A 71,263-nucleotide genomic window follows, 5' to 3' on the forward strand; every position below is an offset into this window, starting at 1 on the left:
GTAACTCATGCCAGTAAACCCAGTCATTGACAACCTGAAGCTTTTAATAGAAGCTTTTAATAGGTCTGAGGCTGGCCTAAACTACATAGTGAGTTACAGGCTAGTATGAACTACAGATGGAGACCACAAGGAAGGAAGGAAGGTGGAATGCTAAACTGAGCAAGAAGACTCACCTACTTGCTGTGTATCACTGTTTTGAACACCTACCCTATAGTGTGCCTGGGGATAGAAAAGATTCAAGATCTTGATATGAGTCCACAAAAGGCGTGCTGTCACTTTAATCCTAGCATACAGGGAGAACACACAGAAAGAGTTCTTGAGTTTGAGGCCAGCCAGGTCCACATAGCAAGTTCTAGGCCAGTTAAAGATACATAGTAAGACCCTGTCTGGAGTAATCACTCATTTAAAAAAACCAAAGACATGAGGTGACAGATAGAAAACTTGCTCCATTGTGCCTGGGGACACAAATGGGAGATCACACAGAGAATGAGCACCTGTTCACATGAGGCATCTGTACTATAGTCTTCCAGAGGTAAATACAGAGCACTGTGGGTTTCAGAGGGGTCACACCTGAGGTGATTTATGGTGACTTGTAAAGAGGGACCAGTGGGGAGTCTCGTGAGGGAGGGGCCAGCCTTGGTCAGGTTCACTGTGCTCCAGCATCAGTGAGCAGTCCTGTGGACTGGGATTTGTGGTTGGTATCAGAAAAGGATGGCAGATATACGACCCATCAGAGCCGTGGTCTCCATTGCCCTGGGTGGGCAGGAAGAACAGTGGTTCTTTTGAGTAAAGGGAGACCTCTTCCGGTTATTTTGGACAGAACAATGACATGACCTAAGCTACAGAGCAGGAACCATAAAACAAAGAATTCAAACTGCTCACCTACATAGGGCTCCAGCAGGAAGAGGACTTGGATCTCCTGCTGGAGTTGGGAGCTCATTGGCGATGTTGGTTTAATGAGTTTTAGGTCAGGATGGGCAGAATGTCAGCGTTTTGAGAAATTCTGGGAAACTGGATGTGCATCAGCACACCTGTAATACTAGCACCAGAGGCTGACAAGAACATTGTGAGTTTGAAGCTAAACCTGAGCTACACAGCAAGACCCCATCTCCAAAAACAAAACAGAGGAAGTCATGGGGGTGAAGACGATGATGATGGTGGAGATTGCCCTCTGGAGGAGCTTCGCTCTCAGGGATGAGAGATGAGGCGGTTCTGGCAAGAGCTGTGTTGACAGAATGCATGCTTGTTTGGATACAGGGAAATGGCTTGTACTTGTTTTAACCTGGCCTTACTTTTGCTGGTTACATTGGTGCTGCTCCTGGCTGGCGGCCACCTGGAGGAGAGTGCTGGTTGGAAGAATCACAAGCCATGGTTACCTTTTTAGAGCTTTATTGGGAGAGAGAGGGAGAGAGGGAGAGAGGGAGGGAGGGAGGGAGGGAGAGAGAGAAGGGAGGGCTTTTTCCTTAAATGAGGCTTTTACGTCAGGACACGGGGCAGACCCAAGAGGCGGGTTTCCCAAGAGGCGGGTTTCGACGATGGGGCAGGTCAGAATACTAACACACATAGTATCCGAATGTCAGTTCTTTTCACTCAGAATGTTGAGTTTGCACTGAATTCCTCAGCAGAGATAGTGTGGAGTCAGTGATGCATCAGCCTTCTTTCTTTCTTTTTTAAAGTTTACCTGTTTTTTTTTTTTTTTGTTTTTTTATGCTGCATGTTATCCCATGGGGCCTTGTGAACTGTTTTTGCTATTTTTTTCTTTTTAATGCCTGTCTCTCACGTTGGGTAATCTGAACAGACCCGACCGTTGTTAGATTCTTTCTTCTTTATACTCGTTTCTGCTGTCGAGTTCCCGTAAAGAAAGTTTCATTTCAGTTACAATCTCCAACTCAAGGATGCTTGTTTGGTCTGTGTTTAGAATTTCTAGATGAGTCATTCTTTATGATCCATTCACTAGAGAAGAGAGAGAGCCTACAGCCAATAAGCTATGAAAGCTGTCTCAAAATTACCTCTGCTCCACTGAGTCGGCGCGTAAGACAGGGAGGGCCAGAGGAGAGAGGAGAGAGGAGATGTGGGGATGAGGAGGGCACCTCTGCTTCACTGAGCCTGCTTTTATAACAGGTCTTTCTTTGGAGCACCAGCTCCCAAATAACAACATAGAGACTTACTATAAATTATGAAAGCTTGGCCTTTGCTTGGCCTTAGCTTAGGCTTGTTCCCGACTAGCTCTTATAACTTAAATTAACCCATTTATGTCAATCTACACTGCCACATGGCTTGCTACCTCTCCTGCATACCACTCCTGCTTCCTCCAAGTCTGGCTGGTGAATCTCCGTATTTCAGATTCTTCCCCCAAGTTCCTTTCATTGCCCAGAAGTTCCTCTTATCCTCTCCTGCCTACCTATTGGCCATTCAGCTTTTTATTAAACCAATTACAATGCAACAGCTTCATACCATGTGATCAAATATTCCACAACATGCTTTTTCTTATTTCAGAACTGGACTTTATAAACTAACGACTTCTGGCTTGAAGTTCTGCCCACATAGAGGGCTAAATCCACAAAAAACAAGGCACAACTCTGCTCTGAGTACACGTCTACGCAGAAGACATCTAAGCCATATTTGTAACCAGGACACAGAGCTCATGAGGCTTATGGTCCTTTCACTTGTCACCAACTTCCCCAGAATTCCACAATCAGGGATTCAGGCAGCACTTGAAAGTGGAAGTCGATTTGGATTTCAGCTCACCCCATGACTTCATGTCTGTAAGGCTTCTGACCCTTGCTGGGTCTTTCATCTGATATGTGTGTTCATAATAACACATACTTTATAGACTGATTAAAAAGATGAAGCGAGGTTAGGCTATAGTTCAGCCACAGTACGTGTTCAGCATGCATGAGGTCCTTGGTTCAGTCCCCAGCATCACTAGAAAAGGAAGTCATTACAGAAAGTATGCAACGCACTATCTACTTATTAAATGTTATTTTGTTCTCCATCAGTCTCTGTTACTAAGTTTCCATCAGTGATCTGAATGCAAAGGAAAAAAGCAATGTAAGATATAAGCACATTCGGTTCTGGAATTTTTTTTTTTTTTTTTTTTTTTTGGTTTTTCGAGACAGGGTTTCTCTGTGTAGCTTTGCGCCTTTTCCTGGAACTCACTTGGTAGCCCAGGCTGGCCTCGAACTCACAGAGATCCACCTGGCTCTGCCTCCCGAGTGCTGGGATTAAAGGCGTGCGCCACCACCGCCCGGCTCGGTTCTGGAATTTTACCCAAGAAGTAGGATTCTCACCCCCTGGTTAATGGTGTCTTCTCCCAGGGTGTGTTCCGTGAAACCACGATTTAGCTGATCAGACCTCAGTGCTTCAGATCAGCATCAGATCAATAAGATTCTAGTGCTTTAATCCATACCAGCCTGTTCCATTTCTTTGGGGTTCAGAGAAAAGCAAGTGACATAGAAAAAGGAACAAGAGTCCTGTCCCATAAAATATGAAAGATCTGGAGATAGGTAGAAGTGGGACCATGGAAGGTTAGGATCACAGGAGCTGAGGACTGATTTTGTGTGGCTGAACAGTAATTATGTATGCACATACATACATATCTATGGGGCTTTTGGTGTGCCTCAACATTGCTCCCCGAACTAAAATTAACGGCTCATTAAATGACAGCTTTTGAAACAATATACATATATTATTGATTTATCACCTTTATGTGTACTTATTTATTTAATTTCATTTGTTCAAGTCTTGCGAATAGATAATATTTTTCAGCTGAATGTGAGAAAGAACTTTCTGGCAGATTTGTTCAAAATCCATTGTTCTGTATTTGAATACAATAATGTGTAGGTGCCAAGATGTTGAAATAGACACCACACCATTTAAAAATCATATTTTCCACAGTTCCCAGGTATCCAGTTATAAAAACCCTTTCTGAACCTGGCTGTGGTTCAACACATCTGCAATGCCAGCACACAAAAGGCTGCTGCAGGAGGATCACTAGTTTGAGGCCAACATGGGCTACATAACTAGACTGCCTCAGATTAATAAATCAGTAAGGATTTGTATGCCAAAAGTGAACAGTCTCCTCAGGGAGTTGTAAATAAGCTACCTTTCATTATTGGATAATAACTGTCAAAACTGCAGTGAACCCAGTGACTCCTTTTTTTTTTTTTAACAGAACTGAATATCTTACACGTGACTCTAAAAAATATGTGCAAAGGTAGATGGGAAGACTGATTCAGACCACGAGGAGAGCTCAGTGGGCGGGTCGGTTATCAGACCCATTGCCATAGGTGACACTGATGTCATGGTTTCACCTCAAGGCCCAGAACCGCTGGCCTTTAGTGGGAATCTTAAACAAGAAGCTTAAGGCTGGGGTTGTGGCTCAGCTGGAAGAGTGCTTGCCTTTCAATCACAAGGCCTTGGTTTCGATCCCCAGCATGACCTAAGTCTGTTGTGGTGGTGCTTGCATATAACCCATTACTGTGGAGGGGGAAGCAGGAGGGTTAGGAGTCCAGGATCATCCTGGGGTACCTAGGCAGTATGGCCCAGCCTGGATCACAAGAGTCTCATTTTGGCTATAATGTAAAAAATGATACATGGCTTCAAAAAAGGACAGCTCACTCCTTAACCATACTTCCTTTCTCTCATTTCAGGACTACAGCCATGTCACCGCTCTGAACAGCATGGTGACTGTCACAGATTTTAAAGGAGTTGCAGCCCACACACATAGATCAGTGAAATTGTTTGTGTGTGTGTTGCATCTGTGGTATACATCTATGTATGCTACACCTATGCCATGTATGTTCATTTGGGTATGTGGATGGCATGCTGGGCATGTGCACAGAGGCCAGAGCAGGACGCTGATGTTCTAGTACCACTGATGGAGCTTATATTCAGACAGGAAAATAGGTAGGGAGCTCACAACTCCTGTATGTTGATTTTGTTAGACAATACGTCATTTAATAGGTTAAGATGTTATTTTCTTCGGAAATAAAAGTTAACAGCTGTGTTGTGCTCTAGAATAATCTGTCTGATCAGGAATCACATAAACATATTCAATGAAAGGTCTGGTTGCAAGCAAGTGGGATCACGTGTGAAGTGTGGCGAAGTGGGAACTAACTGCCACAGAGCTGGTGGTGGACACTGTAGAACATGGAACAGCTGCCCAGGGAGAGAATGCATTATGTAAGAAAACTCACAAGCACAGGACTCTGGACACTTGTGCCTGCCCATGGGTCTTGCTAGGTGTGCTCAGTCTTGAGGCAGGGCCCTCATTCTGCATTTCCGGGGGGGGGGGGGGGGGGGTGTTCACCACAACATGAGGAACTGTATTAAAGGGTTGCAGCATTAGGAAGGGTCAGAACCACTGGTCTAGAGGGAGCTGAAGATAACTGGGAATTCTAGGGTAGCAGGATAGTAGGGGCACATGGGATTGCTTGTCAAGCACAGGTGGAATTCTATTGGTGAAATTATTAAGGCCACTCCACGTAGTTAAAAGGAGATTTATTTAATGGCGTAACTTACAAGTTAAGGGATAGGTAGGTCGCGGGGTCTGGGGAAGGTGTATCGCAGTCCAGCGGTGTTCTCTGGAGCTCTGCTTGGCCCACCTTCACCGTCCAAGGTCCCGGAACCCAGTGAGTGCGCCGCCCATCCAGATCTCAGGTCTCCAGGTGCCTCCCTTGGCCCCGCCTTGTAGGCGTGACAGTTGCCGAAGTCTCAATGGGGGTTGGAACTCCTAGATCAAAGCTGGAATGGCTACCCACTACAGAATTCCCCCTCAGCCTTCAGTTGTTCTGGGTTGCACCCCACAAAGAACGATGGTATTCATTTTCTGAGCAGTGAATGAGTGTTCCAGGTAGACTCTGGAGACAGTGGGCAGAGGAACTGAGGAAGGAGCTGGGGGCAAAAGAGGCCTCTGTCATGGTATGGTTCTGTCTCCAGGAGCACCTTTGTCTGTCCTCACTCTGGGCAGCTTATAAGCCTACTGTGAGCTTTTTGCAAGTATAACCTAAAAGTAACAAATCCAAGACCCTATACTGTTACTACTCTAATAATCCTTTTGCTTACATTTTTCAAATGTTAATTCACTCCATCCATATCCTCCTGCTAGCTGGTATATTAAATAACATACCTTACATTAACATTGCTACCACACCATCAGCTGGCCTTTCTAGGGACTCTGAAGAATAGCAGCTTCGAGGCTAAAAAGATGCTCCATGGTTAAGAGCACTGTGCCCTTGAAGAGTAGTTCCATCCCCAGTACCCATTCAGGCAACTTTACAACTGCCTGTAACTCTAGCTCCAGGGGATCCAACGCCCTCTTCTGTTACCCTGCACTAAAGGGCACCTGCACACATGAGGTATACACACACACACACACACACACACACACACACACACACACACACACACAGAGAGAGAGAGAGAGGAGAGAGAGAGAGAGAGAGAAATAAAAACAAAAATAAATCTAAATAATAAAAAAAATCATCCATGTGGTTTTATATCACTCTGATATTTCTGAAAGAAGCTCTGTCTCCCAGTTCTCATGGAGGAGGACTTTCCACACTCTCAGTGAGTAAGTACCACCTGGCTCCTGCAGCCACCTTCTTTCTGAGGTGACCTGCATCCTGGGTGCCTGAGGTGCCTTCACACCAATTCAGGTTTTGTGAGGCTGGCCCAGATCATACTTGAAGGTCTAAGTGGCAGTGATGCCTTGAAGCATATTGCTGTCTGGAAAAAAAAAAAAAAAGCATTTCTGGCCAGGCAGCATCCTGGGACAGGGTAGCTTGGAGGCAGCTGTGGTGTGGTGCCTCTGGTTTCTATGTGTCCTACTCTCCTTGCCATGGGTCAGCATGTCAGGGAGGATGTTTTAGGGGAGAGTGGAGAGAACAATTTCCTTCAAGGTATTTGGTAAAAGTGAACAGTGACCCTCGTATCTGGAATAAGAAAGAGCTTTCTTCATTTGGCCTTGATTGGTCTCTCTGTCCTCTGATTTGATCTTTTCTGAGATGAATGGAGGATTTTCACGGTATCAAAGGGCTCTAAGGTCATAGAAGGATGAGAAAACTCAGGGATAGGGAGGAACAAATGGCCTTCCATTTCATGATGTTTTAGGGCTCAAGGGCGGCTAATTTGTTCTCCTCTGAGGTCGCTGAGGCCCAGAGCAATTAAGTAACTTGTCCAAAAGATATGAGCTTGCTGGGTATGCGGGCTCACACCTGTAGTCCTGGCACTTGGAAAACTGAGGTGGGAAAATTACCATGACTTTGAGGCAAGTCTGGGCTACAGAGTAAGACCCTGTCTTACAGAAAACCCATCCCAGCTAGGAGGTGACTCACTGTTGCTTCTCCATCAGAGAGTGCCAAGAACCTCTCAGATGCTGTCCTTATCTCAACACAGACAGGAAGAAGTTGGTATGGTGGCACAGGCCTATGATCCAACATTCAGGAGTTCAAGGTCAGCCTTAGTTGCATAGCAAATTCAAGACCAGCCTAGGCTACATGATACCCTTTCTCAAAAACAAAAAAATAGATAGAAAGGAAAGAAATGATAGAAGAGGAGGGAAATTTTAATCCCTTCACCCCTCCTTATCTAACTTGATTCATTCCTCATCAATACACAGAGGAAATCTGATTTTTCTGTCTAGACAGTCAATAATGAAAATAAACCTGTCCTCTTTCTAAGGTTTGTCACAGGAATGGAAGTCTGACACAGTCTTGAACGCCGTAGTCCAAAGTCAAAAGTCTCCAAAGATCGAAACCTCTCAAGTCTAAGATCCCAAAAGATCAAAATCCTGACAATACAATTTTGAAAATAACAATTTTAATTTTTTAAAAAGACATTTATTTTCATTTTAAAGGAGCCTTATTGAAGAAATACATACAAATATGACAGAACACATGCTATTTCCAAGCTAAAATAGGCATAAGTAATATACATGCCTTTGCAAGAAAAAATGCTCAGCTATAATAGTTATAGTCATAGGGGTATAACAATTGTGAGCAAATGACATAGCTTCATATGTAAGTTAAAGATAGATAGATAGATAGATAGATAGATAGATAGATAGATAGATAGATAAAAGGGCTGGTAAGATAGTTCAGCTGGTAAGTGTAGCTAGAGTTTTCCTGCCTTGCCCACAGTCAGGACAAATCTCTCTCACACGCCAGTCCCACAGCCGCTCAGACCCAAGCAAGTAAACACAAACTGTATGGTCGTGGCAGGCTTCTGCTAACTGTTCTTACATCTTAAATTAATCCATTTCTATAAATCTATACCTTGCCACGTGGCTCGTGGCTTACTGGCATCTTCACATGCTGCTTGTCATTGTGGCGGCTGGCAGTGTCTCCTCCCACCTTCCTGTTCTCTCAGTTCTCCTCTCTGTTAGTCCCACCTATACTTCCCACCTGGCCACTGGCCAATCAGTGTTTTATTTATTGACCAATCAGAGCACATATTTGACATACAGACCATCCCACAGCATGGAAGGGTACTTGCTTGGGAGTCTGACGACCTGAGCCAAACTCCCAGCTCACACAACATCTGGGAAAGAGCTGATTCCTAATAGTTGTCCTTTTAGGACATGCTTACTTTTAGGCATAACGGATCATGTACACAAACACACACTAAATAAATGTGAAAACAATAAAAATTGAAAACTAAATGGGGTAAAAAGAAAACTATGGCTACACATGTCATTTTTACATTGGTCACTTTTCTCAAGCCACTGTGACAAGACACTGGGAGGAAAGGACTTAAGTGAGGAGAGGTTTACTTTGACTCGTACTTTTGAGGTTCCTCCTTCATGGTAGGAAGGGCAAGGCTGGTGGCTTGGTGAGTGGTAGTAGGAACATGTGTCCAGCATTAACTCCTCCTGGCCAATCAGGAAGCTGAGAGCTATGGCCAGAGAGAGATGCATACATCACCTTCAAGGCCTGCCCTCAGGGAACACTTTTGCTAACTAAACCATAGTCCCAAAGGTTCCGAAACTGTCCCAAACAGTGCCCCATCATGTGGACCAGGTTTCAAAGCCATGAGTCTGTGGAGAACATATTTGATTCGGGTCCCAATAACTGTGTTTGGGAACTGTATACACCCAGCTTTATGAATGTAGTCATAGGAAATATTTTGATGGGCAACCAGAGCCTTATTGAAAAACGAATAAACAAAATGAATGGTAAGTGTGAGAGCCAGAGTAACATTTTAAGTTTTAATCATGGTGCCTAAGAGATCCATGAAACAAAAATGCTACTGATCTGCAAGCCTCTTCCCCAAGGACAGATAGTTCCTGAAATGCTGGTGGCCATTGTTTATGGGAGATAACAGACCACATCCCCTAAACAAGTTTGTTTGACTCATCTGCACCGGATGTGCTTGATGACACATGGGTAGGAAATATGTCAGGACGTACACTTGCCCCTGATTGGATGTAGGCAGGAGGTATGCAGACAGGAAGTAAATCAGGATGTATATTTGTCCCTGATTGGACCACATGGGAATTGCAGTGAATTATGGGTTTTGCTTTCTTAAGTCCCTGCAAAACATGACTCAAGACTATTTCCTGGGAACCTGGGTATAGGCCTGGCCAGAGCCCATCCACCTGACCAATATTTAATTAAAGCTTGCTTCAAATTTGTCTCTAAACTGTGATAGTGATCTTATTCTTGACCAGTGGGATTAACATAAGCTGGATTCGGGCCAAGGTACGCTGCTGTGTTATGACCTCTAAAGGTGTCTTAGCATGGAATCTGATGCTTATGGAAGCAACTGCAAACTCTTATCACAGCTCTGCGAGACCGATTCACCATCTGGGTTTATTCTCTCTAGCTTGCCTGGGACCCATCCAGATGTCAATGCGAGAACACAGTGCTCACCCCAAAGGAAATATGGCTTTGGAGCCAAATGAGTGGCCATGGCCCATAAACAGATTTCTGCCTTCCCAAATTCCATGGTCAGTGTGGAAAATTTTTATGAAGCTTTTATAGTAACAGAAAAATAAAATTCATTAACCAAAGTATTTTTAAAATACATTGGTAAAAACATCAAGTGGACAGAGTGCAGTGGAGAAATCTCAGCCAGAGGCCTCAGATGCTATCTGGAGCATTCTCAGCCCTTTGATTGGCAGAACTAGGCTCTGTGCCTGCAGCATTCCCTTCCTTCCATCTCACTAAAGTTCTAATCAGCCTTTGCAGACACAGCTTCTTTCCAGGAATTCTCGATCACACACACAATGTGAGCCGATCTTCCTTAATCAGCTGGAACACACGCTTGTTTCTGGAAATCTCCCTGGGTGTTCTAAAAAAATGGCTCTGTCAGGCTTCTAAGCTGTTCATCTGATGGGTTGAAACAACGAAAAGTCCACTAATCCCTTCCCTAGGATTCAGCTCTCAACTCCTCTAAGATCCTTTCCAACAACAAGCAGTAGTTTTGAGACAATCATTTGATACTGCTTATTCCTGCGTTTATCATTTATGCTTAATTTCACTGTTTATCCCTCCACTTCAGTCTGTTCTGGGCGGGATGTGCAGGTCCTCTCTGGAACCTCAGCCATAAGAAGCTGAGAGAATGTCTGGGGCTTGGGCTCAGCCAACTCTGGCGGTGAGAACGGACAAGCGCAGCACCGGCCGGAACTCTCACCACCACGCATGCGCAACCCGAGGCGGGCGATTGCGCAGGCGCTGGAGACGGAGCTCTCGGACGCGCGCTAATTGTGTTTGTATTATGGCTCTGAGGCCTCAGAGGACTTTCAGGCGGCGCCAGGTCGAGTCCAGCGACAGCGACGGCGAAGGCGCGGAGGAGCGGCCTGCCGAGGAGCCGGCGGAGCCATGCGGGCCGTCTGCAGGCGGCAGAGCAGAGGGAGCGGAGCCGGCGCGCAGGGCCCGTGGCAGCCGGGGCCGAGGTCGGGTGTGGGCGAGCTCCCGGCGCAGCCCCGGAACTGCTTCCCGCAGGGACTGCGGCGCAGGTGACCGAGGGACGGGAAGGGGTCTGATCCGCAGGTCCCCAGCCCCAGAGGCCTCTACCCGGGGCTGGTGGAACGCTCCCGTAGATTCTGGTGGCTTGTCGCCGTTTGCATACTCAGGTGACCCACACCGACTAGAGAGCATAGTGTCGTCATTTTTGATGTTCACAGTGAACCCAAGTCCTCAAAGAGGAGGCGAACTACTCCTGATGCTGTTAAAGGTAGCTGAAAGTTAGGTGTACCTTTTGGGAATTTCTGAACAGTTTTCTAAGAACACCTGACAATTTATTTAAAGAATCGGGGGCAGGGCTTTGGAACACTGTCCTTTTTAAAATCAGTTATCTGCAGTAACAACAAAAAGTAGATAAAAATAATGTAAAGTGAAATATTGAGGCAGAGATTGATGACACTATGGACTCTTCCATTCATGTGTTCAAATACAAAGTCACTTAAAGGATAGAGAGGCGGCTCAGCAGTTAGGAGCACTGGCTGCTCTTCGAGAGGACCTGAGTTCGATGTCCAGCACCTACATGGAGGCTCACAACCGTCTGTAACTCTAAGGGGATTGGAAGCGCTCTTTGACCTTGTCAGGCACCAGACACACATGTATACATACATACATGCAGGCAGAACACTCATACTTCATCCGTCCTGAAGTCGTGGCTTTTCTCCCGTTTTTAGCCCCATTAAAGAATATTAGTGATTTCTCAAATATGCTTGGTAAATGAAAATTGGGTATACTTAATGGTATACCAGATGATTTGAAATACCTTGGGTTGTTTACACAGATCCAACTTATTTTCACGGTGGGAACACGTACAATCCTCCAGCCATTTTTAAGTAGCGCATACAACAAACCACACTGGCACTTACTAGCATTTCTGTGTTGTACAATAGATACCCTAAACTTAATTCTTGTAAAATTGTAACCTTTGCGAACATAGCCCCACATCAGCTCGTATTAACCATCATTCTACTCTGTCTCTCTGATTTCCTCCAAATTGTTTAGATACCGCATAGTGATGAGCACTTGCCGTATTTGTCTTTGTGTGCCTCGCTTATTTCACTTAAAATAATGTCTTTAAGGTTCAGGATCTTAGTGATTTTTTTTTTTTTTAGTTTTTGTTAGGGCTCTCTGTTCATCTAAATTTTGAATGGTCTTTTTTATTTTATTTAAATGACATTTTTTTCCCTTTATTTTACATGAGGACCACAGTTTCCCCTCCCTACTCCTGCCCTTCATGTCCTCTCCTCCCCTTTCCCCATCTATCCCCTCCCCTTTCACTCCTCCATCTCCATTCAGAAAGGGGCAGGCCTCCCAAGGGCTTGAACACAGCATGGCACATCAAATTGAGGCAGGACCAAGCTCTTCCCCCTGCATCAAGGCTGGGCAAGGTAATCCAGCATGGGGAACAGGTTCCCAAAAGCCAGCTGAGCACCAGGGACAGGTCCTGTTCTCACTGCTAGGAGCCTTACAAAGAGACCAAGCTACACAACTGTCACCCACATGCAGAGGGCCTAGGTCAGTCCCATGGAGGCTCCCTAACTGTTGGTCCAGAGCCCATGAGCTCCCACAAGCTCAGGTCAGCTGTCTCTGTGGGTTCCCCCATCATGACCCCCCTGGCTCGTACAATCCCTCCTCTCTTTCTTCAGCAAGACTCCCGGAGCTCAGCCCAGTGCTTAGCTGTGGACCTCTGCATCTGTTTCTGTCAGTTACTGGATTGAATGATCTTTTGCATTTGTAACATGAAGTATGTCAGTCATCTGGTCTGCCTTGAGTAAGAATACTGAGTTCCAGAGCCACCATCTCCTCGTTAATAAAAAAAAAAAAAAAAAAAGAAGATGTGCACAATGTTTATTGCTTCATCAACAAATGTGAATGAAGCTGATGTTTTTCCTCTCCTGGTCTGTGGTAGTTGTTAGCTGCCTGACCCAGGTGCTGGGAACCAAACTCGGGTCTTCCGCAAGGACAGCATGTGTTCTTGACCTCTGATCCACCTCTCAGCCTCTCCTTTAAAATGTTTATTTGTTCCAGTCTTTCTTGAGCTCCATGTAGTATATGAATTATGACCTCTTATGATTGTATATGTTTATTTGGGCTGTTGATTCAAATATTTTGACTTTCTTGCTTCTATAGGTGTCCTCTTAGAATCCAGAACAGTTGATCTCTCAACGGATGAAGAGGAAGAAACACATCCCTCATCGGAAAGGAAGGCTGATCAGAGTCCGTCCTCTAATAGCTCTAGTTCTCTGGAAGAAAAAGAAGTTTCACCCATAGGTTGGTCATTTTTATAATTGTACATAACTAACTGAACTAACTTCCTTTTTTTGAGACAGGGTTTCACTTTGTACCCTAGGCTGGTCTGGAATTCATTCTGTAGCTTAAGCTGGCCTTAAGCTCACGACCTGCCTCCTGAGACTGTGATGTACCGCTGTGCACAGCTCTAATACCGATACTTTATACACCAGTAATTCCTACTGTTGATAAAGAGGTAAAAAGTGGAGCAAATAGATCAGTGTGGCACTTAAGACACCTTCAGTTCCCAGTACCCATGTTGGGCTGCTCACAACCACTTGTTCTTCCAGCTCCAGGGATATCTGATGCGTCCAGCCTCCTCAGGCACCAGCCCTCACATTCACAAATATACATACATAATTAAGAATAATATAAATCTTTTAAAACATTGAGCCTGGTAAGAAGTGCAGTCTGGGGTAGATTCTAGATGCAGCACTGTCCAATGGAAATTTTGTAACGATGGAAAGATTCTGTATCTTCACCTTCTAATACAGTAACCACTGACCACAGTTAGCTCTTGAGCTCTTAAGATGTGGATACTCTAAGAAACTGAACTTTTAATCTTATTAAATGGATATGGCAGTGGTTCTGTGGATGGACAGTGTGAGGGAATGCTTCTGAAGTGTTGGCTGCACTGCCCTCCTGAGGAGAGGCCAGTCTGGGACGATGTGTGGAGTAGTTTCTAATAATCAGAGAGAGTAGAGTCGTATAGTTTCCCAGAGGAAAGGGGTGGTGAATTCCCTTCAGAGTGCAGGACAGTTCCACAATAAAGAGTTGTCCTCCCTCCAAATACTCCATTAAAAACATGGATGTGCTATCTAGAGAAGAAAAGATGGAAAGGCTGGGTATAATAGCACATGCCTATCATCCTAGCACAAAGCCTTGCATGTATGAACAGTGTATTTGCTGTGTGTTCAGTTGATAGGCTGAGAGAATTAGCCAGTGGTAGACCATCTGCCAATGATAGACCATCTGCCTTGAGATGCTCCCTGTGGCAAAGATCTTCTTACCAAAAGAGATGACAGTTGACATCAGCTTCTTAGATAACTGTCTGGTAGATGGTGCATATGCAAACATGAGTTATCAGAAAAAATCATGGAGGTATCTGTATCCATTCGGCCCACATCTGTCTGACATCTGCTGTTTGGGGACCATGGAGGTATGGAGGAGCAGGATGGGAAGCGTAGTCTTCCCCTCCCTGAACTTTTACCTATAACTTGGGAGAGGACTGCTTTCTGTGACACCAGTATCTTACCAGTGAGCCACGTGCTTGTGATTTAGTGTCTGAATCCACCGAGTCATGCAGATGAATCACTTCCAAGTCATGTGTGTCTCCAGTACACTTGAGTATTGGAGCCTATTGTGTTGTCATAACCCCACCTCCACATTCCAGTCCCCTCAGAGGCTGTCCCCTCAGACTATGCTCAACTCCAATACCATAGGTTACTAAGCTCCCCAAATATTTCTAGTGTGTCCCCAGGGCTGAGCCAGATGTTGGCTCCTGTGATCTGAATCTTTTAATCTGCCTTAGACACTAATAGCTGCACTTCTCAGTTTCAAAGACGTAATTGGCTTATCTTCATATACACCACAGTAAAATCATTACCCACATTAGGAAAGGTTCAGAGCTCTGGCAGGTCCCTACTTGACCCTCATAAACAACATTTTCTTTTTTGGTATTAAAGAATTCAGCAAATTACTTGATTTACACTTCATTCTGTTGTTTTGTTGTCCTTTTTGAGATAATGTCTTGCAGTATCACACTGGCCAGCCAAAGTCATGATGACACCCAGGCTGGCCTTGAACCTTCTGCAGGCCTCTTTCCTTGGTTACTGAATGCTGGGATTGTAGGCATGTGGCCCATTGCCACAGATATGTTGTTATGATCATGTTCTCTGTTGAGTCCTATAAGAGAATGTAGGCACACCTGTCCCTTTACCTCCAGATAGTTTTCTTCAAGTTAACCACTGGACGTGGTGACACCTGTTCGTAATTCCAGAGGATCACAAGTTCCAGGCCAACTTGACCTACATGAGACCCTATCTCAAAAGAGAAATAAGTAGCTGGGCTAGTGAGATGACTTCTGGGGTTAAAGGTTCTTGGCACCAAGCCTAAGGACCTAAGTTTGATCCCTGGGACCCATGGGTAGGAGAGAACTGACTCCCACAAGTTTTCCTGAACCTTTACATGTGTGCCTTGGTGCTCCCTTTGCCTCTATTCCCAATAAAATAAATAATGTAATTAAACTCTTTGACAGAAAAAACTAAGTAAATAAATACTGTCTGTTAAAAAAGCAAATAATTTGAGAGCATGACTGAGACTTCTGAAATCTCTCACCTTTTCTCTTGTGTTTTAAACATCAGAGCCTTTGCGTTTATGTTTTCTATTTCCCTGATACATGTCTTATATTTATTTCTCAAAAAGTTAGGATCAGCATTAAGGTGTAGCTGAGTTGGCAGAGTGAATGCCTAACACCTGTGAAGCTCTGGATTTGGATCCTCAGCCTCACAAAAAACTAGTTATGGTGGTCCATGCCTGTAATCCCAGCATTTGGAAATGTGAAGAAGGCAGGAAGATCAGAAGTTCAGTCATTATCACTTACATAGTGGCTGCCTGGACTACATGGGACTTAACATCTCTATTGTTTTCAGATGTTCGAAGGGGTAGGAATTTCTCCTGCCATCTTACTTATGGTGGTATTTTCTTATGAAAACAGTTTTTATAAAGTATAAAGGTAAATTTCATGCATGAAGAAGCCTCAGTTCCTAAATTATAAGAATTCATGTCAGTGAATATACGCTATACTATAGAAATAAAGTTGCCTTAAAGTCGTCATTGGGGCAGAAGAGGTGGCTCAGCAGTTAAGAGCACTGGCTGCTCTTCAGGGGACCTGGGTTCAACTCCCAGCACCCACATAAGTAGCTCACAGCTGTCTGTAACTCCAGTTCTAGGGCATCTGATGCCCCTTTCTCAGCTGCATGGGCACCAGGTACACACATGTACACAGGCATACATGCAGATAAAACATCTATATATATATATATTTTATATATATTTTATATATATATATATATATAAAATAAAAAATAAATCTCTAAAGCAAAACAAAAGTTGTCATCCAATTAGGTTCTTTTATCTGCTGAAAAGTATTTGTTTTCTTTGCATTTAACTTCTCTGGTTTCTTTCATGTGGATCTCACTTGATCTGACTTGGCTGTGTGCTGTTCTGTTTCTCACTTCCACAAGAGGAGGTAGTGTGCTGGTGTCGCCTCTAAGTCAGGCCACGTGCCACTGATGCTAGCTTCTGCCCATCTCACTAAGGTCTCACTGTGCTCAGCTCCTTCATGTTCCTGTCCTGACACAGAACTTCAGGAGTGAGAGAGAGCAGCTCCCGATTAGTAAGAGAGTAAAAGGCACAGTGGAGGTGCTAGATTAGGTTCATTTCTCTATTGTGCATTCTATATCTATTCTATTAATTTTCTTCCTTTACCAACTAGACTTTGAGCCATTTATTACAGTCAGTGAATCTATCTAAATGGTGGAAAATTAAGGAACACGGTGCCTTTTTCTTGCCTTGAATGCAAGGAGCGTGCATTCTGTGGCTGCTTGGTTTTCACTGTCCTCTCGTCTGTTGCAGTTCAGATCCCGGATGCAGCTTTTATTCAGGAAGCCCGTAGAAAGCGTGAGTTGGCCAGGGCCCCAGGGGACTACATTTCCCTGGATGTACACCATCCCCCCACCACTTCTGACAGTAAGAGAAGCAATGAAGAGGACCCAGACAGCAGTGATCCTGATGACTATGAAAAGAGAATACTATTTGCCCCAAAGCCTCAAACACTCAGACAAAGAATGGCTGAAGAAACATGTATGTATTTAATTTATTAACCAGCATAAAACGATCAAGACATTTTCTTTACAATAGTGAAATTTCTGTTTGCTCATGACCATGTTTTCTGCCATTTCTCAAAAAAATTGCTATCAGAGATGGGGATGCAGCTCCATTGGCATTCTTGCCTCGTGTGCATGAAGCTTGGGTTTGAGCCCCAGTAACACAGTTGTGATGGCTCATTCCTGTAATCCTGGCATATAATCACAACCTGTCTTACCTACCCCCCAAAGAAAGCAACACTAAGCTGAATCCCCGACACATATCTTATGTTTTAAAGAGTGTCGGTGTTGATTTTTATTATCAATTTTTGTCCATAATAGCATGGCTTTTAAATGATATGATTCTATCATGTATAACAGTACCTCAAGATGTGTGTGATGATGTTTACTAATGCTGGATCCCTTCCTTGATTTTCAAGAAGTAAAAGAATTGTACAGTCTCTTGTTTTTGAAATGTTGGAAACTATCATTGCCACCTTTTAAGAAGATTTTTTTTGTTGTTAGCATGAAAGATTACAAACATTTTAGGTCAGAGGACAGCTTTTGGGAGTTGGTTCTCTCCTTCTGCCTGTGGGTTCTTCAGGGTTATCAAGCTTGATGGCAAGTTTACTTACTGCACCATCTCAGTGGCCCAGATTAGACTTTTTAATGAGAAAACCACACCTTTCCTTCTCCCCAGCCCTTTCCATATGGGAAAGTGGGTGACTGGCTGGTGATGCACATGCTGGGCCTGGAGCTCAGCGGCTACATTTGAGTTCTCATTTCGAGACAGTGCTCTGACCAGTTATTTAGCCTGAGTGTTGGTCTCATTTTTAAGATGAAGGTAATACTGGTTCCCCAATCCTGGATTATTATGAAGAAGAAACAGTGTGTGAAGTGCTACTAAGCCTTCAGAAGATAACCCCCCAAATCTGAGTACTGCTGTCAGAGTGGGAAACTATTGAGTATTAATGTGTTAACTTCTGGTTGTCTAGCAATCAGAAATGAAGAAGCGAGTGAAGAGAGTCAGGAAGATGAAAATCAAGACATTTGGGAACAACAGCAAATGAGAAAAGCAGTCAAGATCGTAGAGGTAACTATTTCTGTGCTGTATGCTAGCATCCCGAGGATGCTGTAACAAATTACCACAACCCAGTGACTTTATTTTTACTTTTAAAAATTGGGAGGGGGCGGCAGTGCGGGGAGGACACAGGCCACTGCATGTGTGACGGTCAGAGGACGACTTTGTAGAGTTGGTTCAGTCTTTGCAATGACATGAGTTCTGGAGATCAGACTCAGTCTCTGTGTTCAGCTTTTCTGCTAAGCCATCTTGCTGGCCTGAAATCTTCTCTCACAAGGTGGGTAGTGAGTTGTCGGGACTGGGCGTCCGCGTGAGAACTAGCCGTCCCTGCCTCTGCTTCCATATGCCTTCCGGCATCTTTGCTCTGTGTATCTTGGGGAGACAGTTGTGTTTGCACTTAGGCTCACCCAGAAACTCCAGTGCATTCTCGTCTCTGGATCCTTCCTTAGATAGAACCGTGAAGACTGCACCAAATGGGACAACTAATTCCTCTGCTCTGTGGGTAGATCCTGGGGAGGACTACCATTCAACCCACTGTAAGATCTCCATGTTATTAAAACTAAAAAGTATAGGTAAACCTGTATGATCATGGTGGAATTTCTAACTAGAGAACTTTTTAACACATTGTTTTTATAATTATGAAAGGCTTTATCCCCCCCCCTTTTGGAAATCAGTGTATCAAAAATATTTTTAAAAAGCACTTTGAGAAGAAATATGCCTGGTTCTTGATCTGCAGCTCAGGCTTCCCGATCCTCTTGTGTTTGCCGCTTTTCCTTTTGTAGACTAACTGTTACCCTGGTACATACCAGAGGTTCCGAACACTCTTACCCACAGAGTACTTAATGGCACAGTGATTGTCATGGTCATCCTAACCTAAATCATTAACTTCATTTATTAAGTAGTCAAGTCCGAAGAGTTTAATGAGATTTATGTCCTGACTGCTTAATAACCATCAGAAAAAGAGAATACAGATAAGTTGAAGAAATGTTGGGTAAGATGGCTGGCTCAGCGGTAAAGTGTTTACCACACAGTCTGGTGACTTAAGTTGGCTCCCCAGAACTCAAGGTGGAAGGAGAGAATCAACTCCACAAAGTTGTCCTGTGACCACACATTTGAGGTGCGTGTGTGTGCTCATACATAGACATAGACACACAGTCATTTCATTTAAGTAACCATGCTGCTTACTACTGAGAAGTGTGCCTCTGTTGGTGCTGCGTGACTTCAACACAACATGAAGTCTAGTGTCTTTCGTTTTTTGAAGTCTAGTGTCTTCATTGATCTTCATATAGTATCTTTTCCCATAGCATCTGCCTAAAAGCTGCTCCACAGATGTGGCTTCATCAGAGGTTGCAGCTGTGGGGACTGGAGAGCCAGCTCAGTGGTTAAGAGCACTGACTGCTCTTCTTGAGGACCTAGGTTCAATTCCAGCACCCACATGGCAGGTCACAGATGTCTGAAACTCTAGTCCTAGGGGATTTGATGCCCTTTACTGGCCTCTGTGGGCACTACATGCACTTGATGTGTATATACACACAGAGATAAAACACCCATTCACATAAAATAAAAGTTGCAACTGGATTAATTAGAGCTTGAAGTCCAGCAGCTACTGGGTATGGCTGTGTTTTCCTGGGACATTCAGAAGTCCTTGCTTTTGAATGTAATGTGACACCTTTGTGTACATTGAGAACAAACTCAGATTTCCTTACTTGACCTTTCTTCCCTGCTGGTAGCTTTTGTCAGCATGGCACAAATAAGAGTCACCTGGGAAGAAGGAACCTCAGTTGGGGAACTGCCTCCATCAAAGAGGACTCTGGACAAGTCTGGGCATTTTCATGATCAGTGGTTGATGTGGGAGGGGATTCATCCCACTGTGGGCAGTGCCAGCCTTGGGCAGGTGGTCCTGGCTTGTATAAGGAAGCAGGTTAAGTGAGCCACGGAGAACATGACAGGAAGAGTGTTCTTCCAGGTCTCTGCTGCACATCTTGCTTACAGGTTCCTGCCTTGAGTTTCCTTGATGATGGACTGTTGTTTGGAAATGTAAGATGGAGTCAGCCCTTTCCTCCCCAAGTTACTTCTGGTCACTGTTTTATCCCAGCAACTGAGAAGCAGACAAGGACACCCTGTTTCTGCCTAGTTATAACTCATTTTGGTGTCTAACATTGATGATAGTTGGCAAATCGTAAGTTTCTTGACCATCCTTCATTTAGTGAATATTTTAGATAGCTTTATTTATTTTTCCTGTTTGCAAATAAGACTCTGAATATTTGGTTGTCTTCCTCTTCCTTTTCTTCATGTGTACAATTTGGGGTGCTTCCTTGAAAAACTGCCACGATAGCCGCCCCTAACCAAGAGGTACCCCTAACCAAGAGGTAAACCTTTCTTACGGTCTTTGCCGCTTGTATTGTACTACTTTCTAAAGGAAATATCTCGGTTTCTATCAACACGGTTAGGAAGTGTTTCACTGCAGTCTCGCCAGCTTTGGGTGCAGATTTAGTGGACAAAACTAGAATCTCTGGCTCATTTCATTTGCATTATTACCCATTAAGTATGTGACTGACCGAAGGCCCTGTAGGAGCTCTGTCACTGTGTTTGATACCTGTGGCTGTTGTAACAACTCACCACTGACTTGGTAGTTTAACAAAAACCCTGAGTCAGAATATGAGCTGATCTGCACTTCTTCCAGAACCTCTAGAAGATAATTCACCCGACCCTCGTAGGTGCTGTTGGCATCCTTTAGCCTGTGGCTGCATTTCTCTCCATCTTCACTGTGCCTCTTTTATGAGGACCGTGTTACTGTAGGCCCTCTGTGCACAATCAGATAAGTCCCCCACTGCCAGCATCCTTCTCAGTTGCATCCTTTGCCATATAAGGTAACATGGACATAAATGGGAAAGGAGTTGTCTGGTTTCCGATAGCACACAGTAGCCAGTTACAGGGATATGCAGTCTGCTTGAGGCAACTGAGGAAAACAATTGCACTGAGCTCATAGAGGGATGTGCCACAAGTCTCAGTGGAGTCCCAAGGTGACACAGAGATGGAACATGTTCATTGGTCACTTTTGTAAGAGAGTGGGCAGATGGGGAGAGGAGTGGAAAAGTCTTCACAGAACTGGTCTTCAGTGAAAGACTCCTTCCTTATTGAAAGATACGCATGACATAAGGAGTTTGAACCAGGAGTGTCAGGACTGTTGGGGTCTGCAGGTAAGACTGGAAGTAGAAGAGGCTTGCTGACCACTAGGGTGAGCTGTGATGCTTGTGTAAAGTAGAAACAGTGGCTTACATTTCTGGTTTGTGTCTGAAAAGTGGACTTTGAGAACACGCTCTACACAGCAAGTGTGGTAGTGGGGAGCTGGAGTTGCCAGAGAGACTAATGGGAAGGGCCATAAGATAAGATGTTCTTTTAGGAATGCATTCTCTGCAGGTTCCAAATTTCAATCAACCATGGCTTTACTTACTCATGTTTCTTTAAGAACTCCATGAATTCCCAAGAATGCTTCAAAATAACAGCTAAACTAGCTTTGAAACTTCATGAACTAACTTTTGTGGAAATCCAACCTTTAAAATTTGGTTTGTACATATGAATTTAAAAGACTGGGGGCTAGAACTGTATCTCAGTGGTAGTGCGCTTACCTAGCATATATCAGGTCCTAGGTTCAGTCCTCAGTACTGCCAAGGCAGGGGTGGGTTGGGTGGGGACTGGGCTTGGTTGGTTTTGTTTGTTTGATTTTGGTTTAGGGTTTTGTTTCTTTGAAACAGGGTCTCCCTATGTAGCCCTAGCTGGCTGCCCTGGGACTCACTGTGTAGACAAGGCTGGCCTCTTTGGGGTGCTGGGATATAAGACATTGACCACAGTGCCTGGCTGGAAAAAAAGGCAGTAATATATATTCTAAAACTGATGAAAGATTTAAAGAAATTTTTTTGTGACCATGATATTGCAAAGGCATGGGAACCATATGTAGTCTCCTTTGTGTGGTAAATGAAGTGTTTTTTAAACAGTAATTGTTCACATTTTTTAGGGACAAAACATAGACCTTTCCCGCAGCAGTGAATCTCAAACATTGAAGAAGTTTGATACATCCATTTCATTTCCACCAGTAAATTTGGAAATTATAAAGAAACAGTTAAATAATAGGTGAGTAATGTTTATTTGATAATTTACATTTGTCGTCAGTGATTAGTAGTAAAAAAAAGCAGTATGTTCTTTTAATTCGTAAACATTAATATTAAGCAGGTTTATAAGAAAAAATGAATATCTCGTTTTACCATGTAAACAGCAGATTTTCTTTGTCTTGTCAGTCTTGATGACAGATAATCATTACATGGTTAAAAACAGTAATTATTATTTTTGACTTAGTAAGACTATAGGTATTTTTCTACACTGCTGGATTTTGTCATCTTGTTTTGTGTTGTCTTTAGAGAAGTGGTCTTGGTTTGTAGCTTAGCTGGCCTTGAACTCCTGTCCTCTGAGTTCCTAAGTGACAGGAAGTTCCACGTGCTTCCACAGTGTACCATCATGCTTACTTTCTGCAGTATACAATTCATGTTTGTTCCTGTAGTTTATTTGTTTATTTCTCTGTTCTAAGTCTCATCCATGTGTTGCTGTAGTAGTGAACATGCCTCTGTTTGGTTGCATTTTGTTTTAGTCTGCAGCCCAGGCCAGCCTCAGATGTAACTGTGCAGCTGTGGCTGCCTTTGAATCATGATCCTCCTACCTTGACCTCCCTAGTGCTGGGATTACAGGTGTGTGCAGCTGCATCTGGCTTTGTGTGTGTACATGTGGTTTTTCTTAAAATACATTAACAAGGAAAATTTACCATGTCCAAGAGCTTATTTTTATGACTCTTGGTCATAAAAGCACAGTTCTTTTTTACACTGTGAGCATTGATCACTACCCTGAGTAGATAGTGCTAACCTTAAGACTGTGCTTTTGCTAAAATCATGGCATGTCCTGTCAGTGGCTATTTGTTCTAAATATTTTATTATAGAATGTACTCAGAATCTAGTGTCTGCCAGTTCCTGTGTTTATGATGGTCACAGTTTGATTACCCTATATGACAGTTTGGTACAAGGGGTACATTTGATTCTGCTGCCTTTTAAAGAATATCTTCATTTTTTTTTTCAAAATGATATGTACACACACTCATGGCACATGGGTGGAGTCAGAGTATAGCTTTGAGGAGTCAGTTCTCTCCTTCCATCTTTACATGGGGTCTGGAGATTGAACTCAGGGCACCAGGCTTGTGCATTACCCTGAGCCATCTCACTAGCTCAAGATGTTTTGTTTTTTTACCTGAGAATAGGTTCAAATTTTCCTTACTTAAAGTCAGCTTTAAAGTAACTCAATTCCTTGATCAGATTGCAGAATATGTCAGCTGTAGTTGTTTGTTTAAAAATACTTTTGTTGAAAAGACACTTTGTAATATTATCAAATAAATATTTGAAATCTTCAGACATACCAGCATTTATTATCTGTATTCTGTGGGATTGGCAAACTCCAGCCCACCCTGTGTTGGTAAATGAAGTATTATTGGAACACAGCTCTGCTTGAATGGTTACTACTGCCTGTGGGTACTTTAGTGATACAGCACAGAGCTAAGTGATTGCAAGAGCAATTACGTAGTTCTAAAAGCTGAGATATTTACTGTCTGACCTGCTACAGAATAAAGCTTGCCAGCTCCTAAGTGAGTGTTCTGTAATAGTGATGCTGAGTGAAATCACTTCAACAGATTCAAGATTATTTCTGAAGTACATTCATTATCATTTACTCGTGTTTTAATTAGCTTTCCTTAGTAGAATTAAAGCTACTACATCTAGAATTGTATATAAACCAGAACCCATCTGGTGTTTCTTGAGGGATTGTATCTAAGAGAATTGTCTTCAGAGAGTGATAGAATGAAAGACAGTGAGTCACTGATGTAGATTAATGTTTCAGATACTCTGAGTAAATGCTATTTTTAACTTTATTGTATTCTGTTTTTCAACTAGGTTCTTTATTTCAAAAGGAAAATGTTTTAATTTTTTTAATAAACGAGTACAAAATGATACACACGAAAGGAAAGTTGGCTTCCCCAAGAAAACTTGCCATCAGTTTCTTTTATTTTTTTCTAGAAATTTCCTAATGTGTGTATCTTATAGAAGTACATAATATTTTTATATCACCCCACTTTCTCTTTTTTACAAAAAAAAAAAAAAAGAAGCCAATATGTACCCTGTTGTATGGCTTTTTAACATAATATATGCTTAGATAATCTATCACTAATGTTTACTTAAATAATCATTAATGATATTTGCTATATGTTATTATTTTTTAAGTTGTGTGTGTGTGTGTGTGTGTGTGTGTGTGTGTGTGTGTGTGTGTATGTTTGAGAGAGAGAGAGAGAGAGAGAGAGAGAGAGAGAGGGGCTGGGAACTTGCCAAGTAGGTTAGCCCAGCTAGCCAGAGCTGGAGGGTTGCTGGGATTGCACCTGTGTACCATGCCAGCGTTCTTGTGTGGGTTCTGGAGCTCTCACAGGTCCTCATGCTTGCAGGGCAGGCCCTGTGCTGACTAAGCTGTTTCTCCAGCTCAGCTTTCACTTTCATTTACATAAAGTAAGGGAAGTGCTTTTAGACATGTAATGTCTCTTCACTAAATTTAGGAACAAGACATAGGGCTTAGGCTAAAGAATTTCTTTTAAAGATCAGGTTAGCAGGATTGGTTGAATTAATTTTTTTAGTCTGACTAAAGTCCATGTACTTTGAATTTATTTCATTTTTTATTAATTTGCTAATTCTAAGGCATCCACTGAGTTCAGATGCTAATACCGTATATATTCCAAATGCTGTGAAAGAAATGTGTTTCAAATGTTTCTGTTTGTCTGTGATAGGTAACTTAGTTTAAAAGATAAACAGCCATTGAATTGATATGTGTCATACTCTCAAGGGCTGGACCAAGTAGGCCTTAGCAGAGAGCACCATAGGATCAAATAGAATGGACCCTATGGAACAACAAATTCTAATTGAAAAACAGTCAATCACAAATTTAAAAAATCAAGTAAATTATACCAAACCATAACATGTTTAAATGGTGTTAATGCCAGCTCCTTCAGTCTTTCAAGCAAGACTATAGATTGATGTAAAAGCGAACTCCCTTGTTTCATTAAAACCTTTGATTATTCTTGGAACTCAGTTTATAAGTTCTGATCAATTTTAGCCCAAAACTGGAGTCATTGTGCCTTAAAACTATCCTATAAAAGGATGTGGTGGCACATGCCTGTAATGCAGGGACAGAGGATCAGGAGTTCAAGGTCATCCTTTTGGTACATAGTGAATTTAAGGCCAGCTTGGGTTAAAAAGACCCAGTTTCAAGAAATAATTAAATCAAGTAAATGCTATGGTCAGCTTGTGTTTCTGGTCCCTGTAGGTGTCCTTTTTCGCCTTTCCCTTTGAGAACGGTGTTTATGATCCCCTAACTTCACATACCTCGTAAATCTAGGTTTATATGGTAACATCTTCATTGGGATACTGCTTAAAAGGAAAGGTATGAAAAATGAAACTTTTATTTTATTTAGATTAACATTACTACAGGATACTCATCGCTCACACCAGAGAGAATATGAAAAATATCTAGAAGACATCAAAAGTTCAAAGACTGCAATCCAGAACCTGGAGAGTGCATCAGATCAAACTCTAAACTACAAATTCTACAAAGGCATGAAAATTTATGTGGAAAATATAATTGATTGTCTAAATGAAAAGGTATATTTAAATATTCATGTGTCAAGAACCCTCCCTTATTGGTCATTACCAAACAAAAGACAGGCTGGGGAGATGGCTCTGTGGGTAAAGTGTTAGGCAAGCATGAAGGACCCTAAGAACCCATGTAAAAGAGGCATGGTAATGTGGGATTTCAACAGGTAATCTTACTGTCTAACCCAGGGTGCCTCAGCCTCCTGAGTTCTGGGATTACAGTTATATGCCACCACGCAGATTTTTAATATGATATTGTACATTCTCTTTAATGTTAGACATGGGCTGTTAGTTGGTTTGGGGGTTTTGAGTTTTTTTCGTTTGGTTTTGGTTTTTTGGTTGCTGTTGTAAGATACATAAAATTTTATACATATATTTTTTTCCTCATATATTACATCCTGACTGCAGTTTCCCCTCCCTCCTCCCAGTCCCTCCATCCACTTCTTTCTCCCCCAGATCCATTCCTCTGTTTCCCTTCAGAAAGGGCAGGCCTCCTAGGGATATCAACCATACATGGCATATCATGTTACAGTAAGACTAGACACATCCCTTCATATTAAGGCTGGATCGTACATATATTTTTATGTTAAAATTTCATCTAAGACATATTACTGGAAAATAAAATTAATTACTAAGTATAAGTAATTTTCAGGTTATACAACATTGCCGAAGTGTAGGGAGAATTTTCTGTCCCACCAGCCAACTCCCAAATAACCACACAGAGACTTATTAACTATAAATGCTCAGTCAGTAGCTTAAGCTTGTTACTAACTGGCTCTTACAACTTAATTAACCCATATTTCTTATCTGCATTCTACTATGTTGCTCGGTACCTTTTTTCAACACTGCATGTTCATCTTGCATCTCCCTGTGTCTCCTGGCGACTCTGCCCTTCTTGGTCCCTCTCTGTCTAAGTCCCACCTAACCTCTTCCTGTCTAGCCATTGGCCGTTTATCTCTTTATTAAACCATTGAGAGCAACACATCTTCACAGTGGACTAAAAGATTGTTCCGCAACACCGAAGTATTCTCCAGAATGAATGGTGGTTTATTACTTTGCTAGATTAGTAAAAAATGGATTTTGTAAAATGTCTATTTTGATTGGGGATTGGGGGGAAAACCTTCATTTTATTAGCTAGATGTAGTTTTGCTTGTGAACAAGGTCCTAGTCTGAAGCTTAGCCTGACTTGGAGCTTCTTGTGTAGCTGAGCTTGGCCTCACACTTGTGATCATTCTGCCTCAGCATCCTGAGTTCTGGAATTTCAGGTATATGAGCCACCATGCCCTATGTAGATCTTTTTTTCTGTGAATTCTCTGAGTCCTTTGCTCTGTTCACATCTTGGTTCTTAGTGGGGATTTTTATTCTCTTAGTTTTTAGTGAATTTAAACAAATCTTTATGGATTCAAACATTTCTTTATTTAATACATATGGGTGTTTTTGCCTGCTTATATGTCTGTGAAGCACATGCTCAGTGTCTGGAGTCCAGAAAAGAGCATTAGATCTCCTGGAACTGTACTTTCAGATGGTTGTGAGTTGCCATGTGGTTGCTGGGAACTAAACTGGGGACCTCTGGATGAGCAGCCAGTGTTCTTAACCACCGAGCCATCTCTCCGGCCCTGATTTTTAATTTTTAATGCTTATCCAATTTGATCTAAAATTTACAGGGTTTTGTTTGTTTGTTTGATGCTTGTATGATTTAAAATTCTTACACTACAAGATTTTTAAATCTTTTACTTTACACATTGTGTTTTGTGTGTACTCAATCCTGACATTGGGATCCTCTATTACCTTTTTACAAGGAATGTTATTTAAACCACAGAACTTCAAAAGAAAAAAGACAGTTAAAAAATAAAGTTCAGCCGGGCGGTGGTGGCGCACGCCTTTAATCCCAGCACTCGGGAGGCAGAGGCCGGCGGATCTCTGTGAGTTCGAGGCCAGCCTGGGCTACCAAGTGAGTCCCAGGAAAGGCGCAAAGCTACACAGAGAAACCCTGTCTCGAAAAACCAAAAAAAATAAAAATAAAAATAAAAAAATAAAGTTCTACTTTCCATATCTATTCTATCCGTGAAATATTGTGTCCTCTACATGTTAATTGTCAGTTGATGCGTATTTTCTGTGGTGTTTTTAGTCTAATTTTTTTCTTCATTCATCTTTGAATTACACTGTTAAAATCCTACCAAACTACATGGGGTTGCTATAGCTGTTCACCGGAAGCAGCTGTGGGACACTGGATTGAATCAACTGCTCTCTAAGAAGTAGGATTCCAGTTACATCTAGTCACATATTTCTGTAGCAAAGCCCATTATCTGTTCCTAGTGACTCTCTTCCATTTTGTGAAGTTTATTCTCGAGCCGGGGCTCAGACCCAGGGCCTTTCACATGCTAGGCAGACACTCTACCGCTCAGCTGCATCCCAGCCCCCACTCAGTTTTTCAGACTCTACCAGCTTCTAGTATCTCCTTGATACCTGTCCTCTCATTTCCTCCACTCTGTCCAAGAAGGATCCATCCTTTTACCTATCTCTCATGCACACGCTCCTGACTCTGTACCATCTGGTTTCATAATCTGTGATACTTGCTCTAATATTGGAATTATTTGTTCAAGAATTTAATGTATGCATGTGATTACAAATAATGCCTTTTTTATAATTCATTATTGATAAACTGCAGAATGTTACTTGTGTGTTTCAGATTATCAACATTGAGGAACTAGAATCATCCATGCACACATTGCTTTTAAAACGATCAGAAGCACTTTTGAAACGCAGGCAAGATGAGTTAAAATGTGAATCATCCTATATGCAACAATTATCACGTTAGTGGTTTTATGTTCCATTATCATTTGCTAAGCTAGATTGCCATCTGAAAAATAAAAATATTTTTAGTTCTGTATTTTTTTAAAAAAGAAAGAAAGCTATTCTAGTTAGAATTATATTGCTGTGATGAAACACTGTGACCAAAAGCAAGTCAGGGAGGAAAGGGTTTATTTTCCTCACAGTTCCATATTAACAGTTCATCATCAAAAGCAGGTAGGCCAGGAACCCTGGCTTGTTTCCCATGACTTGCTCAGCCTGCTTTTCTATAGAACCCAGGACCACCAACCCAGGGGTGACGCCATCCCCATCAATCACTAATTAAGAAAATGCCCTAAAGGATTGCCTATGGAGACATTTTCTCGGTTGAGGCGCCCTCCTCTCTGGTGACTTCAATTGTGTCAAGTTGACATAAAACTAGCCAGTACAAAAACTTTTTCTATGTTTTCACACTGACCCTCCACCCAAACCTAACATCTCAAGGAAGAGTTTCAGTATACCTAGTTTAAGGTTAAAAAATAAACATTAGAATTTCCAGTCACATAAACATTTGAGACAGAATTTGTTTTTAAGTATTTATTTTTCTAGGTATGTGTGTGTGAGCATATCTAAGTACATTACACATGAGCAGGACTGTTCAGAGATCAGAAGGGTGTAAGATCCCCTGGGACTGGCCTTACAGACAGTTATGAGCTGCCATGTGGGTGCTTAGAAGTGAACCTTGCTCATCTAGAAAAACACTCAGTGCTCTTAACTGCTGAACCGTCTCCCCAGCGCTCTTGACACAGAGTAGTTACATGCCATTAAATGAGCAGAGTGGTTTGAAAGGACTTTCCAGCCATCCAGCTCTGTAGTTGAAAGCCTGCGCAGACTGATGGGTCTCGGCAGAGTTGGTAAGGAATGGCCAATTCCACATCCTCACACCACACTGCAGCTGCAGTAGCTTGAGCTGCTTTGGCTAATGAGGTCCCACGTAGGTGACAAGGAAGAGTAAAGTGACTGCCAGGCTCCTGTATTTGGTCAGTCATAAACAGTAGAACATGCTGAAATGAAGCAGGCCATACATAGTGTAAGTAAGACGTTGGCAGTGTAACTATCTCTAGTATATCACTATGGAGGAAATGGTGTACATTGCTAGAAAAGAAAAAATAAAAGAGTGAGAGGAAAGAAAATGCACACACCAGCAAGGTACGTATGTTTAGGCCAGCAGGCTTGGTGGCTCTTAACACTGATAGGTAATGGACATTGAAGTTCCACTGCATGACAAAATGGACATTTTGAGCACGTTACATGTTCTTATATATACACACATATACTTCATGATATTACCTATAGCTTCAGTGATTCACTGTTTTGAGACTGTAGTACAAAGCTGTTTTGTGAATTAACAGGCAACGCTGAGACATCGTTGAATGGAAGCTTGGCTCTAGACGAAAAGGATCAGCGGATTTTAGACGAGATTAAAGCTCGAAGGTATCTGTACAAAGTGAAGACTTACACTGAGCAAGCACTTTTCACTCTTTCAGTAGAATTAGCTTTGTGAGACAGTCACCCCAGCCCGACACGCTGTTTTCAAGAACAATGTGAAAGCAGAGCTGAGTTCAGTTGGCCTCACTGTTTTCGAGGCATACTGGGGACTTAGGGCAGAAGTGGTGAGGAGGCCTCGGTTAGGTGAGTTGCTTTGAACTGGAGACCACTTCTAACTAGTTGCACTCCCTTAAGAAGCCTTGGCTCAGAGAGTGATCTAAGCTGAACATAGGAACCAAAGAAACTAAGGAACAAACTGTCTGAAATAGTTACATAAAATGATGTCAGTATGGTGTTGTGAGAACAATAACATTGTTTTTTAAGTGTTTTCCACAAGAACTCTTGCTTTTGGTTTATTTTATGGCAATGCAGGACACAGAGAAGACAAGCAAGGGCACTCTCTGGCAACTGTGACCATCAGGAGGGGACTTCTAGTGACGATGAGCTGTCTTCTGCAGAGATGACCAACTTCCAAAAACGCCAAGGTCAATTGCCAAGGTCTAACCTATTTTGAAGTGTTGAAATAGTGAGGAAGGCTTTGTTGTGGCTGCCTTTCAATCTATATTACTAAGACAGGAGAATTGAAGAAAAATGAAAACATTGTCTGCATCAGACTTGCTCCCACCGGAGAAGAACGATGTGAGTGCTCTGGCACCCGGGCTCTCTGCAGCCTCCTGGGTCACAAGCGAGCATTTTGGCCACATTGCTTTCCTCCTATGTTACCATTCGTAACTTAAAACAACCGAATTTAGTAAAGCCACCTTTTAAAAAAATCACTTTATTGTAATGAGCTCAGATTAAAAGCATCATGAAGCCACATTAAATTAAACCAAGTTCCCGACTGCATGGCAGTGAACTCCACAGTTAGCCTGGAGCCTCCTGGGGTTCTGCACCTGCATTATCGGTTACATTGTGTTCTTCCAGTTTATGCAAAGGTAACATGCTCCTGTTGGGCAGACTAAGAAGGACCCATGTGTCTCTCCTAGAGCAGTGGGGAGGATTCTCCTAGTACTGTTAAAAGACGTTGGATCTTGACTTGAGGACAGGCTGCTAATACTTGGGCTTGTCATCCTTCCAGCTACACTTTTATTTACCTGTCCACCATGTATGTACACACACACACACACACACACACACACACACAGGAAAAAACTATGACAGAACTGTAACTAGAAAAGCAAGTAGCTTTAGAGCTTCTTTCATGACTGTATGCTCTCTCTCTCTGTATTTCTATCCCCTAATATTACCCTTTCTTAGTCTCCTTTCTACTTGCTACACAGTACCTACACTTAGAGACTTGTATACAGTATAGGCTACGATCTGCAGAGGAGGAAGAACATGAAGTGTTTTTCTTTCTGATACTAGGTGACCTCTCAATATTATACATTCTAAGTCGATCCATTTCCTGCAGATTTTGTGATTTCATTTTTCTTTAGCATTGAATAGTATTCTAAGTTATATATGTACCAGATTCTCAGTATCAGTTCATGTGTTGGCAGACATGTTGGTTGGTTCCATTTCCTTTCTCATAGAGCATCAGAAAACAAGGATGTACAGATAGCTCTGTGATAGGGTATGGGGTTCTTTGGGTATGTGCTCAGGAATAAAATAGCTGGGTCACTGATTCCTAATTTTTTGAGGAACCTCCAGACTGATTGCCATCATGACTGTGTTAGTTTTTACTCTCACTGACCGTGAATAAGGTTTCTCTTTAACCACATTTTCTCCAGCATTTGCTGCTGGGTTTCTTGATGTCCTTTCTGACTAGAGTGAGGCACGATCTCAAAGTAGTTTTAATTTGTGCTTCCCTGATGACTAGGGATGTTGAGCAGCTTCAAAATTGTTATTGGCCTTTTGTGTTTCTTTTGAAAGTGTTCAGTTATTAGCTCATTTGTTGATTGGCAGTTTTATTTCCTTGATTTTTAATCTCTGTGGTTCCTTGTGAATTCTGGATTCTAACCCCATGCCTGAAAACAGTTGATTAAGCTTTCCTCCCATTCTGTGGCCTGTCTGTGCCTTGCTGAGAGGTGACCCGAGAAAATTCATAGTGCAGCTCAAAGATTCTGGGCTTTGCTGCTCACTAGACTCAATGGAAAGGGGCTTTTTCCTTGCCCGCCTCAGTTCAGTATCCTTTGCTTGCTGGTTTTGTTTAAATCAGTGGGTTCATCTGCCTTAAAGGGAGGATGCTCTGGTAATGAGATGAGATAATAACGTATGATATTTTGGCATATACACAGGGACTAATACATTGTAGGCTTTCTCAGTGTTGTAGGCTTTATTAGTGTCCATATTATCACTTTTGTTACTAGAGTGACTTTTTAAATATATGAAGTATGAAAGTTTCCAGCCCATTTGGTTAGGTAGTAACTTATAACTGTTGGTAAGGAAATAGGCTTAAAATGCATAACATAAAGAGACTTACTTTGTTTGCAGGTGGCATTTTACAAGATTGTAAGAAAGTTTTTGAAGATGTGCATGATGATTTTTGTAACGTCCAGAATATTTTATTGAAATTTCAGCAGTGGCGAGAAAAGTTTCCTGATTCCTACTACGAAGCCTTTATTGGTCTCTGCTTACCAAAGCTTTTAAGTCCGCTGATACGAGTTCAGTTGCTTGATTGGAATCCTCTTAAGGTATCAGTGCTTTAACATGTGACTGTCCTGGTCATGTCAGCTACTTGTGTGCCCTGCTGTCAGGTTAACTATAAAATGTCACAACTTCAGCCTGCCAGGATTGCTTAGCAGGTAAAGGTGCTCGCTGCCAAGGCTTATGACCTGAGTTCGGACTCTGCAACCCATGTGATGGAGAGAACTAAATTCCACAAGTTGTTCTCTGGCCTTCACACACGCCATGCCATAACACATATGCACACATGCACAGACACACACACACACACACACACACACACACACAAGTAAATGAACATTAACAAAATAAAAAACAAAACTGTTTACCCTTACGGTTGTAGGTAAACTTTAGAGCCTTGAAACAACTGTCCAGAAATGTATACTCTGAACTACATTTCTCAGGACTCTTACACAATTTTTCTTTTTTGTCATGTTGGGATGAAACCCAGGACCTTGTGTTTACTAAACAATCACTGAACCATTGAGCTACATCCCCAGCCATCTAGCTTGATTCTAAGGCATAGTAGAACCAAATATCAGTAATTCAAACATTTTTAATACTTTGATAATGTGTGAAAACTCCCTCAGAATTATGTAGTATTAAGTGTGGTAAATTTGATTTTAAAACCTGTTCCGAGGATTATGAAGTTGGATATGACAAACTGGGAAGAGTAGGTTAGCAGAACACGAGGAGAAGGAGGCATGTAAGTGGGGCCTCGGGTGTGTGCAGGAATTTGTAGGACACTTGGTTGAAAGTGAGGGGGAGGTGCCAGTTCAGGGGTGAGTACACTGATCTGCAAACCTGGATTCAGAGCTGAGAACTAATGTTTGAAAGTAATATGGAAAGTGATCCAGGGAAGGTAATGTGGAGTTTGAAAAAATGTTTTATTACATTTCTTTGTGTGTGTGGCGAGGTGCACACATGCCGCAGCATGCTTGGGGTGTTCCGAGGACACTGTAGGGGTGTTGGTTCTCTCTAGCATTTGAGTCCCAAGGATCTAACTTTGGTCATCAGACTTGGTAGCAAGTGCCTTTACCTGCTGAGTCATCTCAGGGACTTGGAAGTAATGTTTTAGGAAGCCACTAGAAGTAGCTAACTTGGAAGAAGAAATAAAATATAGAAGACTATTGATGTTACCCAAGTTTGAGGTGAGCCTGGCAAAGGGGTGCTGGATTATAAGCACTGTTACAAAGTAAGAATTAGTAACATACCAAGAAGCTCTAACCCTCCACTTGTGAAGACACCTGAAGGCCTGAATCCTGCATGCTAGAGAATGATAATCTGTAAGGAAAGCTCTCACCGAAAGCTCACAGAGTAAATGATGCAGTGTGTCTCTCCCTTGGTCTTAATCATCTATCTGCAGGCTTCCATAGGCCCATACCATCTTTCCCAGGATACAGCAAGGTCATTTCTAAGAACTGTAGGGAGCTGTGTGGGCAGCACCTGGGGTTAACCATTCGAGATATTTCATTCATACACTCAAGTGGTAACAGCCATCTCTGTTTGCTAATTGGTTAGTCAGCTAAGCCACATGCAGATTATACATGTATTCTTAAGAGAAGTGAAAGGAATGAGGTCAATTTTGCTTAAGGCAGATGAGTGAATTTCATCAGTAAATCTCATGGCAATTCCAAATGCCTAACTCAGACATGTTTTTTCACTCTAGAGGGCTGCCATTGTTGGTCTGAATGTCCTGGCAAACAGTGGACCTTTGCTGTGTTTTTGTTATATGGATGAATGCATAAAGCACAGATTTTAGTTACTCTTCCTCAATGCTGTGCCATCATGCCATCCTGCCTTACCTTGGTAGTCTAGGGATACATACATAATGTTAAACGTGATTATTCTCTTTGAGCCTTAGAAAAATTCTAGGGATTTGGGGGAACAGTTAACACAAAATCACATGTTTAAGAATGTATAACTTGTATAATCTCGTCTTATAGCTGGACTCCATGGATCTAACCCAGATGCCTTGGTTCACATCCATAACAGAGTTTGTAGACAGCAGCATGGACAATACAAGGAAGGGAGATGATTCTGATCAAAACATTCTGTCTGCTGTCATCAACAAAACGGTTGTTCCTCGCCTCACAGGTAATCTTGATTCTGTTAGAGTCACAAATACACCTGTAGAAGTTTGGAGACATAAGGAAATGCTGTGTGCAGTAAAGAGCAGTAGATTTCAAATGTAATTAACCTGGTTGGAAAATGCTTCTTTGCACAGATGTTGGCTGTCCATACTAGTAGTGGCGGCACAATGAGTCGTTTATTAGTGGCACACTGCCATATTTGTTACATACATTTCTTCCCCTTTTCTTACATTTCTTCTCATTTCTTGTTCTTTGAGAGACCGATATTTCACATGCACTTGCTGCTAGTAGCTATTGGTGCTTTTACTTCTGTCCTTGAAGGCTTCTTTTACTAAAACAGTATTTGATCAGAATCTTTCTACCATATTCCAGAGAATGGGTTTTGTAGCCCATTAAACTTTGAAGATGGTTATTCATTCTGAATGATAGTTTTCCTTTCAAAAGAATCCCAACTCTTCTGCTTGAGCCAGCCATCCCATGAGGAGGGAGCTTAGAGATGTGTGCGGCCCAGGCCCTCTAGTGGTTGATCCTGTGTCTGAAGACAGCACTCCCAAGTGCGTGCCGAAGGGTCCACAGTGGGGCAGGGGCAAGAGCACAGTAAGAATGGTTCCATGGTTTCCACTCGGTTGCCTGTTCCTGCATTGGGAATCTGAAGGAGGCAGTTTAGAGCAGACGTGATCAGCAGCAGAGCTGGGATGGGCCATGTTGCATTGGGTGCCTGTCACTAAGTGGAGTGTCACAGGAGTTCAGGCAGGAGGTAGCTGTGTTTTCATGGCACTTAGTGCCACAAAGTGATGTGAAATAATAAGGAAGTGAGTGCAAGAAGGAATGAGAAGGAACAGACTGAGTCCCGAGGTCCTTTTAGCATTTAAAAATCACAGAAGCGCCGGGCGGTGGTGGCGCACGCCTTTAATCCCAGCACTCGGGAGGCAGAGCCAGGCGGATCTCTGTGAGTTCGAGGCCAGCCTGGTCTACAGAGTGAGTTCCAGGAAAGGCGCAAAGCTACACAGAGAAACCCTGTCTCGAAAAACCAAAAAAAAAAAAAAAAAAAAAAAAAAAATCACAGAAGCGACAAGTACCCAGCAGAGACTAGAGAGGATTCAGGAGGACAGTGTCCCAAAATCCAAGCAAAGAAAGTATTTCCAAGGAGAAAGATAGGGCCCAGTTGTGGTTGTTGATAGTAGCCACAGAAGAATTAGAATCAACCTTTGGAGTTGGCTATGAGAATGCCGTTTAACTTGAGAGATGCACTCACCACTATATAGAGAGTTCGAGGTCTGATTGAGAGGATTCCAGAAATACCAGGGAGACATCTAGACAGTCCTTTGAGGAATTTTGTTTTAAAAGGAAAGAAAATGGTGGACAGTACTGGAGAGGGTCTTAGGGATTGTTGGATCTGGGGAGACAGTGCATATGTTCCAAACTCTTGGATTCAATAGTGAGGACCAGAGTTCAGATCCCCAGAACCCACCTAAAAACCTGGTAGGCATGGTGGCTGGCATGTAATCCCAAGTGCTGGTAAGGTGGATCCAGACGATCCCGATAGCAAGCTGGCTAGCCGACTAGCAACCATCAGCATGCAGCTTCCTTCACACAGGCACACAGCCAGGTACTCACACACGTGAATGTGCATCCATGCTCGTGAGGGTGGGGAGAGGGAGGAAGTAGTGAGAGAACCAGGAGGACAATCAACCAGGCAAGCAAGCAGGCCAGGGAAAGCCATTCCTGCCTGACATGGAGGCTCACTTGAATTTGGGGGGATCAGTTTGGTATACCTTTCTTTAAAGTACATTCTAGCTGCAGACTGCAGGCACACTTAGTGAGAAGGTGAGTTTAGCTAGGGTTGTGGGCTAACCTGACAGGTGTAGCAAAACCCAAGGAGGATAAAGAAATTGAGGGTGTATGCACAGAGGAAATGTCGTGATTGGCCATGGATTTTAGTCTCAGTAAAGAAAGAGTGGAACAGGCTGTGTTAAAAGACCTTGGTTATTTGTACATCTAGTAACTTGTGTAACCACTGAAATGTGTTTCAGATTTTGTGGAGTTCATTTGGGACCCCCTGTCAACCTCACAGACAAGAAGTTTAACGACACACTGCAGACTGGTTTTTGAACAGTCTGCTTCTGAAAAGGAAGTTAGTAAAAGCAAACAGGTAAGGATTTCTGCAGATTTGAGGTTTAGGGAAGTGGTAGAGTGCTTGCCTAGCATTTGTGGGACCCTGAATTCAATCCCCAATACCACAAAAAGTAAATAAAATAATTTATACAAGCTCAGATTCTTTTGTGTGGAGATATTACCTAGAAAGTGATGTTTCTTTCTAAGCCAGAATTCAAAGTATTTAAAAGATGGAGTAAAATAAAGTTTGAGTTTTCTTTTTGATGTTATAACTATTGATATAGGGCTCTAAAGTATATGTTACTTATAATTAAGTGGAAAAAGAAAATTTCATTTAGTTCAGTATGCTTTTACGGAAAAATACATTTGCCTTATTGTACATTTATGGACAATATTCTTGATATAGGGTATGTAACAACTTAAATTGTGCTACATACAGCATCTTTTTATTGGTAGTATAAGCCAAGTTCAGTTTTCAAATATGGAGTCTTTCTAAGAATGAGAACAATACATCACTATAGAGATGTTGCTGATACATGAACTATTTTAAACTCTCATCATCTCTTCATCTTAGTCATGGTAATTAGAGCTGGATATTCTGATTCAGCCTTCTTTCTCCATTATCCTAACAGATCTGAGTATTTACGTGTATAGTTATGAGAGGCTTTAGCTACTATTTCATCCAATAAATGGGTATAATATAATATCCTTAAGCTGAATTACTGAATTCAATATTTGCGTCATTTATAATTGTTGATATACAAACCAAATGAATTATCCAAAGTGAATTTACTGTGTTAAAGGACATAGACAAACAAACGAAGACCTGCATCTACACTTTATGAAAGGCTTGTAGGACTCAAAAGGAAAGGGCAGGTCCAGTTTTAAAAAAAAAAACTTAGACAAATAGCTTAATGATGTACTTTAGGAGAAGCTGCCCAGCATCACACTGCTCTTCAGGAAAATAAGATTAAAGCACAGTAAATTGGACTGTACTCCCCAGATTTGCAAACAGGAGGAAAAAAAAAAAAAAAACAAGCAAGAGAAACAAGATGTAGTAAGGATGGAAGGTGTGTAACCCTGACTGGCTTGGCATCACAGAGATCTGCATGCCTTGTGTTGGCATTACAGGCATGTGCCAGCATGCTTGGAAGCAAACAGGATTTCTCCTCCACAGCAGGAGGACTACAAATGGGATTTTGTTGCTCTTGTTTTGTTTTTGTTTTTCTCTGTATTGGTTAAATTTGCCCTTTGACTATTTCATGTGTATATAATACATTGTTGCTGTCATCCCCCACCTCTTCCACCTCCCCTCTACCTGTCATCCCTCCCTTCTCCCACAGGTTCCTTCTTATGTCCACACCTTAATGTTCTGTTTTGTGACCCTCCGATTCTAACCAGGACTGTGTGCGGCTATGGTTTGGAACTGACTATTGGAGGCTGATGGACTCCAATAACTGTCCCTCCCCAGATTCCATCAGTTAACAGTAGTTCATCAGGGAGGGATAGGACCCCATGACCTCCCCAATCCGTGATTGGCTCTTGACAGCCCAGTCTTGCGCAGATAGCCACTGCTGCTCAGATCTCGTTTGCCATGGCTGTGCCATTTCCTGGAGGTGGCATTTCCTATCTCTTCTGCCCGTCTTCTGCTCTTACATTCTCAACATTCTCTCTTCTGTAGCATTCCTTTTGCCTTAAATTAGGGAGTCATATAAGTGTCCTGTTTGGGGCTGAGCACACGGGTCTCTGCATTCACCCCATTTACTGCAAAGACAGGCTGAGTAGCATTTGTCTATGAATATAAACATAAATATTTAGGCCGCAGTTTGAGGCCACATCAGTTAGCTAAACCACAGTGGGGAGGTTGCCCCTGTGGTCTATGATCTCCCCAACCACTGCGTTTCTAGTATCAGATACCACCAGTAAGTTCATCATTCTGGATGAAGTTGAATACAAGGTCGTGAGCCATATTCCAGCAATTCCATTTCAGTGTATATATCTATTAAAACTGTTCTTACACACACCAAGAGACTTCTGCTAGGTGTTTTATAGCATCATTAAGCATAATGGACCGCCTAATAGGGAACCATCAAGTGTCTAATGAGTAGCATTTGTGCAACAAAATGCAGTATAGCAGTGAAAGTAATTTAGGGACAACCACATGCAGCTCCTAAGTTTCATACAGTAGTGTAACAGCTGGCTCTGACTGCAGAACAATGTGCACTATTAAAATTACTTGATTTGGTTACTATATTCCCAATTATGGCTTGCTGATGCTTTCCAAATTTTTAAATAGGATTTACTTAAATCTGTTGTTGTAAGAATTAAGAAGTCAGTAGAAGATGATGTTTTTATTCCTCTATATCCAAAGAGGTAAGAGCTCTTAATTTTTATACTGTTGGAAATAGCTTTTTTTTTTTTTTGGTGGTAGGGGAGGGGGAGGGTGGTATTAAGATACATCCTGATGTAGCTCAGGCTGTCCTTGAACTTTCTGCAGAGTTGAACTCATCATTCTGTGTGTGCTCCTGCCTCCACCTCCCACATGCTGGAATTAGAAGCATTTGTTTAAGGATGTAAAGCAAAAGACACTATAGTCTTTTCTAGAGCAAGTGCACATACGGTTTTAAGATGCAATTTGATTTCAGCAAACATTTCTCTAATCTCCTGTGTGCCACATATGATGCTTAGCACTGGGACATTGTGTATTTGAGTGTTTCTTGTTTTTAAACTTAACCCCAGCGTCAAGAGGTTGTAGCCTAGAGAAGTAAAGAGCACAGATTCTTAGCTCCCCCATTTCTTGATTGTTTGACCTTGGGCCCTTACTGTGCCGTTATCATCAATACAAGGAGGGAGAAGTCAATAGCTACCCCACAGGACAGCAGGGTGATGAAGACTGTTCAGAAGAGAGCAGTGCCACGCACAGAGGAAGCATAGCACAGCCTAGAGCATCCTGGGTGCAGCTGTGAGCTCTGGTTATCTTAGGAAACACGGGGCTTGGTTTATGGTCATATACTTGCCAAGAAAGCCTTCTTGGTAGTGAGGATTTGTGAACTGTAGCTACCCAATGATAACTCCCAGGATGGAAGTTGTCGGGGGATGACTTGGAGAGTACTGATTTATTTGAGTCAGGAAAAGGATCTACAAATAAAAATTATGCCCCAGTGAGTTTTGTTTTTGTACTGTTTTAGGTAACTAACACATTCACATGGTTCAAATTATGCTTGTGGTTTGTATTTAAAGCAATCGCTTCTGAGCCTTTTGACTAAAATCAAGTGTATCTTTCAAATGAAAAAGGTGTTTTGGTTTGGTTTTAAGATTTATATATTGTGAGCATTTGTCTTTGTGTATGTATGTGTAACACATGTGTGCTGGTGCCTGAAGAGATCACAAGAGAGCACTGGATCCCCTGGAACTGGAATTACAGGCATTGTGAACCACACAACTGTGGGTTCCGGGAACTGAACTAGGTCCTCTGCAGGACAGCAGGTGCTCTTAACCGCTGGACTATTTCTCCAGTTCCCTAAATAAGATTTAGTTACTCTTACTTTGAGTTCTGACTGCAGAGTTTGACATTTATCTTTTATATGCTATACTGTTATTTCCCCCTCCTTCTCTATAAGATGAAGTATATTATAAGCATGGACAAGCAGTTTGTACTTTTTTCACTAGTACATAGTTGAAGTCATTTCATGTCACCATGTAAGTAACTTTCTTACAATAGGCATGCAGGTGTCTTGTAACTGACCAGCATCTACCAACAATAAAATTATAAGCAAACTGGCAGATATACCATTCTGTGCAAAGGCAATCATCTACAAGACACACTTGCAGAAACTCACTGTTGGCTGAGTGTGGTTGCATTTATAATTCTTGGTAAATACCATCAGAGTGCCTTGATTCATTTTTCATTTAGGTTGTTTAGTTGCTTAATTTAAAAAAAAAAAGGGGAGGGGCTGTAGAGATCTCTTGGTGGTTAATAGTGTAATGCTCTTCTAGAGGACTAGAGTTTTGATCCCCAGCACCCAGGTCAGGCAGCACACAACTGCCTATAACTCCAGGGGCTTCAGTGGCCTCTTCTAGCCCTGCAGGCAATGCACTCAGGTGCCCAAACCACACACAGACACACAGACATACATAGAATTCAAAACAAAAGCAAACAACAAAAAGTCCCTTTTTTGTGGTTTACTTTACTCTGAAAGAATAATAATCCTTTGTATCTTCCCCCACTCTCCCCTCTTCCTTTCCTTCCCCCTCCTCCTCATGTGTTTCATATTAGTTCTGAAGAAGGAAAAATGTCAGCACATTCAAAGTTCCAAGAAAGACAGTTCTGGGGAGCGTTAAAGGTAAGCAGAATACTATTTCAAAAATGTACCTGTATTAATCTTTGCATCCATACAGCATGTGTTGAACTCCACTCTGCCACTACAGTACAAAAACTAATAGGCTGTCCGCAGGTAAGCAAATGAACTTGCTATGCTTGGATAAACTGTGCTTATCAGCATTCAGCTTTGAACATCACATAATTTTCACATATTAAAAATATTCTGTGTTGGGTTTGTTTTGTTTTTTTGAGACATGGTCTCACTATATAGTTCTGACTTGCCTGGTCCTTGCTTTGGAGACCAGGCTGCCCTTACATTTCATAATAGGCCTTCCTGCCTCTGCCTCCTATGTTCTGAAATTAAAGGCATGTGCCACCATGCCCAGCCTTACTCTGTTTTGTTTTTTAATATTTTTAAATGTCCTTTAAAATGTTCTTGTCTTATGGACCCTCCATAAGAAACACTGGGTTGAATTTGATCCCAGGTCATATCCGGCTACCCTTTGTCAGTGAGCTTAAGTTAAAGCCAGAGTGGAGGTCGATATGGTAGGGAGCTCAGTTCCAATGGCATTTCAGGTGAAGCACCAGAAGGACTCTTGGCTGACTAATGACATGTGAGGACACAAGGCTTATCACAGCCAAGTGCCTAATGTTGGTACCTGGTGCTGTACCATTCTTAGACATTTGTAGGAGATGCAGGAAGAGTGACGGGCTTGGGAGAGACTGAGGTGGTTTGCATGTGGTAGATTGCACAGCACTGTGGAGCTGGAACACAGTACGGGTGACATCCAAGTCCCAAGTCCAGGGGCTAGGCCAGAGCTGAGGATTGACATCACTTATACATAGGCAGTATGTGGCCGTGAGTGACAAGTTCTGAGGAGACTAGAAGAGAGCCTGGGGAATGGAGTGGGGTCATCAGGTGCACCTTAGTTCCTCAAGGAATGAAAATGTGCCAGGGATGAAAATGAGTATTAAGTGCCATAAGAAAGCATTAGGGGTAGTGAAGATGTCCATTGTGTTTGAGAATTAGAACCCAAGTGTCCTTAGCAGGAGCAGGTGCAGTGCAGTGAGTGAATGTGTGTCATGGTCAGGTCGGGAAAGATGCTTTCCGGGACAGACAGCAATGCCAGGGACAGTGTGAAGTGTGGCATGTTACTAACCCAAATGTCATTCAGCACCCAGAATACTAGAAGACCCAGAATTCTCACCACTGTTCACAGAAATGTCTGAATTCAGCCCTCTAAATACAAGTATTTGTTGTAGATCTTACTATGGGCACTTCACCCCTGTTATCGGTAGACTCTCCGGTTGTCTTGTTTTACGTGTCAGCAGTGAGGTTCTTGGCATTGCCAGGCTTCCTAGTGGCACACGTTGTTAACACTGGCACTGGCCTTGACGGTGCTTTCTGATCCTGGCAACCCACAGTCTTGTACTTAGTGGCCTAGACAGTAAGAAGATGGGTCACAGTGGACACTGAACTACCTGGAGAGGCTCCAGGAGAGTTACATGAGGCACACTGGGGTTGCTTACCCTAAAAATGGACATAGGATGAGCAAATACATGGAGGTGAGAATCAAGTATTTACTTGGGGATGTTTTCTATTCCAAAGATGACATTTACAACAGGGCCAACTAGTGAGGTTGGTGGAGTTGGACCAGTTCTTTATTTACCAATACAGCTTCTAGGGAGAACACACATAATTACTTGGTATTTTCTTTCAGCTCTTCCGAAATATTCTTCTTTGGAATGGACTTCTCCCAGATGACACCTTGCAAGATCTAGGCCTGGGGAAGCTGCTGAATCGCTATCTTATTATTGCTCTTACTAATGCCTTCCCTGGACCAGATGCTGTTAAAAAGTGCAGCCAGGTAAGCTGTATAGAAGCCAGTTCTAATTATGTCATTAATATATATAATTCTCAGTGTGGTAATGTATGTCTCGAATTCCATCACTAAAGAAGCTAAGGTGGAATAGAAGTGTTGCAAGGTCCAGGCCAACCTGGGCTACCGGTGAGACCGTCTCTCCAAACAGCAACAGCAGAGATTGAGGAAGTAGGGCTGAAGAGACGTCTCAGTGGTTAAGATCGCACACTGCTCTTGAGTTTACCTCATAGTTCCCACGTTATGCAGCTCACAACCCCTGTAACTTCAGCACTGATGGGGAATCCAGTGCCCTCTTCTGGCCTCTTCGGGAACTTGTACATAAACACACATGAATGTATCTTAAAGATTTAGTATTGAAATCTATATTGTATTACAACCAAATAACTAAAATTGTGGAGCTTGCACTTGAATAAACAAATCAGTTTAACAGAACAAAACCCAGAAGCTACTTTAATATTTAAGTCATTTACTAATGATGCCAGGAGCCCAGCTGTGGTCTGTACACACCTGTAGTCTCAGTACTTGAGAGGCTCAGGCAGGAAGTTCATGAGTTCAAGACAAGCCAAGAAAGAAAGGAGGCAGGGAAAAAAGAAAGGAAGGAAGGAAAATTAAAAACAGTTAAAGAAATAGGTTAGAAACTAGGAAAGAAGCTATAATGCATACGATTAAAATCCACATCAAATTTAAAAAGTCTTTACAAGCCAGTAAAGAATTCAAAGATTTCTTACTGGAAATGGCCCCAGAATATACAAGTCAAATCACCACAAATGGATATGGAAAACAACCTGCAAATAGTGTGGCAAAGATTGGCAGCGCCAGCAGAGAACTGCTGGTACTGTGGAGATGCCTGCACAACCATTGTGGCAGGAAGTGTGGCTCTTGCTCTCACTAGTTAACTGAAATCCCCAGTTGTGACGTAAGCCTGGGCTGCTACCATTCTGGTGCTATAGAAGCCTTGTGGCCTGCAGTGTGTAGCGGAATGTTATTGTAAAGTGTGTTACTTTTGTTTATGTTGCATTTGTTAAACTCTGTGAACCTGTGTTAATGTGCCTGTCTGAAACACCTGATGCTCTAGTAAAGATCTCAGTGGCCAAATAAAGAGCTGAATGGCCAATAGTGAGGCAGGAGAAAGGATAAGCGGGGCTGGCAGGCAGAGTATATATAGAAGGAGAAAACTGGGAGGAAGAAAAAGAAGGAGCCAGAGAAGGAGGAGGACTCCAGGGGCCAGCCACAGCAAGACACGGAGTAAGAGTAAGATTTACAGAAGTAAGAGAACGGGAAAAGGCCAGAGGCAAAAGGTAGACGGAATAATTTAAGGAAAGCTGGCAAGCAATAAGCCAAGCTGAGTCTGGGCATTTATAAGTAAAAAATAAGCCTCCATATATGATTTATTTGGGAGCTGGGTGGCGGGGCGGGGGGCGGGGGGAAGCAAAAACAAACAAACAACAGCGGCATGTGCAGGGCCCTGGTTCTGGAAAACAGATTCTGTTACTGGCAGGAGCAACACAGCTCTTGAGGACAAAAATGGAAGTTGAACATACAGATTTTAAGAACAGAGAATATTAGAGCATTATTAATAGCAGGTAGCCCAAACTACCTGCATTAGTTATGTTTGTGTTGCTGTGGTAAGACACCATGACCCAAGGAGACTTAAAGAAGATGGAGTTTATTTGGGGTTATAGTTTCAAAGGGAGGGTCTGGAGTGGAGGGGAAGGCCTGACAGCGGAAGAATGCTGAGCACTCTCATCTTCAGCCACAAACCAAACAAAGCAGATGGGAAGTGGGGCAAGGCTGTGTGAACTCCAACCCCCACCCCCCAGTGATGGGCTTCCTCCAGTAAGACTCCACCTCCCACAGGTTCTGTAACCTCCCAAGCAGTGCCATGAACTGGAGGACCAAGTATTCACATTTTCAGATATGTGGACTAGGGAGGGTGCTTGTATTCAAAACAGTACAATACCCAAATGTCCCCAAAACAGTTAATCTGCCCATACAGTAAAAAGTCATGGTACTAAATGGTGCTTAGGAAGCCAGGTTTGGTAGCACATGCAATCCCATCGTTACCATAATTCTTAAAATTTAAGTCATTTTCTCTGTGGAATGTTTTCAAGTTGACTGCAAAGGTCATCTCAAAGGCAGTGAAGGACAAGTGTGTTTACACAACTTCTCCACAGCAGGGTTTTAGAATCAGGCCACAGGCAACAGAATGAGGCCCCACCTCATATATGGACAGGCTCGCTGGCTCCATGAGAACTTCCAGACACATGTAAGATAGCAAAGCCCCGGAAAGCAGGTACAAGTGACAGTAAGTTCCAAGCCGGTGAAGATTGGTGCCAAAACTTGGGGAAACAGATAGTTTGACAAGCAAATCTGCCAGGCAGCGGTGGTGCACGCCTTTAATCCCAGCACTCAGGAGGCAGAGCCAGGTGGATCTCTGTGAGTTCGAGGCCAGCCTGGGCTACAGAGTGAGATCCAGGACAGGCACCAAAACTACACAGAGAAACCCTGTCTCGAAAAAAAAAACAAAGGGGGGAAAAATCACAAGCGAATCTTCCATGTCTCTGCCTTCTGCAGTCACATATCTGCATTTTTTCCTCAATAATTGAAGAATAATACAGTCAGTCTTTTTTCCTGGCTTTCATTCACTTTCGATTGCTTTTGTTGATGGTGCCGCTGCTCTTGAGTCAGACTCAGGGCCTCACAGGCTTTAAACCCCTGATCTGCCACCTGCACATTCAACAACACCCAGCTCTGTCATTTTTTTGAGACAAGATCTGCCTGTGCTGCAGAGGCTGGCTGGCTTTGAGCTTAGATCCCTTTCTGCCTCAGGCCTCTCAGATGCTAGAATTACAGATGCCTACCTACCACCATGCCCAGGTCAGACCCTCTACCACCAGTTTCTACAACTGTGTTAAGGCTGATGCCAGATTTACTATAAGACGCTTTCCAGAACTTGCACTCCTTGACAGTGCGTATTTGGTGCTTTTCCTTTCTTTCTCCAGAGCCTGGTCTATCACCAGTAATAGCGTGGCCTGCATGACTGTCCAGGAACTTGGGTTTCCTCTCTCCCTTCCCTTCTTGTTAAATAAGGTTTTTTTTTTATTTTTTTTCCAACAGTTTTCTGACTTCCCCTAAATTGTGTTAGTTTTGGAGAAGGGATTTTTTTTTTTTTTTTGAGTGTCTAGTGTGTACTGCATTGATCTCTTTGGCCTGCATGGACAGAAAAAGCACACTGGTAAAGGACAATACCTTTTGTCATTAATTTTCTTCTACTCAACAAATTTAGAATCACCTGTTGATTTCTTCTCTCAAATGTTTTTGTGTCGATTGTGGAATTACAAGCATTGCTAAACAATGCACAGAGCAGATTCCATCTGCTTTAAGCTTTTAGCAATGAAGTTTTTTTTTAACCAAGTGTTTTTTTTTGTTTTGTCTTTTCAATTTCAGTTATATATATATGGGTGTTGTGCCTGCTTTTATGTTTGTACTGTGTGTCATTAATAATCTGTGGAGGTCAGAAGGGGACATCAAGTCTCTTAGAACTGGAGTTAGAGATGGTTGTGAGCTGTCATGTGGGTTATGGGAATCAAACCTGGGCCCTCTGGAAGAGCAGCTAGTGCTGGTACCCGCTGGGCCTTCTGTCCAGCCCCTGAAGAGTGGTCTTTTTAATGCCATGTTACCTTTGACACAGCAAAGAGAAATCTGTTTGTTTGCTCATGTGTTTTAAACCTGCCATGTGTCTTGACAGATAGCAGCTTGTCTACCGGAAAAATGGTTTGAGAACTCTGCTATGAGGACATCAATTCCCCAGCTAGAAAACTTCATCCAGTTTTTATTGCAGTCTGCACATAAATTATCCACAAGTGAATTCAGGTAATGCTCATTTAATTTCTCACCTCCAAAGTATAGCTCAAGGATTCTGAATGCTTTCAGGAGTTTTAAGGAAGAATTGTACTTTTACTATAATTTTTAAAATCCGGGTCTGGGGATGTAACTAGTCTGGCAGAGTATCTGCCTAGCAGCACAAGGCCCTGGGTTCCATCCAGGCATTGTGGCACATGCCTGGAATCCTTCTGTAGTGCTGAGGATGTCTTGGTGCGACTACTCCACCCAGCTGGCAGCACAGCCCTGTCGAGACCCTGACGACAGGCTTGCTCTGTGTTCTGCTTTTTATTGCCATTCGCATTCAAATCTTCCAGGATACTCTGTATTTGGACCTGCAGTTATAATCATGAGGTGTGGGAAACTGGGGTCAGTCTATGAAATACATCATTGGGCTGTTTCATGCCTGTGCCAGTACTATAGTATGCTTATGCAAATAGATATGATACAGGTTGCTGCTGATAGGCTGTACTGTACATGTATATGTGTAGCAAATGCAAAAATGAATAATGTAGTCAGCGTCCAGGATTGTGTAATGTGCAGTTGTATGTGCTGTGCTTTTATGGAACTGTCAGCACATTTGTTCACGCCAGCAGCACCACAGCATGTAGTGTGTTTCAGTGTGGCATGATAGCTAGTGTCACTGTGCCTTAGGGATGGACCAGCAATTAATCCAGTGATGTAAAGGGGACATCGTCTCTGTATTCTCTGTGGCTTTAGATACTGACTTGGGTAGAACTTCTGGTTCAGGTACTGATGTAGGTCCTGAGTCACCACTGTGCCTCCCTTCACATGTGTTACAGAACTTTCTTTTTAGTGTATCTCTTTCATTCATTCTGTTTCATCTTACGTTTTGTCCTAAGGATCAAACTTCGGGCCCACTGCATGCTGAAGACTTTCTACCACTCAGACACCTCTAGCCTGGGATGCACTAAGGGGAAGTAAATGCTTTTTTGGTTTTGTTTTTCAGGAATGAAGTCAATGAAATAATTCTTATCCTGGTGAAGGTAAAAGCTTTGAATCAAGCTGAATCCCTCATAGAAAAGTATCACCTGGAACCCTCCACACACCCAGTTACAGGTGTTTGAGTGCACTATGGGAGGTGTTGAGCGTCATTGATAAAGTACTCAGTTCCTTGCTTGTACACAGCTGGTGCCCCCTCACTTCCTCTGTGCTCACCCTTAGTGTCCTGAAAGGCTGTCCTTCCTGTTGCTGTGTGACTGAGGATGTTACATCACAACAGCCATCACTCTGTCTCAGTCTGAGAAGGAACTGAAGAAATCCCATACACAGAAGCATGTCCAGAGTCAAGCCCATCTTCAGCTTTGGCATTCTTAAAATTTCTACTGTTGACAAATCAGCTAATGTGGAAATCTTGAGTGAATTGCTTAATTATGAAATGGTTAACTCATTTTTATAACAAATTGTCCTTCCAAAGTCTGCACTGGTTGATTATGTGAAATCAGTGAAAGAGAGTGCCAGTGAGTCTCCAGATTTGTAATTCATTGTGCATTTGTTAAGAAATCTTTTAAAAAATGATTTATTTTTCTATGTGTGATCCTGTTCTATGGGTGATTATATGTACACCACTTCCATGCAGAGACCAGCAAAAGCCAGAGGGCATCAAATCCCCTAGAACCAGAGTTCCAAGAGGTTGTGGGCCACCTGATGTAGATGCTAGGAACCAAACCCATATCCTCAGGAAGAGATCTTAGCCACTGATCATTCCTCCAGCCCCTGTTGAAGAATGAAGATGTATTGATTTGGGCCATTTGTAATTCTTTTTGAACCATCTTTTTCTAGAGGATTGTAATACTTTCATATTAAAAATAATAGTGATCTTTTGCCTGTCCTCTGGCAAATAGTTTATCAGAAAACTTACTATTTTTCTTTTAATTTTGTGTAAGATTTTTTTCATAATGAAGTCATCGCTTGGTAGCAAGTCAGGTTTTTTTTTTTTTTAATGTTGTGTATCATTCATAAGATTAAGGCCACTGCTATTTTACATACAGGAAGTGTACAGTATTTGATTAAGGAAGTCTGAGGTAAGGTAGTTAAGAAATTAGGAATTTTTCTCAAAATGATTTTATTAGTCTGTTAAGCAACTCAATGATGACCCCATGTATATATTTTGCAATTGCCCAAAAGACAGTTGAAAATGTTGGTTATTTTGTAATATTTGACTCTGTGGCCTATGTTTACATACTTGAAAGCCCTATTTTCAAGACTGCATGTACTGTGAACAGCTGACATGTTGTAATCGCTGTATCTGTGAAAGCCTATGGTTCTCTAGGTGAGGATGCTAAGACTGTTACAGACTGTACAGACAGAATCCCACATAGAAAGCTCAAACACTGCTGAATCCTCAGAGAATTCATGTTAATGTTGTCATTTTAGACAGCTGCTCATTACAAAAGCATGTGTGTATGTGTACAGAAAGTTTGTTTTTGTATGTAAATGGCAGAGACTTTATTACAGATGAATTTTCTATTTTTTTACTGTTAAAGTGCATTTTTGGAAGCTGTTCTCTGGCTCTGGATTTTTTAGATAGACATGGATGGATATGCACTCACTAGTCTACCCTGAGCAGACACCGCTGTGATGCTGGCTCTACATCATTGGAGAGTGCTTAGTCCTGCCTCCTAGTCCTGTGAAACGGCTCACTGACGACACAGCACAGCAACAGTCACCTGGTGACTCATCTCACAGACTCAGTGAGGCCATGTCAGGAAACTTTCATTCTTCATCTGTGCTGGTTTCCTTTGCTTTATTCTTTTTGGAGACTGGATTTCATTCTGAAGTGTAAGTGACATTGATCTTGGGAACCCTGCAAGCCCTAGGATTGCAGGCCTGTGTTACCACACCTGGCAAGAAAAACATTAAAAGGGCCTAAATGTGGAGAGATAGAAGACCATGTTCATGAATTAAAAACTAATTTGGGGTAGTTTTTATTCTCCTTACACTGACTCATAAATTTAATGTCAACACTCAGAGGTTCAGGAAATAATCATACAGGTGAACAACCTAGGGCCACGTTACTCAGTGGGGGATCCCCAGACCAGTATTGATAGAACTAGATATTTGAAAGACCCTTAGTTCCATCTCATTTTTCTGCCCTCCCACCCACAACACCCAAACAGAGACAAGTCACAGATCTAACTGGAAAGTCTAGAACAGAGACTCAGGAAAATCAGAAGAGGAGACCTGTGCCTCAGAGGCAGAGACCAGAGAAGCTCAGCAGAGTTCAGTTCCCAGCACCTATACCATGCGGCTCACAGCCACCTGGAACTCCAGCTCCAGGGGGTCTGATACACAGTCACACATGTATACACTTAAAGAAGGAACAGGTACTGGGTATCTAAACTCCAAATAATGGTTCCAGGGAGACAAGACGAGAAGAGAAAATCAGCAACAAATGCCAAGTTTCCCAGAACATGAGTCACTGCATGAAAGGCTCACCCCAAAATGTGGATACAAATATACCTGCACCAAGGCACAACACTGATTGCATTACTGTGAAGACTAAAAGTACACACTTTCAAGTCATACACAGGGAGCAGAAACCAGAATGACTGCGTTTCCCAGCATGGCACTAAAACACTATTACCAGTACAACTAACAAGGAAACTCAAGCAGAGTGATAGTACAGGTCAGACAGTCTCTCTCAAAAGTAAATGGGCCACATGAGTGAAAGATCTCAGGAGCATGAGCGGCATACCCTGTATGCCACGGAGGTTAATGCACACGCACATCTTCTCTGGAAGCTAGTAGTGTTCCATCTAAAGGAGTTAGCAAGGAAAATGAAAACAAGGACCGCACAAAGCACTCAACAGAAAACCAGCCCGAGACAAAGGCTCCAGGGGGCAGGTCGGGCACTGAGAGACTTACTGATGGAGGCACCAAGATCCGGACTGGCTCTTGGGATGTTACAGGTGGGACAGCCTCGACTCTGTGATGCATCCCAGCTTCCCAACCTGTTCTCAGCTGCATGGATTACCAAGTACACTCCTGTCCCCCACAGAGGGACTGTTTTGACCCCCAAAGGCTTGTTTCATGCAGAAAGTGAAAAAAATATGCTCTGACCACTTCCTGCTGGACAGCTCATCACCCAGTCCACACTGTGGGCTGCCAGGTGCCCTGGGGTGTCTTCCGTTGAGCAGAATCCACTCATAACTGAGGGGAAAATGAAACCGGATGACAGCTTAGACTGCCACAGTCTCCTTGAAGCTTTCACAGTAGAGCAGCACCCTTTTCTACCTGCTAATGAGCCTGTCAAAACAAGACCTTTAACACTGGAGGGCTGGAGAAACAGCTGGTGACTTAAGTACACACTGTTCTTCCAGAGGACCTGACTTCAGCTGTCAGCACCCATGTCAGGTGGGTCATAAGCAGCTGTGCTCCAGTCCAGAGAAGCTGATACCGTCTGGTCTCTGGACACACGTGTACATACATACAGAACTGGGTGCTGGGAACTGAACTCCAGTCCTCTGCAAGAGCAGCAAGTGCTCTTAACTACTGACCCAGCCCCTACTATTACACTTTAACTCACACACACACACTGCTGTGTATTTCTGATTATTTCCCAATTTACTCCCCTTGCTCACATCCCATTACATCTCATTTTGGTGATGCTGACTCCACTGGCTCCAGACAGGGAATGAATGTTGGGCGATTTCTCTTTTTAGAGCCATAAACTGGTGTGCAGACCTTATGCTAAGTACTGATAAGGTGAGGAGTACTATCTCATTTAATAGCTGTGCTCTCACAAAGCAAACTTAATGGCTGAGCTAATATATCTGCAATTAAAGGCATCCTCAGAACAAGGGCTTAAAAGAAAAAAATATTTTTATGTATGTATACGAGTTGGGGTCCACACAGGCTAGGGTGTGCATGTAGAAGGCCAAGGACAACTTTCAGGAGTCTGTTCTCTCCTTCCACCCCGGGTTCCAGAGTTGAATTTGTCAGGCCTGAGCAGCATGTTTACCTGCTGAGCCATCCCACCAGTCCCAAGATCAAGACTTCTTGGATGCTTCTATTTCTTCCCACAAGGCAGCTTCGATTTTTGAAGTGTCATATTCTCTCATCATATCAAACTCAAGCCACGGCTGGCTCCACTTCTGGGCTTCTTTCATTTGCTCTTCCGTTAAAGCAAGATCAAACCTGATCCCTTTAATGTTGAAGTACGGACGTTCCCAGCGTTTGGACCACGGCTTGGGCTTCATTTTAACTTGCAGCTAAGGAAGACAAGAACAGAATTGGGCTGGTGAGATGCACACAAAAGTTGCCCCGAGTTTTCTGCAGGGTGCTTCTTCAGACTTGCACTAAAACAAGTGTACATGGTAACATGGTCTACCTTGTTAACAGGCACTTCCTGACAGGCCTCATGTGGGACCGGCTTCATATTGACATCAAAGGTGCTGAACTCGGGGAGGGCATCTCGTAAATACAGCAGGCTGTCGTCCAGCCGCTTCTCTAACTTCACCACTTGGATCTCGTGGATTCGAGGATTGTACAGTTCAAAGCAAATCTCCACACCTAAACAGAGAGCATGCTTACCACCTCAGACCAGACTCCTACAAAACTTCACAGTACAGTAAAAGAAGCAGCTGGCAAGTGGGGCATGAGCAAACACATGGAATTTCTAAAGATGAAGACCACTAAAGCAAAGCAAACTAAACCCCATTTAAATTAAAAAGTGAAAAAAACTGAATGATATCCTATCAGAAGTCTATAAATATCCCATCTCTTCAACTATGACAACATACATTAGCCTGGGAAGAGGAAGCCTCCACTGAGGAACTGGCGATCAGAATGGCCTGTAGCTATATCTGTGGGGCACTGTCTTGACGGCCAGTTGATAGATGAGGGCCTAGTCCCCTATGGGAGGTACATCCCTGGGCAGGTGGTCCTAGGCTGTGTGAAGAGCTGGCTAACCATGAGCCTGTGAGCAAATGGCATTCTTCCATGGTTTCTGTCTCACTTCTACGTTCTGACTGGAACATGTAAGCGAAATAAACTCTCCTCTCCTAAGTTGCTGTTGGACAGAGTGTATTATGACAGCCAGGGACTAAACTAGTACACCAAGGAAGGGCCCTCTTGGCACAAACACAGTAACTTGGTGAGCAAGACAGTTTTGAATATGATCCCTCCAAAATTCACCTTGAAGGCCTGCCTCGTAGTAGCAGTTTCTCTGCAAACGTCAGGGATGAGAACCCTGAAGTGCACTTGTAAGTCTAAACACTCTCTGACTCGCCATTTCAGTCCTTCATCTTCTAGGACGTTACCACTGTTCCTCTCCGGTGGTGGTCATGGCACGTACTGCAGCGACTGTGTCATGAAGCAGAAGCTGCACCTTAGCAGCCAAGCTCCCAAGGATACCATCCTATCTGTCCCAGTGGACTTCGGGTTATTTGCTCAGAAAAGGACGACCCTGCTAAACTGAAGGCTCACACCTCTAATCCTCTAATCACAGTACTGAGGAGACAGAGACTGGAGGATTGCTTCAAGTGTGTGGTCAACAGGCTCTATATAGCAAGATCCTGTACACTCATGGCCTACATGGAAGACCCTGTCTCAAAAACACGACTAATAAAACAAATGGAATCTCCCTCACTGCTTTATACACTGTCTCTACTCTTGAAGACGCCACGTTTATTTAGGCAGAGTGTCACTATGGAGTCCAACCTGGTTTTGAACTAAAAAAATCCTCCTGCCTCAGCATATCCTTCTACTAGGCTAACAGGTATGTGCTGCCATGCCCAGCCCAGGAAGTCCAATCCCAATGGGTGTTGCCCATATAATAAAAGAAGCTTTCAAAAGAAAGTGGACCCTCCAACGGTACATTAACCAGTGAATACCAATCTCTATCCACTGCAAAGCACAGATTATCTCTTGGGGAAAACCCACACATTCTGGAAGCACAAGAGGAAACATACCTTGTCCTTCAATCGTGTTCCTAAGGGTGAAAGTAGCCCCAAGCCCTTTTCCAGATCGCTGGATACATATCCCCAGGAACTGGCTGGTTTTCCCACTGGCATATGGGTCAGCTGTGGTGACACGCAGTATGCTTCCTACAGAGTCAGAAGAGAAGCAAGCTCTGACATGAGATGCAGGAATGAACAAATACAGTTTAGAACTTAGTGTGTTTTAAATAACGAATGGCAAAACCCAAACACCTGGAGAATAATCTTTATGCAAAAAAAAAAAATCTTTATGCAATCCAACACCTACCGACAGACACCCTGCTTCTACTCACCAACATAGAACTCTGGAATGTCCAGCACCTTCCTCCTGTCCAGCATATCTTTTCTTTCTAGCTGATATTTCAGAGGGTTTGTTCTTCCCCTTGGAGGAATGAATTCAGGACTCAGGAACCTATAAAGAAAGAAATTTTAAAAATTGGGGCGGGGTGGGGTGGGAAAAAAAAAATTAAAAGGTAATTTGGGCCAATATAAGGGGGGGAAAGCTGGCTTACAAAGAAATGAAAGGGTATAATGTTGATGTATATCATTCTTTAAATAAGGAATATCATTTCTAAACTACTCTTTCCAGAACCACTGTTAATGCTCATGAGAACTGTCAGCTCTCCTGAACACTCACCAGGCATTTTGTTTAAAAGCTTATAAAACATCTAAGTGGCACTTACAGTCTGGACCTTAACTGTCCAAGAAGGCACATATACTGAGAGGTTAGCTGTCAGCCTGTGCAGCTCCTAGGGGTTAGGAAGCTTTAAGAACTGCAGCCCAGTACAGGAAACATGTCACTGGGCCTGTACCTTGAAGGCAAGACTGAGACCCGGACCCTTTCTGTTTCTTCGTTTGCTTTACCTAGATGGTACTTCCCACCATGCCATACCGTGTAACTACAGGGTCAAAGTGACAGGACCAGGACCAAGCAAAGTTAACTAAAACTGTCGGAACCCTGAGCCAAAGTAATAGCTCCCTTTCAGCTGATTATCTCAGTAGCATAAATTAATCTTCAGAAAAATGAGGTGGTTTTGCTGTCATCTTTTTATTAAAAACAACAACAGGGTTGGGCGGCAGTGGCGCACGCCTTTAATCCCAGCACTCTGGAGGCAGAGCCAGGTGGGTCTCTGTGAGTTCGAGGCCAGCCTGGTCTAAAGAGCGAGATCCAGGACAGGCACCAAAACTACAAAGAGAAACCCTGTCTCGAGAAAAAAAAAAACTGAAGCTTAAGGATGATGAACCACTGACACATTACTATTGCTATTAGTTATAATTTTGTGACAGTTTAAACACTGCGTGCCTCTCAGTCTGTAGAGCCTATGACCGACCACAGGTCTCCCACTGAGCTATCAATACAGAGAAAATATATAAAAACACCTATTGCAAACTGACTTTAAAAGAAACCTTCCACCAAGTGTGGTGGTGCCTACCTATGATCCTAATACTCAGTAGGCAGTAGCAGGCAGATCTCAGTAAGCTCAAGGCGGGCCTGGACTACACAGTGAGACACACACCCATATATATATATATATATAGATAGATAGATAGATAGATAGATAGATAGATAGATAGATAGATCTAGATCTAGATCTATATATATAAAATTATTGTGTACTGGGGGTGAGGTGCACACCATTGCATCCATGTAGGGGTCTGAAGACAGATTTTGGAGTAGAGTCTTTCCTTCCACTGTGGGTTCTAGGGGTGGACCTGAGTAGACAGGCTTGCACTAGAGACTCCTTTACCACTGCTGGTCCATACTGTTAGCTTTTGAAGATTTACCTTTTTTGTGTGTGTATGAGTGTTTGCCTGCATGTATATATGTGCATCACATGCATGGCCTGGTTCCCTCAAAGACCAAAAAGAGGGTGATGGATCCACTAGAGCTGGAATTGCAGATGGTTGTGAGCCACTCTGAGGGCCCTTTTGAAGAGCATCAAGTGTTCTTAACGGCTAACCATCTCTCCAGCTTTTAAAAGAATATTTTCCTGCCGGGCGGAGCCAGGCGGATCTCTGTGAGTTCGAGGCCAGCCTGGATTACCAAGTGAGTTCCAGGAAAAGGCGCAAAGCTACACAGAGAAACCCTGTCTCGAAAAACAAAAAAACAAAAAAACAAAAAAAAAAAGATATTATTTTCCCACCTCAATGAGGTAAAGTGGTCAAAGGAAAATATTTTTTTCTAAATCATTAACTTTCCTAAGTCCAAGCCGATTTCAATTTAGAACTACAGGATATGTGAAATATTTAAGCCCAGAGACAATCCACTCGGCCAGCTACACTCCTTCTAAAGAGCCTATAATCGCACCAAGTTTTTCCCATGAAAACTCAGGTTGTGGGCGTTCCGAAACAGGCTCAAGCTATGTAAACCTAAGTGGCTTAGAAACCACCGCGGTGAGCGCTGGTCAACAGACTACCCAGGAGGAAGAGTTTGGGGAGGTCAGATCAACTCAAGCACGCTCCCAGGTGCAACTAAGGAGAATAGTTAAGAACAAATAAAACTGAGGAATGGGCGTCCAAGCCTGCGTCCTTTGGGATCTAGAGAGGAGCAGACGCAGAATTCGAGTATGTGCAGGCCAGCTACAAGGGAAGCAGGTATCCAAGCGCGCGAACACCCAAGCAGCTCCAGGAGCTGCAGGCGCCCGAGCATGCGCACACCCACGAGGCCTTGGCCGCCTCACCTTCTCTGTTTGTCCGGGGCTCGGTGCCGGTCCACCATGACAGGTTTCGGAGGTGGCTTAAACCCACCGGGCTGGGAAGGCCCGGTGCTCTGAAGCCTGCTCGAGCCCATGCGGACACAGCAGGCATCAGACGCGAGTGCAGCGAGCCGCGGCCTGGCCATTCGGAAGCTCCGGGCCAGGTTCAGGGACACCCTACAGCCTTCTGCCATGGAGGCCGCCATGTCTACACACGCAGTGCAGGACTACAGCTCCCAGAAGTCAGTGCGACGGGGTGTGGTCGGACGGTGGCTCCTATGGGACCAAACCCGCTTCCCTGTGGATTCCCACTAGTTTGAAGGAACTATATTGGCAAAGTATATAATTTCCTCTTCTCCATCATTTGCAAAGTTACACTCCTCCAAACGGCAGGCAAACTTGTATTTTCCACTAAGTACTGTGACCTCATATGCACTGTGAGTGTGGAATGTGTGTGTATGTGTATGTCCTGAATGTGAATGTGATTGCAGATGCCCATGGAGGCCAGGTGGTTCCCTGGAGCACGAGTTACAGCCAGTAACAAGGTACCCCAAATGGGTGCTGAGAATCGAACCTGAGTCCTCTAAAATATCAGTAAGTGTTCCTAACTGCCGGACCACCTCTCTAGCCTCCTCATTTCCACTTTTTATTTGCTTGTGCCTACATGAAAAAAAATACAAATGTCACCCCAAAGGCGGTAAGAGATAGTTTATTCTGGAGTCAAGTATGAGTGACCATGGCTCAGGAACACAGATTTAAGTCACCGTAAATCCATGTTCTAATGGGGTAGCAACTTCATGAAGTTTTCATAATATCAGAGCAAAGAAAGCCATAAAACACTCCTTAAATACATTGGTGAGCTCATCAATTTAGGTGTGCTATGACGAAGTGGAAAAGTCTCCACTATAGCCCTCAGATGCTAACTGTTGGCGTTTTTAGCCTTCGTGTTGATAGAATTGAGGGGTTTCCAAATGAATTTACCTAATAGCCACAAGGCTGTTGATTCACAAACAAGTTGGTAATAAATGACCATTTGAGGGACTAACAGCCCAAGATAGTTTGGCTCTGGGTCTGCAACAGCCTGATGTCTCCAGTTCTAATCAGTTCATCATGTGGTGGTATTGTGTTCCCCAAAATATTGTGCACGCTAATAAACTTATCTGGGGTCAGAGAACAGGACAGCCACAATATTAAACATAGAAGATAGGCAGTGGTAGCACACGCCTTTAATTCTAGCATTCCAGAGGCAGAAATTCCTCTGGATCTCTGTGAGTTCAAGGCCACATTGGAAACAGCCAGGCATGGTGACTCACGCCTTTAATCCCAGAAAGTGAGCCTTTAATCTCAGGGAGTGATGGCAGAAAGCAGAAAGGTATATAAGGTGTGAGGATCAGAAACTAGAAGCTTTTAGCTGGTTAAGCTTTCAGGCATTTGAGTAGCAGTTCAGCTGAGAGCCATTTGGATGAGAACTCAGAAGCTTCCAGTCTGAGGAAACAGGATCAGCTGAGGAACTGGTGAGGTGAGGTAGCTGTGGCTTGTTCTGCTTCTCTGATCTTCCAGCGTTCACCCCAATAACTGGCCCCGGGTTTGATTTTATTAATAAGACTCTTTAAGATTCCTGCTACACATCAGACTTGTAGAATATTGTTTGGAAATTTTGGTTCCTCTCTTGTATAATTATTCTATTAGTATTTAGTTCCTCTATTACGCATTCCATGGAGAAGAATGGGTATCTTCTTTAGCTTGTATTCTGGCTTACTACCCAGCATCACCTGGCTCTCGCTGACTCCAAACAGAATAATACGTTCTGGCCATGTCAACTTGACACAAGCTAGAGTCATCTGAGAGGAAGGAACCTCGATTGAGAAAATGCCTATATAAGATGGGTCTGTAGGGAAGCCTGTTGGGCATTTTCTTAAGTAGTGATTCATGGGGGGAGGACCCAGCCCATTGTGGGTAGTGTCTCCCTGGGCACCATACACACATACACACACACACACACACACACACACACACACACACACACACACACACACACACATATACACCGTTAAAAATAAAATAAAGCCCCAACATTTTAAATGCCCAAAGTCTCTTCACTGTGAGCTCATATAAAAGGTCCTCCGTGAGCAGGGCTCTCTCCACCTCCACAGCCCATCTCTCCATTCTCTCTGGCACCCCCACATTGCAGCTACATCAGCCTGCAGGGTCTCCATGTAACTTCCCTGAGTTACCAGTCCACCACAGTCTGGTGACAAGGGTAGGAAGAACGGCTTCCATCCTTGCATCTCCATTTTATGTAATAACTGTATTCTGGTTTTACAATGGAAAAGCAATCCTCTGAGTTTTAAAAACATGAACACACAGACTAGGTATTCTTTTTTCCTTTTTACAGTTTTCTACTAAAAACAAAAAGTAGCGTTGGTCTCTATTAGACTAGTCTCTATGATGACAGAAAATGGCGAGGCTGACTCACCACCCCCCTGAAGAAAAAGAAAGAAAAAAAACACAGAGCAATATGCCTATGATGGCTAGGAGATGAGATAATATGCTGTATAAAAATTTTCATCCAAATGCCTGGAAGGGAAAGATTGTTTCACTTCGAAAGGCTGCAGCCTCTGAAAGCTTGAGATCAACAGCAGTGGTGGGCTGGCCTCTGTTGGAAGTAGCACCACACAGCAAGGCTGAGCCCTGGAAATCCAGTCCAGCTTTTTATTTATTTATTTATTTATTTATTTATTTATTTGGTTTTTCGAGACAGGGTTTCTCTGTGTAGCTTTGCGCCTTTCCTGGAACTCACTTGGTAGCCCAGGCTGGCCTCAAACTCACAGAGATCCGCCTGGCTCTGCCTCCCGAGTGCTGGGATTAAAGGCGTGTGCCACCACCTCCCGGCTCAGTCCAGCTTTTCAAATAGTCCCTTTAGTGGATGTGTTTGGTACACGTGTGTGTGTGTGTGTGTGTGTATGTGTGTGTGTGTGTGTGTGTGTTGTTGTTGTTGTTGTTGTTCTTTATTTGTTTGGTTGTTTGTTAAGACAGGGTCTCTCTGAGCAGCAGCGACTGTCCTAGAACTCATTGTGTAGACCAAGGTTGGCCTCAGATTCACAGAGATTCATCTGCCTCCCAAGTGCTGGGATTAAAAGTGTGTTCACCACCACCACCAGCTATGTGTTTGTCTTTCTATAACTGACTGTCTCATAGCCTTGGTTTCTGGAGAGAAACTTAAGACCTTAAAAACTGATAATGCCATGCAGAATTTTTAACCTAGTATTTTACCATTTTTATTTTAGGGTATAAATGGCATGGGTACATGAGTGAACATCATGGGTCAGAATCAGGTGTTTTCCTCAATCAATTCCCACCTTATCTGTTGAGACAGGCTCCTCACTGGACCTAGAACTCGCTGGGTCGGTCAGGTTGGCTGGTCAGAGAGAGCTCCAGGGCTCAGCCTGTTTCTGCTCCCCAGGTTCTGGGGTTACAGATGTGCACGGTTTTTTACCCTGGGTCTGGGGACCCAAACTCAGATGCTCACACGGCACACACTGCGCCATCTCCCAAGTCCTCTGATCCGCCTTCTCAGGCCCTTGTATTTTTGCTTGTTTGTGGGTTTTTTGTTGTTGTTTGTTTTTCGAGACAGGGTCTCATGTAGCTCAGGCTAGCCTCAAACTCACTATATATCCCAAGTTGGCCTTGGACTCTTTAAAACATTTTTTAAACATTTATTTCCTTATTGTATATGTGTGCCTGTCTGTGATCCCATAGCACAGCTGTGGGATCAGAGGACAACTTTAGGAGTGAGTTCCCTCCTTCTACTGAGAGAATCCTAGTGATCAAATTCAGGCCATCAGGCTTGGTGGCCGGTGCCTTGACCCACTGGGCCATCTCCCTGGTCCTGGCCTGAATGCTGGATCCTCGTGCCTCTACCTCCCAACTACTATTCTTAATAATCTGGATAGATTACCCAGAAATGATGAAGAAAAAAAAAAACAAAAACTAGGTGTGGTGGGGACTGGGGAGAGAGCACAGTCAGTAAACCCAAATGGGAAAGCCTGAGTTTGGATTGTCCCCTTCCCCAAACTCTTCCGTTGGGGAGGTGGAGACAGGAGGATCCCTAGGCCAGCTAGTAGTCTAATCAGTGAGCTCCGTGTCAATGAGCAACCCTGTCTCAGAACAGTAGGGAAGAACACACTGTTCATGTAAGAAATGTCCTCAGAAAGGTTCGTGAGTTAAAATCTTGGTCCCTACCTGGAGGTACTATTGAGAAGTGACTCCATCATGAAAGGAGCCAAACGGACTGTTAAGATGCCAGACCTTGTTGAAAGAAATAGTGCACTTGAGTGCCTGTGAGGAGTTCTGCTCTGCCAGGCCCCTTCCTTTCACTCACTCTTTGCTTCCTGGCTTCCATCCTGCCTGGCTCACACGCCCCAGCTGCCTCACCTCCGGTCCAAATCAATGGGGTGTGCACCTTGCAAACTGAAAGCTCCTCCAAAAAGGAGCCAAAATAAATGAACAAAACAAAACTCCTCTTTTAAGTCATTTAGTCACAGAAAGGAAAAGTACGCCTATACAGAGATTCACAGGGACCTGGGGAGATGGCTCACACCGTAAAACACTTAAACAGGAGGGTCCAGGGTTAATCTCCAGCACCCACCTAAATAAACACCTGGCATGATATCACCCTCCACACACATGTTCAAAAACAAAAAATAAAAATACTCAAAGCATCTTTCCCAGAGAAATCGTGTGGTCCATTTGTTGAACGTTTCAACAGATCAGCAGGTAAGTACCATGTGCCCGCAATGGTGGTCAAGGAGGATTTCTGGAAAGTGATTTACTCTCAAGAAGTCACTGTAGCATGGAAAGGCTGTGGGATGATAAGAGCACGTGGGAATGCGTTTTCCCCCAAGCAGCACAACCAAGAAAGCTTCCTCAAGAAAGGAGACCTGAAGTGAACCTCAAAGACATGCTTAATGAGGCCAGTCAAAAGCGATTAGGATTAATCAGAAGAGATCAGAGAATGCTAATCCCCTGTCATGGCTAATCTTGATTGTCAACTTGATAGGAGCTAGAATCCCCAAAGAGACAAGCCTGAGGGCATGTCTGTGAGGGATTATCTAGATTAGATTAATTGAGGTGCTATTGAGGTGCCGTATTAGTCCAGATCCTATATGAGAACTAAACCAATATAATGAATATATGTGTATGCATTTGTATACATTTATATACATATATATATATGTATACAAATGCTAAAAGGGGATTTATTAGATTTACAGGATATAGTCCAGTAGTCTAACAATGGCTATCTCACCACTGAAAGGTTGATAATATGGTGGTTGTTCAGTCTACAAGATCGGATGTCTCAGCAGTCCCAATCTGGTGCTGGAGAACTGGGGCATTCTTGGGGAGCTGCTGGGCTTCAGTCTACACTGAAATACAGAAGAAGTTGGATTTTTGCCAGCTGCAGCAGCAACATAAGTGACCATATCGGTGAGAGTAAAGGCCAAGCAAGACAAAAGGAAAACTTCCTCTTCCATGTCCTCCATCATGGCTGCCACCAGAAGGGGTGCCCAGACTTAGGGTGGGTCTTCCTGCTTCACATAATTTGATTAAGAAAATTCCTCACAGGAGTGTCAAGCAACTTGGGTTTTAGTTGATTCCATGTGGTCAAGTGTGGTCAAGTTGACAACAGATGGGAAAACGTATCCTCAATGTAAGTAGTACATTCCATGGGCTGGGTCCTACACTGTGCAAAAGGAGAGAGATTAAGCTGAATATTAGCATTCATCTCTTTGCTTCTTGACTGTGGATGTAATGTGACTACCTGCTTCAAGCTTCTGCTGCCATGATGGACCATACCCTTGAACTGTGAGCTAAAATAAAGCCTTTCTTCTTTAAATTGTCTTTGTCAAGTATTTTGTTGGAGCTATAAGAAAAGTAATTAATTCACCCCCCCCAACCTAGCCCAGGAGATCATGCTTAGAATCCAGATGTAGAATATTACACCTAACCTTTGACAGCTCTGGAGTTCTTCCGGTTACTACTTTGAGCAGTATATTTATATTTTGAAACAAATATAACAGCAACAAATACTTGAAAATGCATTCCATATAGACTTGGTCGCCAGAAGATCTTCCTTATCTTCTTAAGACAGTTCTTCTTCCTCTCCTGGTTCTCCATCTCTGAACTAGCAAAGCCACCAAGCCCACCTCCCTCCTGGAATCCCCAGGCATTCTTTGCGGAAGCACCTGGAGTGAGTGATGGGCACTCGCAGCACCGGGCCCCCTTGTGATTATCCTCACCCGCTTCACTGTGTCTGAATCCTGAAATCAGAAGCTGGCTTCTCCATGTGCACTTTCCCAGGACAGAAAATGAGGGTGGGGAGAGAGTTGGTGTTGTGGAACACTGTCCTCGGAGCATGACATGAGCATCACCCCTTTGAACTCTCAGTAGCTGTGACTGGCCACAGGAAACCTGCACAAGATTAGGTCCATTAACTAGCTGTTATGGGTGGTTGGGTGGGAACCTCATGGGGCCCTGCCTCTCCCTAAGGATTTAAATGGTTAACAGTTTGCTGGGAGAAAAAGAGATTTTTTTTTCCTTCGGTAAACTGTCTGTGTTTCTCTAAGGAATCTCTCCCCCATGTTCTTGTGAGAAGCTCCAGTTGAGTTCACTGACTGGCCAAGCTACACTTGACTGGAAATCCAAGAAGACAATGACTTAGGTTACATGCTGTGTCTGTAACTTGTCCACAGCCTAAAGAGAACAGTCGTTCCGGGGACAGCCCAGCTGGTGTGCTCAGTTAAAGCAAGGGATGAAGGAAAGACTTATGTGGAAGAATAATCTTTGAAACAGCAGGAAACTAAAGAGCAAGCTAAACAGCAGTCAATGAACACTACTCCTCAGCCCTCCTTCCCCTCAGGAGGGAAAGGCAGAGAGTCCCATCTGATGGGTCTCAGCACTCAGCTAGCCAGAGAGCAGCTTCAAGTAGAGACCAGGTTCCAGAGGCATCGGTAAGCACTAGCCTTCCCAATTTTTAGAAAGAACATAGAGTTTAATAACACATTCAAGTTCACTGCGGTGGTTTGAAAAAAAAAATGGCCCCCAAAGGGAATGGCATGAATAGGAGGAGGTGTGGCTTTGTTGGAGTAGGTGTGGTCTTGTTGGAGGGAGTGTGCCACTGTGGATGCAGACTTTGAGGTCTCATATATGCTCAAGCCACACTCAGTAAGACGGTTCACTTCCTGTTGCCTTTGGATCAAGATGTATGGACTCTCAGCTCCAGCACCATGTCTGCCTGCAGGCTGCCTTGCTTCCCGCCAAGACGACAATGGACTAAACCTCTGAACTGTAAGCCACCACGATTAAATGTTTTCCTTTATAAGAATTGCCGTGTACATGGTGTCTCTACACAGCAACAGAAACCCTAACTAAGACAGTCACCTTCACACAACTACATTAGCAATGCAACCCTCCAGTGTGGAACTGTGAAATTCCTGTTTATCAGGGAAAGAAGAAAGATTGCTAAAGGCAAAGTCCAGTGGAGGCACACCAGCTGTTAGCCCTTCCCATCCCAACAGACAGCTCTGTCCCCATCTAGTTCCAGAGTGGAACGTGTGGCTGAGGTGTGTGTGTGTGTGTGTGTGTGTGTGTGTGTGTGTGTGTGTGTGTGTGTGTGTGTGTGTGTATGTGTGTGTGTGTGTTTATACACATACAACTTTTGGGAGTCAGTTCTCTCCTTCAGTTATGTAGGTCCCAGAGATTGAACTCAGATCACCAGACTTGTCAGCAAGTGCCTTTAACCACTGGGCTATCTCACTGGCCCTGAAGGAATACTTTTGCCGAAGAGAGGGAAAGAAAAGGAACAAGTGAAGGAGAATCCTGCTACTCAGATATTTTGAGGCTGCATTAAGCAAGGCTGGGTGTTAATGTTTGCTAGCAACATCTGCAGCCCTGTAATGTGGCTCTCAAGGGCTAGGTTGTAAAGGTCTTTGGTGAGCTGGATGAGGTCTTCTTCCCTTAACTTAGAGTCAGTCAATATAAACAAAGGAAGAGAAGCTGTGAGGTCTACAGCTTCTGGTAAACTTGACCTGGCCCAGCCAGCCCTGAGCTGGCCTGGCCTGTCTGCTGGCAGGGGACTCCGACTGGTGGGAGAAAAAGTTCACCAAGGCCTTTGTCTCCCATCAGGGTGGTGAGGAAGAAGCCAGAAGTTTGCCATCTTTATTCTCTGTCTGTGACCTCTCCCTGTCTGCGTACAGGGATCTGTCTGCCTCCTAGTCCCCCACTCACCCCTTGATAGGGAGAAATAACCATCCAGTTACCTAACCTATAACTTTGACTTCTCTGTCTTCCTCATCCTGGATGGCCCTGCTGGAAGCTGGTCCTGACGATGACATGTCACATCATGAGCATTTCCTCCACCCTGTCCTCTCTGTGGGGCCTTTTCTGTTGCTCTAGTTCAAGCTTGATCATCCCTCCAGGAGATTCGCAATAGCTTCCTTACTGGCCTCCCCAGTTTCTTATTCTTTCTTTTAAAAGATTTATTTTTATTTTTAAGCGTGTGTGTGTGTGTGTGTGTGTGTGTGTGTGTGTGTGTGTGTGTGGTGTGTACATGAGCGAAGGTGCCCTTGGAAGCCAGAGGCTTTGGATCCCCTGCAGCTGTAGTTCCAGGTGTTTTGAGCTGCCCAATATAGATACTAGGACCCAGACTTGGGTCCTCTTTACATTCTTAGTGTGAGGGTGGGGAGGTGGGGGTTGTGTGTGCATGTGTCATGGCAGAGGCCAGCGGCAACTGCGTGGAGACAGTTCTCTTCCACCTTTTCACAGGTTTGGGGTTTGAGTTTAGGTCATCAGACTTGCACAGCAAGTGGTTTTACCCTCTGAAGCATCTGTCCAGCCCTTCTCCACAGTTGGTTACAAGAGCTTGAGGATGGGGTGGGTGTGTGTGTGGGGGGGTAGGTTAGTCAGTGAAGTGCCTGCAATTATGAGGGTCCATAGTTCAATTCCCAGAAACCCCATTAAAAATAAACAAACACAACAAAAACAAAAAGCAAAGCCAGGCATGGCAGTACATGCTTGTAATCCCAGAGCTTGAGAGGCAAAGAGGGGAAGATTCTCGAACCTTGCTGGACAGCTAGTATAGCCTATCTGACTCCTTCACTGTAACCCACTCTTTATTTTGTTTTGTTTGGTTTGGTTTCGATTTTGTGTCTTTGAGACAGGGTTTCTCTGTGTAACAGCCTTGGCTGCCCTGGAACTTTGTAGACCAGGCTGGCCTTGAACTCACAGAGATCTACCTGCCTCTGCCTCCTGAGTGCTGGGGTTGAAGCCATGCACTACCACTGCCCAGTGCAACAGGCTCTTAATAAAATAAAATAAAATAAAATAAAATAAAATAAAATAAAATAAAATAAAATAAAATAAAATAAAATAAAATAAAATAAAATAAAATAAAATAAAATAAAAAAGATGGACAGCCTCTGAAGGAAACATTCAAGAATGTCCTCTGACCACCACACATACATGCACACATGTATAACGCACACGCGCGCGCACACACACACACACACACACACATACACACACACACACACACGCTGTTATTAGCATGTTGGGAAAGGAAGGACAATTGTACATTTTCACTAAATAGCTCTGCATTACATTCCTGAGCAGGAGGTGGGGTTGAGGCAGGGGGCTACAAGAGGACCATGGGTTCAAAGCCAGCTTGGACTACATAGCATAGATCCTGTCTTGACAGAACAAAGGAGAAAAACAAAAAAAATGTGGCGGTTGAAGAAATTAATAAGAATTATAAAGGTAGAGACCTTATATCTCAAAGAACCAACCAGCAGAGGAGAGAGCAATCACCAACAGTAAGCAGAAACGACCAGCAGGTGGCACCACTTACCCACGGGGATTCCTGCAGCTCCTGGGATCGCCCTTGTTCACATGCTAAGTAAAGCCTTGAATTAGGCATCTTGCTTCTGCTGGAACTAAGAATTCTATTTCTGTTTTCCTAATGGGAGAGTTATCTCCTGTTTCCATTCCCACTATCATTAAAAATAAAACTTTTTATAATTATATCTCACAAATTGAACAAAACACTCTCTCTTAAGAAAGCATGTCACCAGTGTTCTGAGCACAGTGCCATACAGTCGTCAGAAGCCACAGCTGTGCCCTGACACATGCCAAGGCCGGGCAGACCCTTGCTCTGCAGCTGCGCACTCGCACCAGGATCCCTATTGGTGGAGGGTCTCCCCTGAAATTCAGGGAAGCTTCAGGGTATGACTTCTTTCAAGGCAGGCTTGGGATATTGTTAATTTTTTAACGTAGCATGCAAAAGCTACATTTCATTATGAATGAAACAAAAGAGTTTCATGATGGCATTTGGTAACACTTGTCGTTAGATCTTACTCTTAGCCATACTCCCACCCCAGTTTGGTCTCCGCCCCGTGGTGCTGTCCCTTCCTCTCTCCCACCCTCTTCCGGTTTTCTGTCACATTTTTTCTGTTACCCTCTGTTGCCGGTTCGTTTTTGTCAACTAGACACAAATGACACTTATGTGGGAGGAGGGAAATACCGCCATCAGATTGGCCTGTGCCCACGTCTGTGGGGGCATTTTCTTGATTGTTGATCGATGGGGGAGGGCCCAGCCCATTGTGATGGTGCCATTCCTGGGCAGGTGGTCCTGGATGCTATAAGAAAGGCAGACGGATGTGAGTCTGAGCAAGCCAGTGAGAGCCTTTTGTCTGCGGTTCCTGCCTCTGCTCCTCCTTGAGTATCTGCCTTGACTTCCCAGTGATTGTGTTAGTCCTGTTCAATTGCTGTGAAGAGACACCATGACCAAGGCAATTCTTATAAGGGAAAGCACTTCACTGGGATCTTGCTAACAGTTTCAGAGGTTAGTTACCATCATGGCAGGGAACATGACGGCACACAGGCAGACATGGTGCCAGAGAAGTAGCTGAGAGTTCTACATCCTGATGTACAGGCACAAAGAGAGAGGAACTCTGGGCTCGGCTTGGGCTTTTGAAACCTCGAAACCCATCCCCAGTGACACACTTCCTCCAACAAGGCCACACCCCCAATCCTTTCAAATAGTTCCATTCCCTGATGACCAAACACTCAAATCTAAGAGCCTAAGGCCATTCTCATTCAAACCACCATAGTGATAGACTATAAATATCTAAGCCACATAAACCCTTTCCTCCCTAAGTTGCATTTGGTCATGATGTTTATCACAGAATTAGAAAGCAAACTAGAATATTCCCTTACCCACTTAGAATCTATCCCTTCTCTCTTATGAATCCCCATCTACTTTCACTACCTACACATCTATATGCACACACACACACCCTTATACATACTACTGATACATATACACACATATAAAAAATTAGCCCTAGACTCCATATGTAAGAAGAATCACATTCTGAGTGGTCTCCAGCTCAATCCATTTTCCTGCAAATGTCATGATTTCAATTTTTTTATGGTTGAATAAAGTTCCACTGTGTTTATGAACCACATTTCTTAGTCATCCATTGGTGACCATCTAGGCTAGTTCCATTTTTTGGCTGTTGTGAGTAGTGCAGCAGAAACATGGGTGTGCAGTTTTCTGGGAAGTGTGTTGACTTGGAGTCATTTGGGTGCACAGTCAGGACTAAAACCCTTTATTTATTTATTCATTTGTTTATTGATTGATTTGTCTTCACCCCCCACCCATTTATTGAAAATAGCTTTTTTCCCCCTCACATAATATGTCTCGACGAGTCCTCCTCTCTCTACTCCTCCAGGTCCTCCCCACCTCCACTCCCGTCAGGATCCACCTCTTTCCTGTCTCTAATTAGGAAAACAAGCAGGCTTCTAAGGGATAACAATATACTATGATATGATATGATATGATATGATATGATATGATATGATATGATATACTATGACATATGAAAAACAGAAACTAATCCATCAGAATAGGACAAAACAAACAGAAGGAAAAGAGTTTTTTGGGTTTTTTTTAAAGCACAAGAACTAGATATAGATGCAGAGACCCAGTCATTCACACTCAGGAATCCCGTAAAAACACTTAACCAGAAGCCATAATATATATGCAAAGGACCTGTGGGATAAAGAGAGAGGAAAAAGTTTATATACGTTAAAACTAAAAATCAAGATTTTTTTTTATAAAGCCCTGACACTACCTTGTGAGACAGGGAACCCCCAATGACACCCGTTGAGTTCATTTTCTGTGGCCATGTACTGCTGGGCATGCAGCCTGCCCGTAAGAGTAGTTTATGTCCTCAGTGAGACTCCCTTAGAGAAAATTGAATTTTATCTACAAGTGATTATCAGTTAGAGATAGTTTCTGGGTTAGGGATGGGGACGGGTATCCGCCTCTCCTTTCAGCTCTAGGAGCCCATCTGGTACAGACCTATGCAGGCCCTGTGCATGCCACCTCAGTCTCAGTGAGCTCATATGTACATCAGTCATGTTGATGTAGAGGGCCTCGTCTTCTTGGTGTGCCCATCCCCTCTGGCTCTAACACTCTTTCTGCCTCCTCTTCTGCAGGATTTCCTGAGCCCTGAGGGGAGGGATTTGATGGAGACATCCCACTTAGGGCCAAGTGTTCTGAGGTCTCTCCTTCTCTGCATATTGTCTGGCTGTGGGTCTCTGTATTCGTTCCCATCTGCTGCAGAAGGAAACTTCTCTGATGATGGCTGAGCAAGGCACTGACCTATGAGTGTAGCAGAGTGTCATTAGGAGTCACTTTATTGCTACTTACTTTTATTGCTATTTTATTTTAGAAAGATAGTGTTTGGTTTTCCTCTAGGCTCCTGAGTTATCTAGTCTCAGGTTCTTGTCACCCACGCAGTGTCAGGTGTGGGTCCCATCCCGTGGAGTGGGCCTTCAGTCAAGTCAGATATTGGTTGGTGACTCCCACAAGCTTTGTGCCACCATTGCCCCAGCATATCTTGCAGGCAGGACACCACTGTGGATCAAAGGGCTTGTGGCTGGGTTAGTGTTTATGTTTCTCCTTTGTTCGTGTGCCCAGTACTATCCTGTACTAAAGATGCTAGTATGTAGGGATGAAGGCTCCAGGTAGGCACCCGCTCGATTTCTCCACATTCAATAAGTTGTGTAAATGTTGTCTTCAACAATGGGACCTTGCTATCAGTTTCTGTAGAGCAACCTGTAGTCTTACAAACAGCCTGAGTTGTTTGGGGGTTCCCCATGGCCAACAATTTAACCCAGTCCTGGTACCAGAATCTTCATTTGGTGACAATAAATGGCCAGGTGGGGCTCTATCTACCCAGTTATTTGGCGGTTTCATTTAGATCCCCTTCATATATGCATATATTTTATAAAGCTTCTACTGTATTAGGTTGTCATACTACCCCTCAAGTGGCCCCAGTTTTAGCTATCTCTCCCCATATTCCTTCCCTTGTCCCCAATTCCCTCCTCCTCCCAACTTGATCTTCCTACTCAAGTTCCCCTTGCCATCCATCCATGACTGTACACTCTAGTCTCCCACTCTATACCTATCCTCTGTGGGTTTATGTATTGTAGCTTGGTTATCATTGACTTAACAGCTAATATCCACATATAAGTGAATCCATGCCACATTTGTCTTCCTGGGTACTAAGACCCTTTCTAATCCTATTGTGGCAGGACCTTACTGTCAACTGAGATTTTAATGTTTGAGATAGCAAATAGTTATGTCTTGTCATTGTGCTTTTTGGATACCCAAGTGGAGAAGGTGAATTGTTATGAGTTTGGGGTGCAATGGAGTGATCTGGATCAGAAATGTAGGGTACTATTCTGAGGTAATACAAATAACTATTAGAATATCACTTTTAGGCAACAATTCATAATTTTCTCTTTTTTTAAGTTTCCTCCTTTTTTCTTAAGTCTCTCTGTCTCTCTGTCTCTGTCTCTGTCTCTGTCTCTGTCTCTCTCTCTCTCTCTCTCTCACACACACACACACACACACACACACACACACACACACACACACCGCTTCCATTCAAGAAAGTGAGCCAGCAGAAATCAATTGCTTCAGACCCTTCTGCAGGTGTCTGGCTGAAGCCCACACTTACTGGGGAAGATGCTAGATGTAAACATTACAACAGAGGGAGTTCTTTACCGCTGTCATCACAATTGGGAGTTCCCACAGGTGGAGAGGATTGGGGGAAAAGTAGTAGAAACAGTCTGGAGTGTTTGGAAGATTCCAGAAAGACACAGCCACATCCTGGATAGGCTCCAAAGCCCCAGAGTACTGAGTAGGTCCTGAAGGATAGGACAATGCATGACATTTGCTAAGCAGCATTCTGGAAAGAGTAGGGGTGAGCAGAGCTCAATGGGACTCCATATAGATGGCAGGGGACCTGTAACAGAGAAACAGGTACCAATGTCTACAGGGGACTCAATAAATTC

The 71,263-nt window shown here is 43.3% G+C and overlaps 2 protein-coding genes across 10 annotated transcripts; one reads left to right on the forward strand and one right to left on the reverse strand.

Annotated features, from left to right (window-relative positions):
* The first annotated feature begins 10,666 nt into the window (after window positions 1–10,666).
* Gcfc2 (GC-rich sequence DNA-binding factor 2) lies at window positions 10,667–49,658 on the forward strand. 8 transcript variants are annotated; one of them, XM_052719228.1, is made up of 17 exons: window positions 10,667–10,960; window positions 13,095–13,235; window positions 16,890–17,117; window positions 18,115–18,212; window positions 22,216–22,331; window positions 25,747–25,933; window positions 28,614–28,737; window positions 30,127–30,208; window positions 30,635–30,747; window positions 32,696–32,895; window positions 34,834–34,984; window positions 37,014–37,132; window positions 39,392–39,468; window positions 41,372–41,438; window positions 43,138–43,284; window positions 47,048–47,172; window positions 48,152–49,658. In XM_052719228.1, the coding sequence occupies exons 1-17, from the start codon at window positions 10,720–10,722 to the stop codon at window positions 48,267–48,269; spliced, it is 2,334 nt and encodes a 777-aa protein (XP_052575188.1). In that variant the 5' UTR covers window positions 10,667–10,719; the 3' UTR covers window positions 48,270–49,658. The 8 variants fall into 8 exon arrangements, 5 of the variants coding, with proteins under 5 accessions (XP_052575188.1, XP_052575192.1, XP_052575191.1 ...); XR_008214198.1 differs by lacking the exons at window positions 32,696–32,895; window positions 39,392–39,468; window positions 41,372–41,438; ... (1 more) ...; window positions 47,048–47,172; window positions 48,152–49,658 and having other exon boundaries at window positions 37,014–37,126; XR_008214199.1 differs by lacking the exons at window positions 37,014–37,132; window positions 39,392–39,468; window positions 41,372–41,438; ... (1 more) ...; window positions 47,048–47,172; window positions 48,152–49,658 and having other exon boundaries at window positions 32,782–32,895; window positions 34,834–34,946.
* On the reverse strand, window positions 49,540–57,061 carry Mrpl19 (mitochondrial ribosomal protein L19). 2 transcript variants are annotated; one of them, XM_052719235.1, is made up of 6 exons: window positions 56,825–57,061; window positions 54,437–54,555; window positions 54,117–54,251; window positions 52,535–52,716; window positions 52,166–52,415; window positions 49,540–51,668 (listed from the first exon to the last, which is right to left on the reverse strand). In XM_052719235.1, exons 1-5 carry the CDS (start codon window positions 57,043–57,045, stop codon window positions 52,194–52,196), a joined length of 879 nt encoding a protein of 292 aa, XP_052575195.1. In that variant the 5' UTR covers window positions 57,046–57,061; the 3' UTR covers window positions 49,540–51,668; window positions 52,166–52,193. The 2 variants fall into 2 exon arrangements, with proteins under 2 accessions (XP_052575195.1, XP_052575194.1); XM_052719234.1 differs by lacking the exon at window positions 49,540–51,668 and having other exon boundaries at window positions 51,906–52,415.
* Between the last annotated feature and the right edge of the window lie 14,202 nt (window positions 57,062–71,263).

The sequence above is a fragment of the Peromyscus californicus genome, unplaced genomic scaffold (assembly GCF_007827085.1).
Source record: "Peromyscus californicus insignis strain IS unplaced genomic scaffold, ASM782708v3 Scaffold_6__1_contigs__length_162567912, whole genome shotgun sequence".
Taxonomy (NCBI): Eukaryota; Metazoa; Chordata; class Mammalia; order Rodentia; family Cricetidae; genus Peromyscus; species Peromyscus californicus.

Excerpts from the sequence above, each read along its gene's own strand:
- Gcfc2 (XM_052719228.1), top strand. The coding sequence starts at position 10,720 with ATGGCTCTGAGGCCTCAGAGGACTTTCAGGCGGCGCCAGGTCGAGTCC. Across the intron at positions 18,213-22,215 it reads AAGCAGTCAAGATCGTAGAG|GGACAAAACATAGACCTTTC; the intron begins GTAACTATTTCT and ends CACATTTTTTAG. Across the intron at positions 30,209-30,634 it reads GACGAGATTAAAGCTCGAAG|GACACAGAGAAGACAAGCAA; the intron begins GTATCTGTACAA and ends ATGGCAATGCAG.
- Mrpl19 (XM_052719235.1), bottom strand. The coding sequence starts at position 57,045 with ATGGCGGCCTCCATGGCAGAAGGCTGTAGGGTGTCCCTGAACCTGGCC. Across the intron at positions 52,717-54,116 it reads GAACACGATTGAAGGACAAG|GTGTGGAGATTTGCTTTGAA; the intron begins GTATGTTTCCTC and ends CTCTCTGTTTAG. Across the intron at positions 52,416-52,534 it reads AGGAAGTGCCTGTTAACAAG|CTGCAAGTTAAAATGAAGCC; the intron begins GTAGACCATGTT and ends TGTCTTCCTTAG.